The sequence below is a fragment of the Musa acuminata genome, chromosome BXJ3-7 (assembly GCF_036884655.1).
Source record: "Musa acuminata AAA Group cultivar baxijiao chromosome BXJ3-7, Cavendish_Baxijiao_AAA, whole genome shotgun sequence".
In the NCBI taxonomy this organism is placed as follows: domain Eukaryota; kingdom Viridiplantae; phylum Streptophyta; class Magnoliopsida; order Zingiberales; family Musaceae; genus Musa; species Musa acuminata.
This window is the reverse complement of record NC_088355.1, coordinates 18,507,293-18,579,381: the sequence shown is the minus strand read 5'-3', so window position 1 is coordinate 18,579,381 and position 72,089 is coordinate 18,507,293. Positions and strand designations below refer to the sequence as shown.

At 39.1% G+C, this 72,089-nt stretch overlaps 1 protein-coding gene and 1 pseudogene across 3 annotated transcripts; one reads left to right on the top strand and one right to left on the bottom strand.

Annotated features, from left to right (window-relative positions):
• Positions 1-57,605: 57,605 nt before the first annotated feature.
• On the top strand, positions 57,606-69,189 carry LOC103992040 (uncharacterized protein At1g27050). 3 transcript variants are annotated; one of them, XM_065158707.1, is made up of 2 exons: positions 57,606-58,035; positions 58,247-58,531. In XM_065158707.1, the coding sequence occupies exons 1-2, from the start codon at positions 57,691-57,693 to the stop codon at positions 58,286-58,288; spliced, it is 387 nt and encodes a 128-aa protein (XP_065014779.1). In that variant the 5' UTR covers positions 57,606-57,690; the 3' UTR covers positions 58,289-58,531. The 3 variants fall into 3 exon arrangements, with proteins under 3 accessions (XP_065014779.1, XP_065014780.1, XP_009409886.2); XM_065158708.1 differs by having other exon boundaries at positions 57,608-58,035; positions 58,257-58,531; XM_009411611.3 differs by lacking the exon at positions 58,247-58,531 and adding an exon at positions 68,793-69,189 and having other exon boundaries at positions 57,612-58,035.
• Positions 69,190-69,991: 802 nt separating this feature from the next.
• Positions 69,992-70,904, bottom strand: LOC103992041 (thioredoxin H2-2-like; annotated as a pseudogene).
• Between the last annotated feature and the right edge of the window lie 1,185 nt (positions 70,905-72,089).

Genomic DNA, 72,089 nt, shown 5'->3' with positions numbered 1-72,089 from the left:
GGTTTTGACATGAGAACAAAATTTGAGCATGCTAATATAAAGTCAATCATATAAATTAAAATTAAAGAAGTTTTAGTTATCTATAAGAATCATTCAAAATTATGTTCAATGAAACCAATACAATAAAGTTGTAATGAAAATATTAAAATTTTGATACCATGATTTGATGATTTTATGTATGAGATTTTAAAAGTTATACATGATGTTTTTTTGTGTTTTATTGTTCTTGATGGTTTTTATAATGAAACTTATTTTTCAATCTTAAACGATTGATGATATATATATTTTTTGGCACAAAAAGGATAAAGGCATGCTTATATGAAGCAACTAAATAGATAAAAGTATTTTTCTTGAAAATTCTTGGTTTGATGAATCTATTTTATCATCTTTTTATGAATATCTTGAAAATGATTTTGATTTGATGATTTGAATTTGAATGAGCTTTATCTTGATTTTTCGAGATTTATAACTTGAGATTTACTCTATAAAAATTGAGATCTTTTATCCTCAATGTTTTTTTTTAGCATCTACGATCCAAAGGAATCAAGATTCGTATCATTGCTATATTTCTTCATATCGTGCACTAAAGGGAAATTTTTCCTAAATGAATTGTGATTTTTCGGAAACACAATTCTTATTATGATTCATAATGAATTGAGAAATTTTATATGCTTGAATTAATATCTTGTTCTCCTACAATATTGAATGAATTTTATCTATATCATGGTCTCCTAAGATTTTCCTTTGATTATTTAAAAGGAGATTTTTCAAAAGAAAACGTGTCTTTTGGTATTATCTTTTCTTGATATGATTTTTATGCAATTACTTGTATTCATGAAATATTTATTTCATCACCAAAATTTTCTTGATATTTTGAATGTGATAAAATGTAATAATGCAAGAAATGTTGAATCTCATATTTTGATGATGAAATCACTTGATATATGTTTATGACTTAATCTGCGTTTTGAGTGACACAGGATGCTTCGATCAGGATGAGACAATTAAAGCAGGAAAATCATGTTGTGCCAGAGGAACATGTCAGAAGATTGGACGTCGGGCCGGTGGATCGGTCGACGTATCGACAGAAGGCTTCGGGTCGTAGACTTGGGCATCGGGCCAAGAAGAGCGGGTATTGCTCCAAGGATATCGGAGTTGCGGAGTCAACTGGCCGATTGGGCAATAGGCCGAAAGAGAGGACGATGCGCCGAAGAATCGGACGATGCATCGAGGGACCAATGACATGCCGGACAACTTGGTTAATTGCTTAGGATTAATTGTCTCGATCAAAGTTTTGTTTTAAGTGTGCAGGATTAACTACGATGGAAGAAAGACATGCAGCAGGAGTTGCGTCGGAGTCAAGCCTATGATCACGTTGGGAGTTCGAGAGCTCGACGGAAGTCCGGACGGTCGTCGGAGGTTCTGCTGGAATAAATTTGAGAAGTCCACGAGCTTGCCAAAAGAAGCTCATTAGAACTCGCCAAGTGGATCGTCGTAAGTCCAGGAGTTTGCCAGAAGTCCGTCAGAGCATCACCGAAGGTTCCGTCGGATGTTCGCCGGAAGAAGCGATTGACGCACCAGAGCAAGCTGTAGTAAATGTCTTAAGAATTATCGTAGTTAGCATGTAGATTAAGTTAGGAATAGGAGGTGATCCCATTAACTTAATCTAGGGGCAATTGGGCCCTTGACAAACCCAAATTGGGCCGAATGGATCAACCCATTCGGACCAGATTTCCTACTAGGCGGTGGCACCGCCAGGATTGGTGGTGGCACCGCCCAGGAGAGGGTCTCCCAGGAGAGCTGGGTGGTGCAACTGCCCCAGGCAGGCGGTGTCACCGCTTGGGCTCAGTCTCCGAGCGAGACTGGGTGGTGCAACTGCCTTTGACAGAGGTGGAACCGCCTAAGCTCAGTCTCCGAGCTCTGGCTGGGCGGTGCAACCGCCCTAGTCAGGCAGTGGCACCACCTGAGCTCAGTCTCCGAGCTCTGGCAAGAGGTGGCACTGCCTAGAGGCTCAGTCTTCAAGCTCTGCCAGGTGGTGCAACTGCCCCAGTCAAGCGGTGCAACCGCCAGACCCCGGAATTATGAGAATTAACTGTTTTGAGCTCGGAATTCAAACTGGATTGGGGCCTATAAATACCCCACCCTTTCAACAATGGCAGAGTAACCCAAAAGCACCGAAAGCTAGATCTTACTCTGTGATTTTAGAGCTCAAAAGTGTTGTAAAGTCTAGAAGTTCTCCTTGTTGAATCTCGTATTTTGATGATGAAACCACTTGATATATGTTTATGATTTAATCTGCGTTTTGAGTGACGCAGGATGCTTCGATCAAGATGAGACAATTAAAGCAGGATAATCATGTTGTGCCAAACTTATGCTTAAAATTTGCTTATATCGTTCTCCGTTTTGTTGATAACAAAGGGTGAGAAATATATGAATTGATGCTATGATTGCCAAACTTGCATTATGCCATGTTTGCATCATGCGTTAAGATATCAAGAGCTTGTATCGTAATTTTACGCATTGATATCTTACCATGTGATGAAATGCTACAATTGATAAACACTTGAAATGTTTGCGTTATGATATCAAAAGCTTACATCGTAATTTTTCATGTTGATATTAGCAAACTTGCATGATGATAAAACTTGATACTATCTTTTTCATGCAATGAGTTGAATCTATATCACAAACACTTGATTGTGATACTTCTCCTTTTTGTTGATGACAAAGGGGGAGAAGTATGTTGATGAAAGTATGTTGATGACATGACATGTGATGCATAAAGTTTATGCATATGTTCATGTTGACGGGTATTGTGCCAAGTATTCATGATGAATATTGCAATGACTTGAATTCAGTTTGAATTCAAGGTTCTATCAATATGGCATATTGATAGGGGGAGTTTGTTTAAACTCCGGAGTTAAGTTTAACTCCGTCATCAAGTGGTTGTCATCATCAAAAAGGGGGAGATTGTTGAATCTCGTATTTTGATGATGAAACCACTTGATATATGTTTATGATTTAATCTGCGTTTTGAGTGACGCAGGATGCTTTGATCAGGATGAGACAATTAAAGCAGGATAATCATGTTGTGCCGAAGGAACATGTCAGAAGATTGGACGTCGGGCCGGTGGATCGGTCGACGTATCGACAGAAGGCTTCGGGCCGTGAACTCGGGCATTCGGCCAAGAAGAGCGGGTATTGTGCCAAGGATATCGGAGTTGCGGAGTCAACTGGCCGATTGGGCAATAGGCTGCAGGAGAGGACGATGCACCGAAGAATCGGACGAAGCGTCGAGAGACCAATGACATGTCGGACAACTTGGTTAATTGCTTAGGATTAATTGTCTCGATCGAAGTTTTGATTTGTTGTGCAGGATTAACTACGATAAGAGTAAGACAAGCAGTAGGTGTTGCGCCGGAGTCAAGATCATGATCACGTTGGGAGTTCGAGAGTTCGACGGAAGTTCGGACGGTCGTCGGAGGTTCAGCGAGAACAGATCCGAGAAGTCCAGAAGCTTGCCAAGCGAAGCTCGTCGGAACTCGCCAGGTGGATCGTCGCAAAGTCCAGGAGTATGCCGGATGTCCGCAGAAGGATCACCGAGGGTTTATCGGATGATCGACGGAAGTTGGCTGGAAACTCGCCGGAAGAAGCGATTGACGCATCGGAGCAAAGCTGCAGAAGTTGTCTTAGAGTTAATCGTAGTTAGCATGATGATTAAGCATGAAAATGGGAGGTGATCCCATTAGCTTAATCTTGGGGCAATTGGGCCCCTGAAAAGATTCAAATTGGGCCGAATGGAGCGAACCATTCGGACCCTGATTGCACCAGGAGGTGCAACCGCCCCAGCCAGGAGGTGCAACCGCCAGGGCTGCGAGGCTGGGAGGTGCAACCGCCCCAGCCAAGAGGTGCAACTGCCCAGAGCTCAGTCTTCGAGCTAGACTGGGCGATGCAACCTCCTCTGTCAAGAGGTTGCACCGCCAGAGCTCAAGTTTCGAGCTCTGCCAGGCGATGCAACCACCGAGCTCAGTCTTCGAGCTCTGGCAGAGAGGTGCATCAGCCTGAGCTCAGTCTCGAGCTCTGCCAGGTGATGCAATCACCGAGCTCAGTCTTCGAGCTCTGGCAGAGAGGTGCATCAGCCTGAGCTCAGTTTCGAGCTCTGCCAGGTGATGCAACCACCGAGCTCAGACTTCGAGCTCTGCCAGGCGGTGTAACCACCGAGCTCAGTCTTCGAGCTCTGCCAGGTGATGCAACCATCGAGCTCAGTCTTCGAGCTCTGGCAGAGAGGAGCAATCGACTGAGCTCAGTCTTCGAGCTCTGCCAGGCGGTGCCACCTCTCCAGTCAAGAGGTGCAACCGCCTGATCCTAGAATTCTGGGATTTGATCGATTTGATCGTTTTGAGCTCGAATTTTGAATTGGGTTGGGGCCTATAAATACCCCACCCATTCAGCACTGAAAAGATACAGACCTACACCGAAATCTTGATCTTTTCTGTGATTCTAAGAGCTCAAAAGTGTTGTAAAGTCTTTAAGTCTCCTCCTTCTGTTCTTCAAGTTTTCAGTTGTAAAGTGAGGAGAGAAAGGTCTGTAAAGGTTGTCTCCTGAGCCTGTCAAAAGGAGAGAAATTGTAAAAGGGCAGTTTGGCCTTCGCCTATTGAAGGAAGGCCCCTAGTTGACGTCGGCAACCTCGTCGGTGGAGGAAGCCAAAAGTGGAGTAGGTCAAGGCTGACCGAACCACTCTAAATCTCTGGTTTGCGTTTATTTTTGAGCACTTTATCATTACTGCAAACCTCCTTCATTACTACTGCTCTCTGCGCTTTCACGAACAAGTTCTAAGTGCTGTTCTTTCGAATCTGCATTCAGACGTAAATTCGTATTTTCATACATTACAGTTTACGTTTACGTTTGATTCTGCAGAACTGTCTTCCGTGCTTTTACGAACGAGCTTCTTTGCAGTTTACACTTACATTTTGATCCTATTGATAACTGCAAACTGTCCTCTACAATTTTACGAACGAGTTTTCAACATTTAGACGTAAAACTGCATTCAGACGTAAATCGGCTTTCCTCGCTCAATCATCAGATCTCAGTTCACGTTTACGTCTTGATTTCAACTGCATACTGCCTTCTGCGAGTATACAAACAAGTTTCAAAGTTTAGACGTAAATCTGCGTCTAGACGTAAAACTGCGTTTAGACGTAAATCTGCGTTTAGACGTAAATATGAGTTTAAGACGTAAATCTGAGTTTAGACGTAAATCTGCGTTTAGACGTAAAACTGCGTTTAGACGTAAATCTGCGTTTAGACGTAAATCTGCGTTTAGACGTAAATCTGCGTTTAGACGTAAAACTGCATTTAGACATAAATCTGAGTTTAGACGTAAACTGCGCTTAGACGCAAAACTGCGCTTAGACGCAATCTGCGCTTAGACGCAAACTGCACTTAGATACAAACTGAGAATTTGCTTTTGCATCATAATAGTTTTTGAACGAACGCAGCTTTTGGTTTTTAATCGCTGTAAGATTTCCGCTGCACTAATTCACCCCCCCCCTCTTAGTGCTCTCGATCCTAACACTCCTCCCTCTTTTCTTCCAAGTTTTGATCTTTCAAGAGAGGAGAGAAAAGTTTGTAAGGGTTGTCTCCTAAGCTCGTCAAAAGGAGTGAAACTGTAAAAGGGTGGTTGGCCTTCGCCTATTGAAGGAAGGCCTCTAGTGGATGTCGGTGACCTCGTTAGTGGAGGAAGCTAGAATTGGATGTAGGTCAAGATTGACCGAACCACTCTAAAATTATGGTGCTCTCTGGTTTGCATTTACTTTAAGCATATTATCTTTACTGCAAACCTCCTCAATAGCTTACTACCTTCTGCGTATTTACGATCGTGTTTCAAAGTTCAGTATTTTCCGAATCGGTGTTTAGACGTAAATCAGTTTTATTGTACGAACATCATATTTCAGTTTGCGCTTACATTCTGATTTCCATCATAACTGCAAACTGCCTTTATAGATTCGCTTTAACTGCATCTTGCTTGATTATAAGTTAAAGTGATTTACGAATCAGGTTTTCTATCAAAATCACTTTTATCGTATGAACACAATTTTAATCGTCGAATGTTTTCCGCTGCACTAATTCACCCCCCCCCCCCCCACCTCTTAGTGCTCCTTATCCTAACAATTGGTATTAGAGCCAGGTATTTCTCATTTTAGATTTACACCCGAGAGAAATGGCTCTTCATAGCTTTCAAGAGGGCTTATCGGTTGTTCGTCCACCATTGTTTAACGGATTGGACTACACTTATTGGAAAACTTGAATGAGAGTTTTCTTTATTTCTATGAATTTGGATTTATGGAATATTGTTGAAAACGACTTTCAACTTCCCTCTAAACTGATGAACGAATGGTCAGATTTGGAGAAGAAGTACTTTTCTTTAAACGCAAAGGCTATGAATGCCTTATTTTGCGCTTTGGACAAAAATGAGTTCAATCGGATTTCTATGTGTGAAACGGCTTTTGATATTTGACAAACACTTGAAATCACGCACGAGGGAACTAGTAGAGTCAAAGACTCGAAAGTTAACATTTTATTGTATGATTTTGAGCTTTTTCGAATGCAATCAATCGAGACTATAGGCGACATGTACACCCATTTTGTGGATGTCGTCAATGGTTTAAGAGTTCTTGGAAAATATTTTTCGGATTTTGAACTCGTAAACAAGATTTTGCGTTCTCTTTCTAAGAAGTGGGATTCAAAAGTAACTGCAGTACAAGAAGCTAAAAACCTAAACAATTTACCACTTGAAGAACTAATTGGTTCGTTGATGACATATGAAATGGTGCACAATGCACATGATGAACATGATGAACAAAATCACCTTCCAAAGAACAGGAAGGATTTGGAACTCTGGACAAATGAATACCACTTGAGCGATGACTCAAGTGATGAGGACAATGATGAACTTGAACTTTGAACACTAAATCTTAATAAGTTTATTAAACAAAAATCTAAAATAAACAATAAACTTGAACGAAGGAAGAGGCCAAAGAAGAAGAACACAAAGTGGGATGAATCGAGCTCCTCTGAAGACGAGGAGAAAATCAAGAAAGGCGAGGTGGCAAACTACGCCTTAATCGTTTTCAATGATGAGGTAATCGAAATCCCCCTAATTTATTTTGAAATTACTTGATGCTTTCATGATGTGTTTTCTTTTTTAGTTTAGAATTAATTTTCTTAAAAATTACATGTTTAAAAATAAAAAATTATGATCATGCTAGTAATTTCGAAAATGATAATATTGCATATTTTATGATAAACAAACAAAATGATTTTGATTGAAAATATGAAATCATGGTTAAGAAGTAATAATGTGTATTACGTTGATTTCCATTGTTATTTCTCGATTTTGATTAAATAAAATCATGTTTGATTTGAAGAAATACATAATGATGTAATATTAAATATTTTGATTAACAATTTTATGCATGAGATTTTAAGCTATACATGATGATAAGCATGTGTTATTTTCATGAGTGTATTTGAAAAACTATGGCAAAAATGTGCCCGAATGCATGAACTTGTTAAGATTATTTTTCGGACTTTCTTGATTCAATGATCAAATCACTTAATTGCCATGATGATTTTACACTATTACATGCCTTAATAACATGTTGGAAACTATGTGTTTTGGATACAAAAATTTTCATGATCAAGAGCATGTTTTATCTTCATGATTGAACTTGAAAATCTATAGCAAAATCATGTCCCATGAAAGTGTTAAATTTTATTTTCGAATTTTCTTGATCCTAACAATTGATATTTTTGGATTTTCTCGATCTATTATTCTCTTTCAGACTTAATAAACATATGTCATATCGAGTTTGATTCATATCATTGATTTTTGACATATGGAATCAACTAGCAAATGCATCTCTCATAGACTTATCTTGTGAAAAATATCTTTCGAGAAATGGATTTAATGATTCCTTCTTATATCTTTAGAGAAATAGTTTTACGTGCATGGATTTGATTCACACACATATCTTGACCCTTGTAAAAATAAAGAATGCTTTAATATCCTATCAATTTTAACTTCATTCAAGTAAGCTCACTAGTGACTTTCCTCCTTCATGCAAAAAGATAATAACAAATAAAGAGGAAGAAGTAATGAAAGCTATCTCCGTATCATGTTTTCCTTAAGGTGTTTGTATAATTGATATCCTATCATTCATTGTTGAAAAATGACATAAATCTAGTTATGGCATGAATCATTACGCACTTACGTTTAAAACTTGCTTATATCGTTCTCCTTTTTGTTGATGAAAAAGAGGGAGAAATATATGAATTGATACTATGAGTGCCATATTTGAATGAGAAATAGATGAAATATTTGAATCATGTTAAGATATCAATAACTTGCATCATAATTTTACTTGCTGATATCTTGCCATGAGATGAAATGCTATGATTTGTTCCTAAAATGATGCATGTAATACTTATGCTTTTTATTATGATGTATGTGATGTATTGCATATGATGTGAATGATGATTAAAATTGCCTTAATTTGAATTCAAGGTTTATCTCAATTATGGAATTTTGAAATAAGAATGATTACTCACCTTTGTCATGATTTAGAAATTGACATAAAGGGTTTCCCTTCTTTTTGACAATGACAAAGGGGGAGATAGCTAGCTTGCACAATTTAAGAAGAAAGCAAAAATTAAACTTCTCAAAAAAGAAGAAATTGCTATCTTGAACATCACCGAGAATTGCTAGCTTGAAATCTCAAGAAAATACAAAAATGTCCTATCTTGCCTATCTCAAGATGCAAAACATGCTAACTTGCACTTTGCAACGGAAGCAAAATTGCTAGCTCAAACTTTGCAAAGGAAGCAAGAAATTGCTCAGCTCAAAAGAGAAGCAAAGATTGCTAACTTGCATATTTCTAGAAGCAAAAGTGCTATCTTACCTATCGCAAAGAAACTTGCATATCTTTGAATTTGCTATCTTATATGTTGTACAAGTTGCATATCTAAAACTTGATAGCTTGAATGTTCTAAGCATGATGTAACACTTGCTAAATTTTCTAGCTTCAAAACTGCATGATGATAAAACTTGATATTATGTTTTTCATGCAATGAGTTAAACTAATATTCCAAACACAAGAATAGTTGGACTTCTCATTTTTGTTGATGACAAAGGGGGAGAAGTATGATATTATGCATAAGTTCATGATGACGTGTTGCAAGTATTTATAATGAATATTGCAATGACTTGAATTCAGTTTGAATTCAAAGTTCTATCAATATGGCATATTGATAGGGGGAGTTTGTTTAAACTCCGAGAGTTAACTTTAACTCCGTCATCAAGTTGTTGTCATCATCAAAAAGGGGGAGATTGTTGAATCTCGTATTTTGATGATGAAACCACTTGATATATGTTTATGACTTGATCTGCGTTTTGAGTGACGCAGGATGCTTCGATCAGGATGAGACAATTAAAGCAGGAAAATCATGTTGTGCCGGAGGAACATGTCAGAAGATTAGACGTCGGGCTGGTGGATCGGTTGATGTATCGACAGAAGGCTTTGGGACAAGAAGAGCAGGTATTGTGCCAAGGATTTCGGAGTTGCGAAGTCAACTGGCCGATTGTGCAATAGGCCGCAGGAGAGGACGATGCGCCGAAGAATCGGACGAAGCGTCGAGGGGCCAATGACATGCCGGACAACTTGGTTAATTGCTTAGGATTAATTGTCTCGATCGAAGTTTTGTTTTAATTGTGTAGGATTAACTACGATGGAAGAAAGACATGCAGCAGGAGTTGCGCTAGAGTCAAGACTATGATCACGTTGGGAGTTTGAGAGCTCGACGGAAGTCCGGACGATCGTCGGAGGTTCTGCGGGAACAAATCCGAGAAGTCCAGGAGCTTGCCAAAAGAAGCTCGTTAGAACTCGCCAAGTGGATCATCGTAAGTCCAGGAGTTTGCCGGAAGTCCATCGGAGCATCGTCGAAGGTTCGTCGGATGTTCGCCAGAAGTTCGTCGGAAGCTCGCCGGAAGAAGCGATTGACACACCAGAGCACGTTGTAGTCAATGTATTAAGAATTATCGTAGTTAGCATATAGATTAAGTTAGGAATGGGAGATGATCCCATTAACTTAATTTGGGGGCAATTAGGCCCTTGACAGACCCCAATTGGGCCGAATGGATCAACCCATTCGGACCATATTTCCTACTAGGCGGTGGCACTGTCCAAGAGAGGGTTTCCCATGAGAGCTGGGTGGTGCAACCGCCCTAGGCAGGCATTGGCACCGCCTGGGCTCAGTCTTCGAGCGAGACTGGGTGGTGCAACCGCCGTTGACAGAGGTGGAACCGCTTGAGCTCGGTCTCTAAGCTCTGGCTGGGCGGTGGCACCGCTTGAGCTCGATCTCCGAGCTATGGCATGAGGTGCAACCACCCCTGACAGGAGGTGGCATCGCTTAGAGGCTCAGTCTTCGAGCTCTGCTAGGCGGGGCAACCGCCCCAGTCAGGCGGTACAACCGCCAAACCCCGGAATTCCGGGAATTGACAGTTTTGAGCTCGGAATTCAAATTGGGTTGGGGCCTATAAATACCCCACCCTTTCAGCAATGACAGAGTAACCCAAAAGCACTGAAAGCTTGATCTTACTCTGTGATTTTAGAGCTCAAAAGTGTTGTAAAGTCTAGAAGTTCTCCTCCCTCTTTTCTTCCAAGTTTTGATCTTTCAAGAGAGGAGAGTGTTGAATCTCGGATTTTGATGATGATCTCAATTGTCATTTGTTATCTAATCCATATGTTGAGATAAGTATGCAAGATTAACTACAATGAAAGTAAGACATGTAGCAAAAGTTACGCCGGAGTCAAGACTATGATCATGTTGGGGGTTCGAGAGTTCGGCGGAAGTCCGGACGGTCGTTGGAGGTTTTGCGAGAACAAATCCGAGAAGTCCAGGAGCTTGCCAAAGAAGCTCGTCGGAACTCACCAAGTGGATCGTCGCAAGTCCAAGAGTTTGCCGGAAGTCCGTCGGAGCATTGCCGAAGGTTCGTCGGATGTTCGCTGGAAGCTCACCGGAAGAAGCAATTGACGCACCGGAGCAAGTTGCAGTAAATGCCTTAAGAAATTTGTAGTTAGCACGATGATTAAGTTAGAAATGGGAGGTGATCCTATTAATTTAATCTTGGGGCAATTGGGCCCTTGAAAGGCCCAAATTGGGCCGAATGGATCAGCCCATTCAGACCCAGATTACTTGGCCAAAGGTGGCACCGCCTGGGTCGGTGGTGGCACCGCCTGGGTCGGTGGTGGCACCGCCTAGGGCTCAGTCTCCGAGCTCTAGCTGGGCGGTGCAACCGCCTTTGATAGAGGTGCAACCGCCTGAGCTTGGTCTCCGAGCTCTGGCATGAGGTGCAACCGCCCTTGACAGGAGGTGGCATCGCCCAGAGGCTCAGTCTTCGAGCTCTGCCAGGCGGTGCAACCGCCAAACCCCGGAATTTCGAGAATTGACAGTTTTGATCGTGGAATTCAAATAGGGTTGGGGCTTATAAATACCCCACCCTTTCAGCAAAGACAGAGTAACCAAAAACTACCGAAATCCTGATCTTACTCTATGTTTTTGAGAGCTCAAAAAGTGTAGTATGAGTTAAAAGTTATCTTTCCTCTTTTCTTCCAAGTTTTGATCTGTCAAGTGAGGAAAGAAAATTCTGTAAGGTTGTCTCCTAAGCCCGTCAAAAGGAGTGAAACTGTAAAAGGGTGGTTGGCCTTCGCCTATTGAAGGAAGGCCTATAGTGGATGTCGGTGACCTCATCGGTGGAAGAAGCCAGAAGTGGATGTAGGTCAAGATTGACCGAACCACTCTAAATCTCGGTTTGCATTTACTTTGAGTATATTATCTTTACTGCAAACCTCCTCAATAGCTTACTGCCTTCTACGCATTTACGATCGTGTTTCAAGTTCAGTATTTTCCGAATCGACGTTTAGACGTAAATCAGTTTTATCATACGAACATCAAATTTCAGTTTACGCTTACATTCTAATTTCCATCGCAACTGCAAACTGCCTTCATAGACTTGCTTTAACTGCATCTTGCTTGATTACAAGTTAAAGTGATTTATGAATCGGATTTTCTACCGAAATCGCTCTTATCGTACGAACGCGATTTTAATCATCGAAAGTTTTCCGCTGCACTAATTCACATCCCCCCTCTTAGTGCTCTTGATCCTAACAATTGGTATCAGAGCGGGGTTAACTCTTAAATGGATTAAAACCTAAGAGAGATGGTATACACCGGAAACCAAGAGGGTCATTCTATTACACGTCCACCCATGTTCAATGGGACGGACTACACCTATTGGAAGACCCGAATGAGGATCTTCTTTATTTCAATGGATTTTGAACTTTGGAATCTTGTTGAAAATGGATATTCGAAGTCTTCTCTTCCAATGATCGATTGGAATGAATTGGAAAAGAAGACTTTCACTCTTAATGCAAAGGCTATGAATGCCTTATTTTGTGCGCTTGATAAAAATGAGTTTAATCATGTTTTGGTTTGTGAAACCGCATTTGATATTTGGCATACACTCGAAGTGACTCACGAAGGCACAAGTAGAGTGAAAGAGTTAAAAATCAATCTTTTGATACACTCTTTCGAACTTTTCCAAATGAAACCGAGTGAGACTATTGGCGACATGTACACCCGTTTCACGGATGTCGTCAATGGTCTAAAAGGACTTGGCAAAAGTTTTTCGGATTTTGTGCTAGTAAATAAGATTCTAAGATCCCTTCCTAAGAGTTGGGACCCTAACGTCACTGCTATTCAAGAGGCTAAAGATTTAAACAACTTCCCTCTTGAAGAACTAATCAGGTCATTAATGACCTATGAAATGACATGCAAGGCTCATGAAGAGCAAGAAGACATCCTTCCAAAGAACAGGAAGGATATGACACTTAGAACTTTAGATGACCACTTGAGAGAAAACTCAAGTGACGAGGACTATGACGATGACTTGGCACTTCTAACAAGGAAATTCAAAAAATTCATTAAGAGAAACAAGTTTAAAAATGACATAAAAAATAAACTTAAACCTAAAAAGGACCAAGTTATTTGCTACGAGTGCAAAAAGCCGGGACACTACAAAAGTGATTGTCCCCAAGCCAAGAAGAGAACATCAAAGAAGAAGGCACTCAAAGCAACGTGGGATGACTCGAGCGCGTCTGAAGAAGAGGAGTCCAAAACCGAGCAAGTTGCTCATTACGCCTTAATGGCCATCGGAGAGGATGTAACAAATTTAATTGATGCAGATTTATCATTTGATGAGTTATTAAATGCCTTCCATGACTTATTTGATGAATATAAGATTATTAGTAGAAAATACAAATTACTAAAAAAGGAGCATGATAGTCTTACTTGTAATTTTGATAAGTTAAAAACTGAATATCATGATAGTTTAGGTTCTTGTATAAAATGCCATGATCTAGAAACTATCCAAAAGGAAAACTTGCTACTTAAGGACACCTTGAAGAAATTCGAGGTTGGTAGCAACCCTTTAAACATGATCCTTACAAACAAGGGTCACGTTCCTAATAGAAGTGGGATCGGATCTGTGAGAAATCCTCACCAAAATCCAACCACCTTCATAAAAGGCCCCATCCTACATGTTCGACACCAAAGCAAATGCAACTTTTGTTGCAAACATGGACACAAAACGTATTATTGTCCATACAAGAAAATTAGTCCGAACAAATTAATTTTGGTTCCTAAAGGAACCATGACAAACTCTATGCAACTTGATAAACGATGTAGATCAGTTTTTGAGGCACCCAAAAGTAAATGGGTACCTAAAAATTATCCTTTCTTGTAGAGACATACACCATCACAAGCTAGGAGCAAGAGATGGTATCTTGATAGTGGATGCTTAAGGCATATGACCGGAGATCCATCTCAATTCTCTAAGCTCACTAGCATAGACGAAGGCTATGTCACCTTCGGAGACAACAACAAGGGTAAAATCATTGGCAAAGGAACTATAGGTAACAAATCCAACTTCTTTATTAAAGATGTTTTGTTAGTTGATGGTTTAAAACATAACCTCTTGAGTATTAGTTAATTGTGTGATAAAGGATATATTGTCAAATTCGAATCTAATGCTTGCATCATTGAAAAACCACACAAAAACACATCTATGATTGCATTAAAACAGAATAACGTATACACCATTAACATCAATGATCTTTGCAATGAAGTATGTTTCTCAGTTTTGAATGAGGATGCATGGCTTTGGCATAGGAGATTAGGTCATGCTAGCATGAAACTAATTACTCAAATATCATCCAAAGAACTTGTATGAGGAATTTCTCACATCAAGTTCATCAAAGATAATGTGTGTGATGCTTGTCAATTAGGAAAACAAATTAAGAGTAGTTTCAAATCTAAGAATCAAATAAGCATATCTAGGCCCTTACAATTGATCCATATGGACTTGTTCGGACCAATCTCTACATCAAGCATAGGAGGTAGTAAATACGCCTTCGTCATTGTAGATGACTATAGTAGATACACATGGACTTTATTTTTGAACCACAAAAATGAATGCTTTAGATATTTCACCAAGTTTTGTAAACCTGTTCAAAATGAAAAGGGTTTTATGATTTCATCAATTCGAAGTGATCACGGTGGTGAATTTCAAAACCGTGATTTCTAAGAATTTTGTGAATCTAATGGATATAACCACAACTTCTCTACTCCAAGAAATCCTCAACAAAATGGAGTAGTAGAAAGAAAGAATAGAAATTTATAAGAAATGGCAAGAACCATGTTGAATGAACATAGCCTACCCAAATATTTTTGGGACGAAGCCGTAAACACTGCATGCTATATTTTGAATAGAGTTTTAATAAGACCCTTACTCACCAAAACTCCCTATGAGTTGTGGAATAATAAAAAACCCAATGTTTCATATTTTAAAGTTTTTGGGTATAAGTGTTTTATCTTGAATGAAAAAGATGCCTTAGGAAAATTTGATGCTAAATCCGATGAAGGAATTTTTTTTTGTTATTCTTCGGTTTCTAAAGCTTTTCGTATCTTCAATAAAAGGACTTTAATTATAGAAGAATTCATTCATGTTGTTTTCAATGAGATTTTTGAAATCAAGAAAAATGACTTTGATGATGATGTTAATTTCGATTCTTTGAATTTGAATGAAACCCCTTCTCCAACTAGAAACTTGGATGCATCCATTTCTGAAACATCCTTACATAAGGATTGGAAGTATGTAGATGCTCATCCTAAGGAGCTAATCCTAGTAGACACATCTAAGGGGGTTCAAACATGTTCATCTCTTAAAAATTTCTGTACCAACGCCGCTTTTCTCTCCCAAATTGAACCTAAATGTATTGACGAAGCCATGAAAGATGATTCATGGATTATCGTAATACAAGATGAGTTAAATCAATTTGAGAGAAATGAGGTGTGGAAGCTTGTTCCTAGGCCAAATGACCATTTAGTTATTAGTACTAAATGGGTCTTTAGAAACAAGCAAGATGAATATGGTATCGTGGTTAGAAACAATGCTAGATTAATGGCCAAAGGTTTCAACTAAAAAGAAGGTATCGATTACGAAGAAACCTTCACTCTTGTGGCTAGATTAGAAGCCATAAGGATGCTCCTTGCCTATGCTAGTAATAATAATTTTAAGTTGTTTCAAATGGATGTTAAAAGTGCTTTTCTTAATGGCTTTATTTCTGAGGAAGTTTATGTTGAACAACCACCCAGATTTGAAAATAATAGCCTCCCTAATCATGTATTTTAATTAACCAAAGCTCTCTATGGTTTAAAACAAGCCCCAAGGGCTTGGTATGATAGACTAAGTACTTTTCTTATTGAAAATAATTTCACAAAAGGCAAGGTCGATACTACATTGTTTATCAAGAACTTTAAAAATAATTTTCTCATTATTCAGATTTATGTTGATGATATTATCTTCGGTTCTACGAATGAATCTTTTTGTGAATCTTTTGCTAAAACCATGAGTCTCGAATTTGAAATGAGTTTGATGGGAGAATTAACCTTTTTCTTAGGCTTACAAATTAAGCAACTAAGCAATGACATCTTTATTAGTCAAACTAAATATCCTTTAGATCTACTGAAAAGATTTAATATGGATTGCTCAAAAGCTATTAACATCCCTATGAGCACCTCCACTAAGTTAGAAGTTGATGAAAGTGGAGAAAGATTCGATCAAAAAACTTATAGGGGTATGATAGTAAGTTTACTTTACCTCACTACAACTAGACCAGATATCATGTTCAGTGTAGGACTTTGTGCTAGGTTTCAATCGAACCCTAAGATATCTCATCTCAAAGCGGTTAAAATAATACTTAGATATCTTAAAGGTACCACAAATCTAGGATTATGGTATCCAAAATCCAAAAATTTTGAGTTAATTGCTTATGCTGATGCGGATTTTGCTGGGTGTAGACTAGATAGAAAAAACATATTAGGAACATGTCAATTTTTGGGACATTCCCTTGTTTCCTGGTCATCTAAGAAATAAAACTCGGTTGCACTATCAACAACCGAAGCTGAATATATTGCAGCTAGTGCATGCTGTGCACAAGTTGTGTGGATGAAAAACACCTTAGAAGATTATAAAGTCTATCTTAAAAACATTCTCATTAAATGTGATAACACGAGTGCAATATGTTTAATAAAGAATCTCATTCAACACTCAAGAACAAAACATATTGATATTAGACATCACTTTATACGAGATCATGTTACTAATCATGATGTAATCATAGAGTTCATAGATACTAAGCATCAACTAGCTGATATTTTTACAAAACCTCTAAGTGAAGAACAATTTGATTTCATAAGAAGAGAATTAGGAATGTTGATGTGTCCGAATGCATAAACTTGTTAAAATTTTTTATTCGGACTTTATTGATTGAATGATCAAATCACTTAATTGCCATTACATGCCTAAAATGACATGCTGAAAATTAATACAAAAATTTTCATAACAATGAGCATGTCTTCATGATTATAGTCTTGTCTGTTTGCATGAAAGTGTTAAATTAACATTTCAGTTCCAATCAGATTTCATGAATACATTATTTTCTTTCAGACTTAATAAACATATGTCACATATAGTTTCATTCACATCATTGATTTTTGACAAATAGAATCATCTAGCAAATGCATATCTTTTAGACTTATCATGTGAAAAATATTCTCCCTGAGAAATAGATTTGATGATTCCTTCTTATAAAAGGAAGATATTTTTATGTGCAAGGATTTGATTCACATAAATATCCTGATCCTTGTAAAGCATGCCTTAATATCCTATCGATTTGAACTACACAAATGACTTTCCTCCTTCATGCAAAAAGATAATAACAAATAAAAAGGAAGAAGTTTTCACTCTATGTAAATAATCTCCATGTCATGTTTCTTGAGAGGTTTGTAACCTATCACTCTATGTAGATAAATGACATGAACTTACTTATGGCATCGTACGTATATTTAAAAGTTATTTATATCGTTCTCCTTTTTGTTGATGACAAAGGGGGAGAAATATATGAATTGATGCTATAAATGCTATATTATGTTGAAAGAAGCAGATATATGTGTATTGATGCTATGCCATGCTTGCATCATCGAAAATATATGAATTAATGATAACTATGATTGCCATATTAGCAATATGCCATGTTTGCATCAGGTTAAGATATCAAGAACTTGCATCATAGTCCTACGTATTGATATCTTACCAAGTAATGAAATGCTATGATTACTAAAATACTTGAAATATGTGCATCATGTTAAGATATCAAAATCTTACTTCGAAATTTTACATGTTGATATCTTACCATATGATGAATTGCTATCATTACCATAATTCACATTTGAAATTTGAAAATAGATGTCGAGTCTTGACATCATACATCATTTTCAGAGAGATACATCATGATGGGAGTATTGATAAGGTTAAATGATTTTAACTTATCAATATGTCTCTTGAATTCAAAGGCTTTGGAATTCAAGAATGACTTATCTCAATTATGGCACATAGATAGGGGGAGTTAAGGTTAACTCCGTTATCAATTGATTGTCATCATAAAAAAGGGGGAGATTATTGAATCTCGGATTTTGATGATGACGTCAATTGTCATTTGTTATCTAATGCATATGTTGAGATAAGTGTGCAGGATTAACTACGATGAAAGTAAGACATGCAGTAGAAGTTGCACCGGAGTCAAGACTATGATCATGTTGGGGGTTCGAGAGATCGACGGAATTCCGGACGGTCGTCGAAGGTTCTGCGAGAACAAATCCGAGAAGTCCAGGAGCTTGCTAAAGAAGCTCGTCGGAACTCGCCAAGTGGAACGTCGCAAGTCCAGGAGTTTGCCGGAAGTCCATCGGAGCATTGTCGAAGGTTCATCGGATGTTTGCCGGAAGTTCGCCGGGAGCTCGTCGGAAGAAGCGATTGACGCACCGGAGCAAGTTGCAGTAAATTTCCTAAGAAATTCGTAGTTAGCACGATGATTAAGTTCAAAATGAGAGGTGATCCCATTAACTTAATCTTGGGGCAATTGGGCCATTGAAAGACCCAAATTGCGCCGAATGGATCAGCCCATTCAGACCCAGATTACTTGGCCAGAGGTGGCACCGCCTGGGTCAGCGGTAGCACCACCTAGGTCAGCGGTAGCACCGCTTAGGGCTCAGTCTTCGAGCTCTGGCTGGGCGGTGCAACCGCCTCTAACAGAGGTGCAATCGCCTGAGCTCGGTCTTCGAGCTCTGGTTGGGCAGTGCAACCGCCCTAGTCAGGCGGTGGCACCGTCTGAGCTCGGTCTCCGAGCTCTGGCAGGAGGTGCAATCGCCCCTGACCGGAGGTGGCACCGCCCAGAGGCTTAGTCTTCGAGCTCTGCCAGGTGGTGCAACCGCCCCAATCAGACGGTGCAACCGCGAGACCCCGAAATTCCGGGAATTGACAGTTTTGAGCTCGGAATTCCAACTGGGTTGGGGCCTATAAATACCCCACCCTTTCAGTAATGACAGAGTAACCAAAAACCACCGAAATCCTGATCTTACTCTATGTTTTTGAGAGCTCAAAAAGTATTGTATGAGTTAAAAGTTCTCCTTCCTCTTTTCTTCCAAGTTTTGATCTATCAAGAGAGGAAAGAAAATTCTGTAAGGGTTGTCTCCTAAGCCCGTCAAAAGGAGTGAAACTGTAAAAGGGTGGTTGGCCTTCGCCTATTGAAGGAAGGCCTCTAATGGATGTCAGTGACCTCATCGGTGGAGGAAGCCAAAAGTGGATGTAGGTCAAGATTGACCGAACCACTCTAAATCTCGGTTTGCATTTACTTCGAGCATATTATCTTTACTACAAACCTCCTCAATAGCTTACTACCTTCTGCGTATTTACGATCGTGTTTCAAGTTCAGTATTTTCCGAATCGGCGTTTAGACATACATTAGTTTTATTGTACAAATATTATATTTCAGTTTACACTTACATTCTAATTTCCATCACAACTACAAACTGCCTTTATAGACTTGCTTTAACTGTATCTTGCTTGATTACAAGTTAAAGTGATTTACGAATCGAATTTTCTACCGAAATTGCTCTTATCGTACGAACGCGATTTTAATCGTCGAAAGTTTTCCACTGCACTAATTCACACCCCCCCCCCCCTCTTAGTGCTCTTGATCCTAATAGAGAGAAAAGTTTGTAAGGGTTGTCTCCTAAGCCCGTCAAAAGGAGTGAAACTGTAAAAGGGTGGTTGGCCTTCGCCTATTGAAGGAAGGCCTCTAGTGGACGTCGGTGACCTCGTCGGTGGAGGAAGCCAGAAGTGGATGTAGGTCAAGATTGACCGAACCACTCTAAAATTGCGGTGCTCTTTGGTTTGCATTTACTTTGAGCATATTATCTTTACTGCAAACCTCCTCAATAGCTTACTGCCTTCTATACATTTACTATCGTGTTTCAAAGTTCAGTATTTTCTGAATCGATGTTTAAACGTAAATCAATTTTATCGTACGAACATCATATTTCAGTTTGTGCTTACATTCTGATTTCCATCATAACTGCAAACTGCCTTTATAGATTCGCTTTAACTACATCTCGCTTGATCATAAGTTAAAGTGATTTACGAATCGGGCTTTCTATCGAAATCGCTTTTATCGTATGTGTTGGGAAATCATAGGGGGCGACATCATATGCGCAGCGGAAGAACAAGAAAACAAAAATCCCCGATTCCCAAAAAGATGTTCATCGTCGTGCGAAGATTGGTGCGCAAAATCCGCAAAAAACACAAAACTGCGTATAAAGATTATGTTACCTAGGGAGATCGTATATCCCTGTTTCCTTGCAGATCCTTAGGAGAGGGTGAAGGAGGTCAAGCGTCCTCCTCTCTAGCGGTGATCCACACAGCAGGGTTGCGACGACGCTCCTCAAAACTCCAAGCCTACTCTGAAGGGGAGAGGGAGAGAAGAATAGGAAGGGCAAGCAAAGACTCTAGCCTATGAGGCTGTGAATCCCTCCTATTTATAGAGATCCCGTGTCAAAACCCTAATGGGTCCTTTCCCTAGTGGGTATTGGATCTGCATCCAATAAGACAAGGGCTCCGTCGGATATCTCATATCCGAACCTCTACTCATCGCAATGCCTACCATATGTGTGTGACCCTCTAGGCCCAATAACGAGCTGGCCGTGAGTCATACCTGTCAGAACTCCTTCTAACTCAGTGAATTATTATCTCTGTAATAATTCACTCGACTCATCGACTACGGAAGTACTAGGCCACTACGCCGTAGTCCCCAAACGATACAGGGGAATCCAATCCATTGGACCTGTCTGTCCTCAGTTACCATGTACCTATAGTCCCTCATCCATCTAATATCCCAGAGACCGTATATCGAGCATGGTGCTGTCAGACCCATACGGTTTCTACTCAAGTCTCGCTCTAATCGGATTCTCCCGGAGAACTCTTTCTCTCTCAACCCAAATGACCCTGGCCAGGGATTTGTCTGAGCAAGAACACATGGGATATTCCTCTCATGATACCGAGAGTGGATGATCCTCTATCGACACTCAATAGCCCTCGTAAGGTCGACTACCACTCCCAATGACCAGCTGTACTAGATCTGGGAACAGCCAAACCTATAAGTCTGGTATCAAAGAGTGGAGCACTCATACAGGACATCCTTGGTGTCTCAAGTCTAAGAACCAGATACACCACTAGGACTACGGAATCGTTGTCTGACAATAAGGCATCATCAACCATCCAGCATTCCGTAAGCGGATCAATCAGTGAACTCATTCTCCAATGAGCACCTGTACTGTATCCCTAGTGTCCCTACACGAGCAGCTATGAGACCAGCTGCATCCATCATATGGACGGGTATACAGCACACCAGTCTATCCGGTTATCACGATGTCCCTCTCGAGTAACCTATGACCGGGATTATTTAGGATATGTGTTTAAAGGTGAATCGATCTCATTATCGTGATCTCATCACGATCCGATTCCCATTGCACAAATCCAAGGACATCACAATATATATGCATTTATGCAATAGTTATAAAGTGATATACGCCAAAATATAATAAGCAAAAAGATTCTGTATCAAGTCACATGTGCCAACACTCACGTGATTGGCTTGCTGGGCACCTATGACTAGCAATCTCCCACTTGACCTAAAGCCAATCACCTATGTGTCTGATCCCCATCAGACCCCTGTGACGCTCAAAGACAATCTGAGACAACGGCTTTGTTAGTGGATCTGCAATGTTATCTTCGGATGGAACTCTTTCCACTGCTACATCTCCTCGGGTTACGATCTCTCTTATAAGCTGGAACCTCCTCAGAACACTTCTGATAAGACCCGGGTTCCCTTATTTGAGTAATCACCTCATAGTTGTCGCAATATAAGGAAGTCGACTTGTCGCTATCTGTATCGACTCCCAAATCTGTGATGAACTTCTTCACCCAGACTCCCTCCTTTGCTGCATCTGATGCAGCAATGTACTCCGCCTCTGTGGTCGAGTCAGCAGTGGTATCTTGCTTGGAACTCTTCCAGCACACTGCTCCTCCATTCAAGGTGTACACATACCCTGAATTCGACTTGCTATCATCGACATCAGACTGAAAACTTGAGTCAGTGTAGCCTTCAACCTTAAGGCTATTACCTCCATATACTAGTAAAAGATCCTTAGTCCTTCTCAAGTACTTAAGGATACACTTTACTGCTTTCCAGTGCTCCAAGCCTGGATCCGCCTGATACCTGCTCGTGACACTCAGAGCATGCGCTATATCAGGCCTAGTACATAGCATGGCATACATGATAGACCCTATTGTTAAGGCATAAGGTATCATATCCATGTTCGCCCTTTCTTAGAATTTTCAATGCCAAACATTTTGACAATGGTTTCTATGTACCTGGACTGGGACAAGCCAAGCATCCTCTTGGATCTATCTCTATAGATTCTAATCCCCAAGATATAGGATGCTTCCCCTAAGTCCTTTATGGAGAAGTGTCTAGATAACCAAGTCTTTACAGTGGATAGCATTCCTACGTCATTCCCAATGATGAGGATGTCATCCATATATAACACCAAAAAGGTGATAGCGCTCCCACTTACCTTTCTGTATACACAAGGCTCATCTTCGTTCTTAACAAAGTCATAAGATCTGATTGCCTCATCAAATCTTATGTTCCAACTTCGGGAAGCTTGCTTTAGTTCATAAATGGATCTAAGCAACCTACACACCTTATCTGGGCAGTTCTTGGACACGAATCCCTCAGGTTGCATCATATACACCTCCTCCTCCAGGTTCCCGTTGAGGAATGCGGTTTTCACATCCATCTGCCAGATCTTATAATCATAGTGTGCTGCAATAGCCAATAGAATTCTGATGGATTTTAGCATTGCTACGGGTGAGAAAGTTTCGTCGTAGTCAACACTTTGCCTTTGACGATACCCCTTAGCCACTAGCCTTGCTTTATAGGTCTCTACCTTTCCATCTACTCCGATCTTTTTCTTAAAGATCCACTTGCAACCGATGGGTACAATACCTTCGGGTGCATCAACTAGGTTCCAAACCTTATTGGAGTACATAGAATCCATCTCAGAATTCATGGCTTCTTTCCACTTCCCGGAGTCTATACTCATAATAGCCTCCTCGTAGGTCTGAGGATCAATATCCTCTACATCCTCTGCTCTAATATGTCCCACATATCTCTCAGGAGGATGGGATACTCTATCAGACCTGCGTAAAGTTGAAACTTGTGTATTAGATACCTGAACAGACTCGGGCTGTAGAGTGGTGCTTGAGCTTGGTTCTCCAACCTCGCTCAATTCTATCATTCTCCCACTGTCTCCGTCAAGAATGTGTTCCTTCTCAAGGAACACTGCTCTCTTAGCTACAAAGACCTTTTGGTCCTCGAGATGATAGAAGTAATACCCACAAGTTTCCTTGGGGTATCCCACAAATTTACATCGCCCTGTCCTTGATTCTAACTTATCGGAGTTGTGTCTTTTAACATGGGCAGAGCAGCCCCAAATCTTAACTACTTTAAGATCAGGCTTCTTCCCTTTCCATATCTCATATGGTGTAGACACCACCGACTTAGTTGGAACTCTGTTCAGAAGGTAAGCTGCGGTTTCTAGGGCATATCCCCAGAATGAGATGGGTAGGTCAGCGAAACTCATCATGGACCGTACCATATCTAATAATGTACGATTTCTCCTTTCAGAGACACCATTGAGCTGAGGTGTATAAGGAGGTGTCCATTGGGATAATATCCCATGGTCCTTGAGGAAGTGAGTAAACTCTGTACTTAAGTACTCACCTCCTCGATCTGATCGAAGAGTTTTGATACTCTTTCCAGTCTGGTTCTCCACCTCATTCTTATACTCTCTGAATTTCTCAAAGGCCTCGGACTTGTACTTCATTAAGTACACATATCCATACCTTGAGAAATCATCAGTAAATGTAATGAAGTAGGAGTAACCTCCAATGGCATGAGTTGACATGGGTCCACATACATCACTATGTATGAGTTCCAACAACTCAGTGGCTCTCTCTCCAGTTCCACTAAATGGAGAGTTGGTCAGTTTTCCACGAATGCAAGGCTCACAAGTTGCATATGACACATAGTCGAATGGATCTAGATATCCATCATTTAGCAACTTTTGAATCCTTCTTTCATGGATGTGACCTAGCCTACAATGCCACAGGTATGCACTGTTCAACTCATCTCGTTTCCTTTTGGACACACATTTATATTCATGATATGTGGAGTGGTGTCTAACATAAATAAACCATTATGCAATGTTCCTTTCGTGATGATCTTATCATCTAATAATATCGAACAACCATTGTTCTCAAAAACAAATTTATATCCACTAACTGTTAAACATGAAATGGAGATAATGTTTTTGATAATAGAAGGAACAAAATAACATGCATCTAATGCAATAAAAGCTCCACTAGGCAGATGTAGGGCGACCTCGCCAACAGCTAATACAGCAACTTTTGCTCCATTACCCATCTTGAGGTCCATCTCGCCTCTCTCTAGTCTCCTAGGCTTTGCCAGAACCTGCAATGAATTACATATATGATAAGCACTACCGGTATCTAATACCCATGTGTTATCATAAGAGTCTGACAAATGGAGACTGATCATGAATGTACCTGAAGCTTCATCAAGCTTTTGTTTCGCCCTTTCTGCAAGGTACTCTTTGCAGTTTCTCTTCCAGTGCCCATCTTTACCACAGTGGAAGCACTGGCCTTTGTCCTTTGTTGGGTCTTTCTTAGCAACCTTTGCTTTACCTTGTTTGCCCTTGCCCTTTCCCTTCTTAAGGGACCTTTCTGCTTTCCTTTTCTTTCTGGTCTCACTAGTGTAGAGAACTGGCTTCTCTTTCTTAATAGTACTCTCTGCCTCCCTCAACATATTGAGGAGCTCTGGGAGAGTCACCTCAAGCTTGTTCATATTAAAATTCATTATGAACTGTGAAAAGGAATCTGGTAGGGACTGAAGCACAATGTCCACACACAAGTTATCCTCTAGGACCATTCCTAGACCTGTGAGTTTCTCTATCCACTCAATCATCTTTAGGACATGGTTCTGAACCGGTGTCCCCTCAGTCATCCTAGCGCGGAAAAGGCTCTTGGATATCTCATATCGTTGAGTCCTTCCCTGTTCCTCAAACAATTTACGGACATGTAGGAGAATGGATCTGACATCCATCTTTTCATGTTGTCTCTGTAACTCTGGAGTCATAGAGCCCAACATATAGCACTGAGCAAGAGTGGAGTCATCAATGTACTTCACGTAGCGAGCGATCTCATCCTCGCTTGCCCCTTCTTCGGGCGTAGGCATCACTGTATCAAGGACGTACACGATTTTCTCCGCTGTGAGAACAATTCTCAAGTTACGGAGCCAATCCGTATAATTTGGACCAGTGAGGCGGTTGACATCAAGTATGCCACGTAAGGGATTTGAAAACGACTTTTTCTGAAAATAAAGATGTAGCAAAAAATGAATAACATGCAGATTTTGCAAGAAATAAACTATCAAGATATGGACTTCTATCTTAATATGCTCCCACTATTTTACTAACGAGTCACGCGACACCCTCAGCACGTGAAACGGAAGTCTCCGGCAGACTTCTAGTGGGGATCAGGATCCAATCAGCGTCTTAGTGTAACCTCGAGGGACTCGACCAATCACACTAAGCCTAAAAGGTAGACAACTCTTGCCGATCACAACTCCTTGTGATTCCCGTCCTGTTCGGCCTCCGAATCACCATGGCCTCGAGGGACTCGACCAACCATGATGCTCGGTTAAGTCAACACCTTCGTTACAAGATGAGTCTGATTTGATGATATACCCTCGAGGGACTCGACCAAGCATATCATGCCCTCAGGTCACCGGTGACATCTCTATGTCGTAAGCAAGATAGCGAATCGCGATATAGGTGAGTCTCGAGGGACTCGACCAACTCAACCTACACCGGGATTCGGTTCCTACTCATAACGATGGAAGGCCACGTGGGTCAATCTAATTGCCTCACGTTTACCGACTTAATATTATCGAGAGATGTTTCTATGATTTGGTCTCCTAATATGACATGTCACACATATACATATTTAATATATATCTACATCGCATGCAAATATATATACATATCTAGTATGTGTATAAGCAATCACACCAGATGATCATGGACCACAACCTAATATGATTAGGCCCGAGCCAGTAGGCCTAATCACTCACATCAAGATCTATGTGTGCAACGGTGCATCTCCATGCCTTGTGATCGTCCATCTCGTCCTCGTCGGTTCCGTCGACATCTTGATGCATCTCCATGCATCACGATCGTCCGTCTCGTGGGTCCCGCTATGGCTTCCACGCTCCCGCTGCGCCTCCTCATGTGATTACAACTTAATCATAGGCACGCAGGCCCGACAATAAACGAGAAATATAATGGAGGTTCGCAGACCTCAATAATAATAATCACAAGTACACACATCACACGGTCCATGATCATCCGTCCACTCATCATACATCACATGTATAAATAATCATCATCATGTAGGACTACTAGATAATAATAAAAATAATAATCAACTAAACCTTTTAATTAATTAATATTTTCTGAAATCAGGGATATATAGGGAATTTCTCAATTCCTAAGGGTATTTTCGTAATTTGGACAAAAGACAGAAACTGGAATTTCTCAAATTCCGAGGGGGCAAAACTGTCTTTTTTCCCAGAAAACCCTAATGCCCTTCTCCTCCTTGCTGCTGCGCCGCCGCCGCCGCCACCCTGCTGGCGGCGGCCTGTGCGGCGAGGGCGAGGGCACTGCCCTCGCCTGCAGGTGGCACGCCCGTTGGGTCCGCTGCCGCTGCAGGTGGGCGCCCCCGCGGGCGCCGCCGCCTCCGCGGGCGGTTCTGCCCGCGAGTCAGCGCCCGCAGATGGTGCTGTCTCGCTGGCGGCCGCCCCTGCGGGGTTTTTGCCCGTGGGAGCAGCGGCCACAGGCGCCGCTGCCCTGCGGTGCCTCAGCCCGCGCTGCTGCCCCGCGGCGCCTCTGCCCGTGGGCTCAGTGGCCGCAGGCGCTTCTACCGAGCGGGCTGCCAGCCCCGCCGACCGCAAGCCTGCTGCAAGCAGACCGCCGGCCGGCTGCTGCAGGCACAGCGCTTGCGCATGCGCCGGCGCTGTGCTGCCTGGCTGCGGCTGCGGCTAGCTGCAGGCATGCAGATCGAGGGCAGCAACTGTTGCTGCCCTTCCTTGCTTTTGCGTCAACGATTTTGACGTCAATATTCTTCCTAAACACAACACACGCAGTTCAAAAACCAATCATTCGCACGAACAACCTGGCTCTGATACCACTGTTGGGAAATCATAGGGGGCGACATCATATGCGCAGCGGAAGAACAAGAAAACAAAAATCCTCGATTCCCAAAAAGATGTTCATCGTCGTGCGAAGATTGGTGCGCAAAATCCGCAAAAACACAAAACTGCGTATAAAGATTGTGTTACCTAGGGAGATCGTATATCCCTGTTTCCTTGCAGATCCTTAGGAGAGGGTGAAGGAGGTCAAGCGTCCTCCTCTCTAGCGGTGATCCACACAGCAGGGTTGCGACGACGCTCCTCAAAACTCCAGGCCTACTCTGAAGGGGAGAGGGAGAGAAGAATAGGAAGGGCAAGCAAAGACTCTAGCCTATGAGGCTGTGAATCCCTCCTATTTATAGAGATCCCGTGTCAAAACCCTAATGGGTCCTTTCCCTAGTGGGTATTGGATCTGCATCCAATAAGACAAGGGCTCCGTCGGATATCTCATATCCGAACCTCTACTCATCGCAATGCCTACCATATGTGTGTGACCCTCTAGGCCCAATATCGAGCTGGCCGTGAGTCATACCTATCAGAACTCCTTCTAACTCAGTGAATTATTATCTCTGTAATAATTCACTCGACTCATCGACTACGGAAGTACTAGGCCACTACGCCGTAGTCCCCAGACGATACAGGGGAATCCAATCCATTGGACCTGTCTGTCCTCAGTTACCATGTACCTATAGTCCCTCATCCATCTAATATCCCAGAGACCGTATATCGAGCATGGTGCTGTCAGACCCATACGGTTTCTACTCGAGTCTCGCTCTAATCGGATTCTCCCGGAGAACTCTTTCTCTCTCAACCCGAATGACCCTGGCCAGGGATTTGTCTGAGCAAGAACACATGGGATATTCCTCTCATGATACCGAGAGTGGATGATCCTCTATTGACACTCAATAGCCCTCGTAAGGTCGACTACCACTCCCAATGACCAGCTGTACTAGATCTGGGAACAGCCAAACCTATAAGTCTGGTATCAAAGAGTGGAGCACTCATACAGGACATCCTTGGTGTCTCAAGTCTAAGAACCAGATACACCACTAGGACTACGGAATCGTTGTCTGACAATAAGGCATCATCAACCATCCAGCATTCCGTAAGCGGATCAATCAGTGAACTCATTCTCCAATGAGCACCTGTACTGTATCCCTAGTGTCCCTACACGAGCAGCTATGAGACCAGCTGCATCCATCATATGGACGGGTATACAGCACACCAGTCTATCCGGTTATCACGATGTCCCTCTCAAGTAACCTATGACCGGGATTATTTAGGATATGTGTTTAAAGGTGAATCGATCTCATTATCGTGATCTCATCACGATCCGATTCCCATTGCACAAATCCAAGGACATCACAATATATATGCATTTATGCAATAGTTATAAAGTGATATACGCCAAAATATAATAAGCAAAAAGATTCTGTATCAAGTCACACGTGCCAACACTCACGTGATTGGCTTGCTGGGCACCTATGACTAGCAGTATGAACGCAGTTTTAATCGTCGAAAGTTTTCCACTGCACTAATTCAACCCCCCCCCCCCCCTCTTACTACTCTTGATCCTAACATGAAATACAAATGAGAAGTTAATGATCATGCATGATAGGATGTAATGAATTTTGACATTTAGATACCATCATTTGAATAGCTATGATCATGTTGCCAAAATGATATATCATGAATGCTTGAATATCATATATGATATGCCCATAGTGATGATTGATTTATTTGTATCATGCATGAAAAATGAAAGGTATAGTTTTGAAATTGTGATGTATTGCATATGATGTAAATCATGATTTAAAATGCTATGAGTTGTTACTAAAATGATGTATGTTGATTTAATGCTTTGTGTCATGAATGCTCTAAATGATGAATGTTTGGTATCATGATCAAAATATTGATAAATAGTTAAAAATTTTAGTATCATGTGTGATATGCTCATAATGTTGATTGATTTTTTCAATATCATGCATGAATGAAATATAAAGTTTTTGAAAAGGTGCATGTTTTAATTTGAAAATATAATAATGCACGAATAAGATTGATGCTTACCTTTGTCATATTTGATGTAAAGGGTTTTCCCTTCTTTTTGACAATGACAAAGGGGGAGATAGATAGCTTACACAAGACAAGAGAAGCAAAAAAAATTACAAACGTACACATCACAAAAACGGGCAAAACTTATTTGCTTGCTCATCTCAAAAGCAAGAAATGCTATCTTGTAATCTCAAGAAAATGTGTTATCTTGCCTATCTCAAGAAGCAAAACTTGCAACTTGCACATTGCAATAGGAAGCAAGAATCATGAGCTTACACAAGAAAGCTATCTTGCATTTGCTTTCCAAATTTTTGCTAGCTTGTATGTAGTAAAACTTGCATATCATAAAAATTGCTAGCTTGTAGTCTAAAGAGATGCAAACAGTTGATATCTCAAGATGCTAAACATGATAAACTTGTACTTTGCAATGGAAGCAAAATTGCAAGCTCAAACATTGCAAAGGATGCAAAATTTGATAGCTTGCAACTTGCATATTTCAAGAAGCAAGAGTTGATTTTTGAACATCTTAAAACTGCAAGCTTGCATGTTCTAAAATGTTGTAAAGTAGGACATGCTACTTTACTATCTTGCATATCTAAAACTTGATAGCTTGCATATTCTAATGTGATATAGCACTTGCTAAATTTTTGCTAGTTGCATGATGTAGCATTTGCTAAATTTTCAAGCTTACAAATTGCATGATGATAAAAATTGATATTATGTTTTTCTTACAATAAGTTGAATTCATATCTCAAACACATAGAAAGTGACACTTCTCCTTTTTTTTTATGACAAAGGGGGAGTAGTATGATCCTGTTATGCATGATGATGTATTGTAAATATTTATGATGAATATTTGCAATGACTTGAATTTGGCTTGAATTCAAGGTTCTATCAATATAGCATATTGATAGAGGGAGTTTGTTTAAACTCCGAGAGTTAAGGTTAACTCCGTCATCAAGTGGTTGTCATCATCAAAAAGGGGGAGATTGTTGAATCTCGTATTTTGATGATGAAACCACTTGATATGTGTTTATGATTTAATCTGCGTTTTGAGTGGCACAGGATGCTTCGATCAGGATGAGACAATTAGAGCAGGAAAATCATGTTGTGCCGAAGGAACATGTTAGAAGATTGGACGTCGGGCTGGTGGATCGGTCGACGTATCGACAGAAGGCTTCGGGCCATAGATTCGGGCATCGGGCTAAGAAGAGCGGGTATTGTGCCAAGGATATTGGAGTTACGGAGTCAACTGGCTGATTGGGCAATAGGCCACAAGAGAGGATGATGCGCCGAAGAATCGGACGAAGCGTCGAGGGACCAATGACATGCCAGACAACTTGATTAATTTCTTAGGAGTAATTGTCTAGATCAAACTTTTATTTTACATGTGCAGGATTAACTACGATAGCTTGAAGACATAAAGCAAGTCTACCAGAGTCAAGTTCGATGGGTGTTCGAGAGTCCAAAGATTCGTCGGAGATGCTGCCGGAACCAACCGAGAAGAAATCGGGGACTTGTCGGAGTTTTTCGAAGTCCGCCGAAGAGATCGTCGGAGGTTCGCGGAGTTCACCGAGAAGGCTCAGCTACTCGCTGAACTCGCCATAAGATCAGGAGCCTGTTGGGAGTCCACCGAAAGATCATTGGAAAGCTTGCCGAAAGGAGACTCAATGTTTGCCAGTTGAAAACTTGCTTAGTGTTAGAGCTAGCCCCAGGAAATTTACCACAAGGTAATTTTGGCAACCCAACAAGACAATAAAACAGAAAGAATAAAAGCGAGACAAGAACACCAGAACACCAGATATACGTGGTTCGGTCAATTGACTTTGACCTACATCCACGGACGAAAGAGGAGCAAATTACTACTGCAAAAGAGGGACAATTACAAATGCCTTAGGAAGATGTACCTAGGCCATAAAACACCTGAAAATACTAAACAAGAAAAACCTCAACTATAAGCCCAAACTATTTAACTGAGTGTGGACTTAAACTAAAGCAAACACTTAGGTTTTTCTTGTGGTGCCAATTGTGGTACCTCTTATGGTGCATTTGACTTCAAAGCCCAGGCCCTTATTTATAGTTCCAAGACGAGATAACAAGTCTGATTTTCCCGATGTGGGACTATGGGACTTGCCAAACTAACAAATCTCCACCTTGGTATGTCCTAACAAAACTTGCTCCACTTTCTTCATAAAAGCCCCAATGGGCAATCACCAACAATGAATACCAACCAAGTCCAAGCAATGCTTGAACTTGTAAACCGGAAGAGGCTTTGTAAGCATATCAGCTGGATTGTCCTTCGTATGAATTTTCTGAACAAAGACCTTTCCCTCAGCAATAGTGTCCCATCTGCATCCAACAATTTTCTTACCCAAAGGCGACTTCACAAGATCCCAAGTTCTATTCCGATGGAGAGATTCAATTTCTTCATTCATCGCAATCAACCACTTAGCGGAATTATCACAAGAAACTGTATTTGAGTAGGAAGTAGGCTCACTAACTTCACTTGTCTCTTCTGCAATAGACAAAGCATATGCAATCAAATTTGCATATCTTTGTGATGGTCGAATATCTCTTCGTGGTCTATTATTGGCTATAGAATATTGCTCTTCCTCTGGATCATCTGCGTCAGTAGACTCGGGACCACCTACTGGCATTCTTTGAGTAGAAGAGTTCGACTTAAAAGAATCTGAACTACCAATCTCAAACTCCACCTGCTTCTGCGCACTATCATTTGTACAACTAGTAGAATCCTCTTTGGAAGATAACATAAACAATTCATCAAAAATAACATCTCTACTGATTATAAATTTTGGGGATTTGGGATCAGAACACCATAATCTGTATCCTTTCACCCCAGAAGCATACCCAAGGAAAATATACCTTTTAGCCCGAGGCTCTAATTTTCCTTCATTTACATACATGTATGCTGGACACCCAAAAATTTTTAAATCAGAGTAATCAGCAGGAGCACCTGACCAAACTTCCTCCGGAGTTTTAAAGTTAAGTGCTGCAAAAGGAGCGCGGTTGACAACGTAACAGGCCATATTAATCGCCTCTGCCCAAAAGTCCTTTGTCAACCCTGCATTTGAGATTATACACCTTGCTCTCTCCAAGAGTGTTCTGTTCATACGTTCGGCCACACCATTTTGCTGAGGCGTCATCCTAACAGTGCGATGCCGAACGATTCCTTCATTTTTACATAATTCTTCAAAATCACCTTCACAAAATTCCATGCCATTATCTGTTCGAAGCTGCTTACTCTGTTTACCTGTTTGTTTCTCAATCAAAGCCTTTCATTGTTTAAATGTTAGAAAAATATCATTTTTATGCTTCAAAAAATAAACCCAAACTTTCTTGGAATAATCGTCAATGAAAGTCAACATATACCTGGCACCACCCTTAGATTGAACATGAGCTGGACCCCAAAGGTATGAATGAATATAGTCAAGAGTACCTTTCGTTTTGTGAACTGCCGGAGAAGTGAAGCTGACTCTTTTCTGCTTTCCAAAAATGCAGTGTTCACAAAAATCAAGTGGCCCAGTACTCTGTCCGCAAAGTAGACCCCTTTTGCTCAATATGCTCAAACCTTTTTCGCTCATATGATCCAAACGCATATGCCATAATTTGGTGATGTTAGAATCAGACAATGATGACGACGAAACTGCAACCGAACCTGTGATAGTAGTTCCCTGCAGAATATACAAGCTACCAGACCTACAAGCTTTCATAACAATAAGGGCACTTCTAGAAACTTTCATAACTCCACCTTCAGCTGTGTATTTATACCCAAGGGCCTCTAGGGTGCCTAAAGAGATGAGATTCTTTTTTAAATCAGGAACATGTCTAACATTAGTGAGCGTCCTCATAATACCATCATGCATTTTAATTCGGATTGTACCTCTACCAACAACATCATATGCAGCATTATTGCCCATCAAAACAATTCCACCATTACAAGATTCATATGTGGAAAACAAATCCCTATTGGGACACATGTGATAAGAACAGCCCAAATCTAAAATCCATTCATTTTTAGACCTCGTCCTGTCATCAATAGCAGAGAAAATATTTTCAACATTCTCATCAGTTGCTACACTAACTTCAGCGGATTCAATAGTTTTCTCAACAAATTTTTCCTTTTGCTTTAATTTATTTTTCAATTTAAAGCAATCAGATTTAATGTGTCCCATTTTATGACAATATCTGCATTCCAAATTTCTATGTCTAGATTTAGATCTAGATTTAGATCTACTACTGTCAAATTCTCTTTTATCCATTCTCCCCCTAACAACCAGACCCTCAGCCTGATTCTCTCTACTTTCCCCAGTGATATTCCTGTCTATCTGCTCCTTAGATTTTAGTGCAGATTTAATTTCTTGATACAAAACTGTTTCTTTTCCATAAATCAAAGTATTACGGAAATGCTTAAAAGATTAGAAAAGAGAACACAAGAGTAACAAAGCCTTATCCTCATCATCAATTTTTGCATCTATATTCTCCAAATCCATAACCAAAGAATCAAACTTATCAAGATGCGAGAGTATAGATGTACCTTCAATCATCCGAAGCATATACAAACTTTGCTTCAAGTAGAGATGATTCTTCATTGTCCTCTTCATGTACAAGGCTTTAAGCTTGTCCCAAATTTGAATCCTCATGGGGTCTATAAATACCCCTCAATTCTCAGCAGAGAATACAACCTTTGAGAAGTTAGAGATTGAGATAAAGCTTTAGCAAAGTCTTTAGTAAGTCTTGTTTTCAATTGCTTGAGTGTTCACCTCCTTCTTTCTCATTGAAAATTTGTAAGAGTATGAACCACTTGTAAAAGAGTGTAAGAGGGGTATTTGTCCTTTCCCTTCAAAGTGATTTGCTAGTAGAAGTTGGGAGCCTCATTGAAGAAGGCTTCGTAAGTGGATGTAGGTCATTTTGACCGAACCACTTTAAATTAGTGTGTTCCTTGAAAGTATGAGTATTTACTTTTTTGAAACCATTATTTACATAGTAGCGAGCTTCTGGTTTTCATCTTCTCACTTTACTCGAGCTACTTTCACTAAGTCATTCATTGTTGAATCGAAATCTCTACACATTTACGAAATCGTTTTCAAACTTATGAGTTTTAATCCGCTGCACTAATTCAACCCTCCCCCTCTTAGTGCTGCTCCGATCCTAACAATAAAGTGATGCCCTTCGGCCTGAAAAACGCTAGGGCGACTTACCAAAGGATGGTTGACAAACTTTTCAAGCACCAGCTCGGGAGGAATATGGAAGTATACATGGACGACATGATCGTAAAGAGCAAGGCCACGAGCGCGCATCTGACCGATCTGGCGGAAACGTTCCAAATGCTCAGACGGTTCAGCATGCATCTGAATCCTGCGAAGTGTGTCTTTAGGGTCAGCTCGGGAAGGTTCCTCGGCTTTATCATTCACCAAAGGGGGATAGATGCCAACCCATAAAAGGTGCAGGCCATAACCAAGATGCGCTCCTCTGGCTCGGTCAAGGAGGTGCCGCGACTCATCGGGAAGTTAGCAGCGCTCAGCAGATTCATGTTGCATTCAAGCGATAAGTGCCTTCCCTTTTTCCAGGCTCTGTAGCAGGCCGACAACTTTACTTGGACTTCAGAGTGCGAAGAAGCCTTCGAAAAGTTGAAGGCGTGCCTCGCCCGCTTGTCCCATCTTGCCTCGCTCGAGCCGGGCGAAACCCTTAGTCTCTACTTGGCGGCCTCGATGTAGGCAGTTAGCTCATGTTAGTTTGGGAGACACCACCAATGCAGCAACCCATGTACTACATCAGCCATATCCTCGTCGGGGCACGGTATTCCCCGATCGAGAAGCTAACCTCACGCTAATGAAGACGACCCGAAAACTGCGGCCCTATTTCCAAGCCCACACAATCAAAGTAATCACTGACTAGCCACGACGACAAATCCTTTCCAATTTCAATGCATTAGGTAAGATGCTACGGTGGTCGGTCGAGCTCAGTGAATTCGACATTCAGTACTCTCCCAAGACCTCCATCAAAGCTCAAGTACTAGCTAACTTTATTTCCGAGCTAACTCCTGAAGACCATGCTAGGGGGCAGGAGAACAACAAGAGCATGTGGACCTTGTACGTGGATGGCTCGTCCACTGTCGGAGCGGCCGGGGTCGGGTGTTAGGACTCTAGCTTGGAGAGTCCTAATTGAGAGGGACATTCATGTAAAACTATTAGGACTCTAGCTAGGAGAGTCCTAATTGAGAGGGACATTATGTTAGAACTCTAGCTAGGAGAGTCCTAATTGAGAGGGGCATTCATGTAGGAGGTTTTTTCTTAGAGAAGAATTAGGAGTTGTAAGGGAATATGAGTCTTGAGTAGGAGTCCTATTAGGAGTTGGTTAGAAGTAAGAGTCTCAAGTAGGAGTCCTATTAGGAGTTAGGGTTTAGAAGCCCTATAAATAGCCATGTATTCCTTCTCTTTTCTTAAGCAATAGATGAATCTTTTCTGCAGCCTTTGAGCAGCAACTTGGAGGGAGGAACCCCTATAGAGTTCTAAGGAGGTTGATCCCCTAAAGAGATCAACCCCAAGTTTAGAATATGCAAGGGTTCTAACACTTGGCATCAGAGCAGCATTCTTGGCATCTCGCTGCCCTTCCACTGCCATCCATCAGCCCTCCACAACCGCCCAAAGCAATTCCCACAATTGCTTAAAAGATCGTTGCCGAATTCCGCCATCATCTCCACCACCGAGGATCATCCTTTGATCTCTCCGTAAATTGCAACAGGTTCTGGTTTCCTACCTTACTGCTACTGCAATTTAGTTATCCTTATTCGAAAATCCAAAAAAAAAAACTATTCCTATATTGCTGCATAAACCTTTCGTCACAAAGTTTTCATCTCTACGATGAAAGATACATTGCAGAATTCCAGCCGCATAGTACCATCTGTTTGATCTTGCTACTATGCTTTTTCTATCCAAATTTCTATGAAATTTTTATGACATCTTTGACACATCCTAACAGCAGATTTCCCTTTGGTTTTTTCAAAAAATTCTCAATATAAACTATTGATCTTTTACGTCAAATCTGCTATACTTGAAAATCTGCACAGTAAAATTTCAGCCGCTTAGCACTGTTTATTTGATCTTGATACTACATTGTTTCTATCCAAATCTCTACAAATTTTTTATGATAACTTTGATACTTCCTAATAGTGGATTTCCCTTTGGTTTCATCAAAAAATTCTCAATATAAACCACTGATCTTTTACGTCCAATCTGCTATACCTAAAAATCTGTGCTGCAGAAAATTTCAGCTGTATATTGTTGCCTTAACCCATCTATTTGTAATCTTTTTTGAATGAAATTACTTATACACTTCATAGATCATCTTGGCTTCCATCTAAGATTGATCTATTAAAAAATTCATCTCTAAAAATGATTTTATGTTGCTGTAAATTTTCGTCGTAACCCGTTGAAATTTTTTGATGAGAATTCTGCAATTGCAACTTGCACCAATTTCCTTGCTGTTATACTGCCAAAATTTTCTTAATTAAATTAGATATCCTTGCTGTCATATAAACTGTGATTTTTTTTATCAATTCCCTCCTCAATTCTCTCAAGTTTTTGGTGGAAATTACGTCGAGAAACAATTATTTCTTTGACGACAATTCTACTCTTACAAGACAGCACATACTTGCTGCAACTTCCACTGATTTCTATCAAACCTTTGCTGTCATCTACCACAGATCCAAAACTTTTATCTATAGCCCTAAAACTTCACTAAATCACACCCTTAAACTGCACCCAAAACAGTCATAAAATAAGCCTAAATCGTAGCCTACATCCACCGATCCACCAATCCTTTCGACCATCACTTCTCTCAACTATACATGCATTTAACCTGATAATAAAATAGAGATCTTACCATCATAGATTTGGAGGCATATACTATGGCATCTAAGGAGGCAATCAATGCTAAATTTGAAGCCTTAGAGGCGCGAATGGAGGATAAGATTCAGACGCTCTTTACCGAACTCAGATTGGGTCGACCACTAAGCCCGAAAAAACCATATCATGGAGAGAGCTTTGCCCAATCGCACCAGGCCCGAAGAGATGAGTTCCAAGGGAGGGGAGGCTCTATGATTGAACCCAACTATCCATGCATAAAAGTGGACTTCCCTAGATGGGAAGAAGGAGACCCGATTGGTTGGATCTCGCGCGTGGAGCGATATTTTCAGTACCACAAAACCGCGGATGCATCTATGGTGAAAATTATAGCTATACATCTTGAAGGGGATGCTATACAATGGTTTGACCAGTTTGAACATACTTATGGAGTCCTTTCATGGCAACAATTCAAAGAAGGACTGCTGATCCGCTTCAGACCAACCGATTACGAGAATATTGACGGACAACTAGCAAAGATCCAACAAACTTCCACCATTCAGGAGTACCAAACCAGGTTTGAAAGGTTATCTAATCAAACTCATGATTGGTCTCAAAAACAGCTATTGAGGACCTTCATTGAGGGCTTGAAGCCGGAGATCCGAGGAGAAGTTAAAGCGCGACAACCGTATACGCTAATGGCAGCCATCTCTTTCGCACGACATCAAGAGGAGCAATTGAACCATGAAGCTCGGAGGACTAGGGTCGCTCCTCAACCAGTAATATTGAAGCCCTCAGCCCCCCCTACTATTGACCAAGTCCCTACACCAAAGAGGTTAACAAGAGAGAAGCTTCGGGAGCGATATGCGAAGGGGTTATGTTGGCATTGTGACGAGCCGTGGAGCCGTGAGCATCACTGTAGTAAAGGAGGACTTCTTATAATTGAACTGATAGAAGAAGAGGTCATTGAACATTCAGAAGAGAGCCTTGAACATGAAGAAAAAGATGCAGAAGAAGAGTCACAACCGACTGAAGTTATGATACATACACTAGCTGGCTACTCAAACCCGCAAATGATGAAAGTTGGAGGCCTTCTCAAACAACAACCGATCACTATTCTCATCGACACGGGCATCACTAATAACTTCTTAAACAGTAAGGTTGCTGTCCATATGAACTTACCTATTGAGAATTCTAAATATTATATAATGCCTAAGGTATCTCCTTTTAATATATAATGTATTTTCAAAATATATTTGGAACGTCTAGTATGCCTAAAGTGTATTCTTTTACGAGTGGTACAGGAATATATATATATATATATATATATATATATATATATATATATCCAGTCCTCGTGCACAACAAAAAAAAAGCATAAGAAGCATGTATTTCATCATTAATGCAACATTTATTTCATCAAGAAAGTCATCACATTCAAATAAGACAAAAATATATATCTAAACTAATGATATGCCTAAAATATATATTTTTGATATATAATACGTAGGTCCAAAACAAAATAATATTTAAAATTATAAAAAAAATCATTTGTGTGGGACATGTGGCTCGGGAAGAAAAGCCAACCAATAGGATCATCGACAGCCCCTTATATGCGATTCATCCACTCATGAAAAAAAAAAAAAAACCTTTCTTTTCTACCATGTGCATTCGTCCAAAATGAAAAAAATAAATAAAAAAACTATTTAATTATTTATAATATAAGTAACAATGATCTGTTATAAATTGTTCAAATTAAAAAGAAAAAAAAAGAATTTCTTTTCAAAATATTTATTTGAAAATGTGTTTTCTTTTATTTTTTGATAGTTATTTTTCAAAGATCGTGTCTTTTGAGAAAATAGTTATAATTTTCAAAGGTTGTGTCTTTTGAGAAAATAGTTAATTTTCAAAGGTCATGTCTTTTGAGAAAATATCTATAAATAGCTATTTGGGGGTAAATTACAAATACAACTCTTTCATGCTCTTCTTCTTTACTCTTCAAGTGATTGAGTTAGACATTCTCTAATTCCTCTCTGAAGATTCTTTATTGTTTGCTCAATACAGATCTTCTAATGGCTTGTCATATCCACTAAAACTATTTGCATCAAACCCAGAACAATCTTATTGAGAAGAAGGTGCAAATATCGTTTTTAGGAAAGTGTTTATACACGTTTCAAGCCTAAATATCTTTCCTAAAGTATTCTTAATCTTGTGTTTGTTATTTGTTTCCATAATGTTTTTTATCCTCTTCTTTGTCGTATCTTTTTCCCAACAATCTAAAAACGATATCTTGTGAGTTTATACAAATTCACTATGGAGGCTACAAATACCATCAAATTATTGAATCAAGATTTTGTTCGTTTGGATCGTTTTGATGGAACGAATTTTACCCGTTGGCAAGACAAGATGAAGTTCATGTTGACTGCTTTGAAGATCTTCTATGTGCTTGATCCAAATCTTCAACCAATTCTTGATCCAACCGACGATAACACCGATGAAATCAAGGCTGAACAAAAGAAAAGAAATGAAGATGAAGTCATGTGTAGAGGACACATTCTTAATGCTCTTTCGGACCGGCTTTATGATCTTTATACGGTAGAACCATCTGCAAAAGCAATTTGGAATGCTTTGGAATTCAAATATCATGCCGAGGAAGAAGGTACAAAGAAATTTTTAATTTCTAAATATTTTGATTACAAGTTTGTGGATGGCAAGCCAATCTTGGCACGAGTACATGAGTTGCAGGTCATTGTTAATCAATTGAAGGCTGAAAAAATTGAACTTCCTGAACCTTTTCAAGTAGGGGCTGTAATAGCCAAGTTGCCTTCATCTTGGAAAGGGTATAGGAAGAAGATTTTGCATGACTCCAAGGATATCACTTTGGAGCAAATTCAAAAACATCTTCGAATCGAGGAGGAATCGAGGATGAGAGATAAGAGTGAGAACTCTTTTTGCAATATAAAAGCAAATGTTGTGAATCAGCCTAAGAATTCCAATAAAAGCAAACAAAACAAGGAGAATCATTTTGGCCCCAAAAGGGATAAAAAAAATTTAAGAAGCCACAGAGTGGAGGTTGTTTTGTTTGTAGAAAACCTGGTCATTTTGCTAGGGATTGCAGATTTAAAAAAGGCCAGAAACCAAAAGTCAACTCCGTTGAGGGAGATGATAATATAATCGCTACGGTAAGCGAAGTGAATGTCATATTTGGCAAGGTTTCTGGTATGTGGTACGATACTTGTGCTACCGTCCATGTTTGCTATGATAAGGGACTCTTCAAGACTTATAGAGAAGTCACAGAAGGGCAAGAGATTCAAATGGGAAATGAAGTTCGTTCTGTTAGGATCAAGAGCACTAAGAGGGGGGGGTGAATTAGTGCAGCGGAAAACTTTCTGCGATTAAAACGAAACTGCGTTCGAACGATAAAAACGATTTCTGTGTGAAAGCCGATTCTAGGATTACTTTAACTTAAGATCAAGTAAGATGATGTTAAAGTCAATCTATGAAGGTAGTTTGCAGTTATGATGAAAACCAGAATATAAGCGCAAACTGAAATACGACGTTCGTACGAAGAAACTGATTTACGTCTAAATGCTGATTCGTAAATCACTTGATTAGGCGAGATGCAGTTTAAGCAAGGGTATAAAGGTAGTTTGCAGTTATGGTAGAAATCAAAACGTAAACGCAATATGAAATATGATGATCGTATGAAAAAGCAGATTTACGTCTAAACGCTGATTCAGAAACTGCAAAGCTTGAAACCCGATCGTATATGCGCAGAAAGCAGTAAGCTTCAGAGGAGGTTTGCAGTAAAGATAATATGCTCAAAGTAAATGCAAACTGAGATTTAGAGTGGTTCGGTCAATCTTGACCTACTCCACTTTTGGCTTCCTCCACCGACGAGGTCACCGACGTCAACTAGAGGACTTCCTTCAATAGGCGAAGGCCAACCACCCTTTTACAGTTTCACTCCTTTTGACGGGCTTAGGAGACAACCGTTATAGAATTTTCTCTCATCTCTTTACAACTCAGAACTTGGAAGAACAGAGGGAGAAGAACTTTTGGCCTTTATAATAATTTTGAGCTCTAAGAATCAGAGAAAAGGATCAAGATTTCGGTGTAAGTTCATACCCTTTCAGTGCTAAATGAGTGGGGTATTTATAGGCCCCAACCCAGTTCAAATTTGGAGCTCAAAACTGTCAATTCCTGGAATTTCAGGATCAGGCGGTTGCACCTCCTGACTGGAGCGGTTGCACCGCCTGGCAGAGCTCGAAGACTGAGCCTCGGGCGGTGCTACCTCCTATCAGGGGCGGTTGCACCTCCTGACAGAGCTCAAAGACTGAACTCAGGCGGTTGCACCTCCTGACTGCGGCGGTTGCATCGCTTGGCAGAGCTCGAAGACTGAGCTCAAGCGGTGCCACCTCCTGTCAGGGGAGGTTGCACCGCCCAGTCTCACTCGGAGACTGAGCCCCAAGCGGTGCCACCGCCTGGCTGGAGCGGTTGCACCTCCCAGTCTCGCTCGGAGATTGAGCCCAGGCGGTGCAACCTCCTGCCTTGGCCGGTTCAACCGCCTGGCAGAAATCAGGGTCCGAATGGGTTGATCCATTCAACCCAATTCAGGTTTTTCAGGGGCCCAATTGCCCCAAGATTAAGTTAATGGGATCACCTCCCATTTCCAACTTAATCAATATGCTAACTACGATTTTTCCTAAGACATTTACTGTAACTTGCTCCGGTGCGTCAATTGCTTCTTCCGTTGAGCTTCCGGCGAACTTCCGTCGATCATCTGATGAACCCTCGGTGATGCTCCTGCGGACTTCCGGCAAATTTCTGGACTTGCGACGATTCACTTGGCGAGTTCCGACGAGCTTCTTTGGCAAGCTTATGGACTTCTCGGATTTGTTCCCGCAGAACCTCCGACGATTGTCTAAACTTCCGTTGAACTCTCGAACTCCCAACGTGATCATTGTCTTGACTCCGGCGCAACTCCTGCTGCATGTCTTTCTTCTATCGTAGTTAATCCTGCACACTTAAAACAAAACTTCGATCGAGACAATTAATCCTAAGCAATTAACCAAGTTGTCCGGCATGTCATTGGTCACTCGATGCTTCGTTCGATTCTTCGGCGCATCGTCCTCTCCTGTAGCCTATTGCCCTATCGGTCAGTTGACTCCGCAACTCCGATATCCTTGGCACAATACCCGCTCTTCTTGGCCCGATGCCCGAGTCCACAGCCCGAAGCCTTCTGTCGATACGTCGACCGATCCACCGGCCCGACGTCCAATCTTCTGACATGTTCCTCAAGCACAACATGATTTTCCTGCTTTAATTGTCTCATCCTGATCGAAGCATCCTGCGTCACTCAAAACGTAGATTAAATGATAAACATATATCAAGTGGTTTCATCATCAAAATACGAGATTCAACAATCTCCCCCTTTTTGATGATGACAACTACTTGATGACGGAGTTAACCTTAACTCCCGGAGTTTAAACAAACTCCCCCTATCAATATGCCATATTGATAGAATCTTGAATTCAAACTGAATTCAAGTCATTGCAATATTCATCATGAATACTTGCAACACGTCATCATAAACTTATGCATAAACTTATGCATAACATGTCATGTCATCAACATACTTCTCCCCCTTTGTCATCAACAAAAAGGAGAAGTACCACAATCAAGTGTTTGTGATATTGGTTCAACTCATTGCATGAAAAACATAATATCAAGTTTTATCATCATGCAGTTTTGAAGCCAGAAAATTTAGCAAATGTTACATCATGCTCAGAACATTCAAGCTATCAAGTTTTAGATATGCAAGTTTTACAACATACAAGATAGCACTTTTAGAACATGCAAGCTAGCAATGTTACAATATTTTAGAACTTGCAAGCTAGCAATTTAGAGATGTTCAAGAAGGCAACTCTTGCTTCTTGAAATATGCAAGTTGCAAGCTAGCAAATTTTTACGATATGCAAGTTTTGCTTCTTGAGATAGGCAAGATAGCACTTTTGCAATTTTTGTTTGGCAAGCTTATGATGTTCAAGATAACAAGCTTTTTCTTCTCTTTTGAGAAGTGTCATTTTTGCTTTCTTTGCAAAGTGCAAGCTAGCAAAATGCCAAACTAGCAAGAGATAATGTTTTACATGAGGCAAGCAAACAATTTGGCAAGTGTTACATTTGCATCTTCTCTTTAGAGGAGTGTAATTTTTGCTTTCATCTTGAATTGTGTAAGCTAGCTAGTTTGCCTCTTTTCATGATGTCCACACTAGAAATTCTTGCTCCCCCTTTGTCATTGTCAAAAAGAAGGGAAGACCCTTTTTTCAATTTTCAGATTATGACAAAGGTAAGTATCAATTTTATTTGTGCATCATTATATATTCAAATTAAAACATACACAATTTCAAAAGCCTTATTTTTCATGCACGATACCGAAAAATAAATCAATCATCATTAATGGATATATCATACATGATACTCAAACATTAAAATTTTTAAGCATTTATCAACATGTTGATCATGATACCAAACATTCATTATTTAAAGCATTCATGATACATATCATATGCAATACATCATGTACATCATTGTCATAAGTATTGCATGCATCATTTCAAATTCATGAATATTTCATCATTGCATGCATCTTGCCAAATCATAAAATATACAATCATCATTAATGCATGATTCCTAATCATCATTTATTTTACAACATGATGGTATCAAATTTGTCAAATTACATCCTACCATACATGATCGAAACTTCTTATTTGTATACATCAAAACAAATTAATGAATATTTCATGTATTCTTCTCATCACATAAGGAATATCAAGAAGAATTATTAGGTGATGAGATAAACATTTCATGAATACAAGGAATTGCATAAAAATCATATCATAAGTATTTCATGTATTCATATTATCACATGAAGCATACAAGACAACAATGCAAAGAAATCATGTCATGAAGAATATCAATGTGAAAATTCAGCAAAGATCACATGATACAATCGCAAAGTATGATATAATTATGTGATATATCATGAGATGATAATTTATCATATCAATGAAAGATATCAATGAGGATCAATTCGTGAATACCAAAGATATGATTCATGGTTCATTAAAATTCTTCTTAACAAGTTCACGATCAAGATTCATATAATTCTTAATAAAGCAAATTGATGTACAATCATCACACAAGACATACAAGGCAAAGAAATCTTGTCATTTCTATATTATGAAATATATGATATCAAGGCTCATGATTCATTTGAAAAGATATAGTACAAAGAGTAACTTGAAACATTCTTATCAAGATCACATTATTTTAAAATATTCCAAGTATCAAGATATCAATATGACACTGTATTGAATTCTGAGAAATCAAAAGACAAGTTACATTTCATTTGAAGAACTCATTTTTTGATAAATGTAGGGAGCATAATGAACGATCTTGATTTATAAAGAGCTTTATGTTATAATTATCAAGATCATGATTTTAATAATTATTTTCTTTAGCAAAGAATCACAAAAGCACTTTATTTTTGCATAAGAAATCTCATTGTATTATGATTTTTAAATTCTTTTTCTGCACATGAATCATAGGAGATATGTACGTGAAACAAATCTTTGCAAGCAAAAACACTATCATTCATATTTCAAGATGGAATTTATAAGCAGGAATCATTTCATCAAATCCATTTCAGAAAAATATTTTTCATATAATAAGTGTATGAGAAAATTCGATTGTTAGGATACCAATTGTTAAGGAAATCCGAAAATGAAATTAACACTTTCATGCATTCGGACAAGATTTTGCTATAGATTTTCAAGTTTAATCATGAAGATAAAACATGCTCATGATCATAAAAATTTATGTATCCAAAACATATAATTTCCAACATGTTATTAAGGCATGTAATAGTGTAAAATCATCATGGCAATTAAGTGATTTGAACATTGAATCAAGAAGGTCCGAAAAATAATCTTAACAAGTTCATGCATTCGAGCATATTTTTGCCATACACTCATGAAAATAACACATGCTTATCATCAGCTTAAAATCTCATGCATAAAATTGTTAATCAAAATATTTAATTTCATCATTATGCATTTCTTCAAATCAAACATGATTTTTAATCAAAATCGAGAAATAACAATGGAAATCAACGTAATACACATTATTACTTCTTAACCATGATTTCATATTTTCAATCAAGATCATTTTATTTGTTTATCATAAAATATGTAATATTATCATTTTCGAAATTACTTAGCATGATCATAATTTTTTTTTTAAAACATGTAATTTTTAAGAAAATTAATTCTAAAATAAAAGAGAAAATACATCATGAAAGCATCAAGTAATTTCAAAATAAATTAGGGGGATTTCGATTACCTCATCATTGAAAGCGATTAATGCGTAGTTTGCCACCTTGCCTTTCTTGATTTTCTCCTCGTCTTCAGAGGAGCTCGATTCATCCCACTTTGTTTTCTTCTTCTTTGGCCTCTTCCTTCGTTCAAGTTTATTATTTATTTTAGATTTTTGTTTAATAAACTTATTAAGATTTAGTGTTCGAAGTTCAAGTTCATCATTGTCCTCATCACTTGAGTCATCGCTCAAGTGGTATTCATTTGTCTAGAGTTCCAAATCCTTCCTGTTCTTTGGAATGTGATTTTGTTCATCATGTTCATCATGTGCTTTGTGCACCATTTCATATGTTATCAACGAACCAATTAGTTCTTCAAGTGGTAAGTTGTTTAGGTTTTTAGCTTCTTATATTGTAGTTACTTTTGAATCCCACTTCTTAGAAAGAGAACGCAAAATCTTGTTTACGAGTTCAAAATCCGAAAAACATTTTTCAAGAGCTCTTAAACTATTGACGACATCCGTGAAATGGGTGTACATGTCACCTATAGTCTCACTTGGTTGCATTCGAAAAAGCTCAAAATCATGCAATAAAATGTTAACTTTCAGTCTTTGACTCTATTAGTTCCCTCGTGCGTGATTTCAAGTGTTCGCCAAATGTCAAAAGCCGTTTCGCACATAGAAATCCGATTGAACTCATTTTTGTCCAAAGCGTAAAATAAGGCATTCATAGCCTTTGCGTTTAAAGAAAAATACTTCTTCTCCAAATCCGACCATTCGTTCATCGGTTTAGAGAGAAGTTGAAAACCATTTTTAACGATATTCCATAAATCCAAATTCGTAGAAATCAAGAAAACTGTCATTCGAGTTTTCCAATAAGTGTAGTCCAATCCGTTAAACAACGGTGGATGAAAGACCGATAAACCCTCTTGAAAGCCATGAAGAGCCATTTCGGTGAATTAGTGCAGCGGAAAACTTTCTGCGATTAAAACGAAACTGCGTTCGAATGATAAAAACGATTTCTGTGTGAAAGTCGATTCTAAGATTACTTTAACTTAAGATCAAACAAGATGATGTTAAAGTCAAACTATGAATGTAGTTTGCAGTTATAATGAAAACCAGAATATAAGCGCAAACTGAAATACGACGTTCGTACGAAGAAACTGATTTACGTCTAAATGTTGATTCGTAAATCACTTGATTAGGCGAGATGCAGTTTAAGCAAGGGTATAAAGGCATTTTGCAGTTATGGTAGAAATCAAAACGTAAACGCAATCTGAAATATGATGATCGTACGAAAAAGTAGATTTACGTCTAAACGCTGATTCGGAAAGTGCAAAGCTTGAAACCCGATCGTATATGCGCAGAAAGCAGTAAGCTTCATAGGAGGTTTGCAGTAAAGATAATATGCTCAAAGTAAATGCAAACCGAGATTTAGAGTGGTTCGGTCAATCTTGACCTACTCCAATTTTGGCTTCCTCCACCGACGAGGTCACCGACGTCAACTAGAGGACTTCCTTCAATAGGCGAAGGCCAACCACCCTTTTACAGTTTCACTCCTTTAGACGGGCTTAGGAGACAACCGTTACAGAATTTTCTCTCCTCTCTTTACAACTCAGAACTTGGAAGAACAGAGGGAGAAGAACTTTTGGCCTTTACAACCATTTTGAGCTCTACGAATCACAGAAAAGGTTCAAGATTTCAGTGTAAGTTCATACCCTTTCAGTGCTGAATGAGTGGGGTATTTATAGGCCCCAACCCAGTTCAAATTTGGAGCTCAAAAATGTCCATTCCCGAAATTTCGGGATCAGGCGGTTGCACCTCCTGACTGGAGCGGTTGCACCGCCTGGCAGAGCTCGAATACTGAGCCTATGGGCGGTGCTACCTCCTATCAGGGGTGGTTGCACCTCCTGACAGAGCTCGAAGACTGAGCTCAGGCGATTGCACCTCCTGACTGAGGTGATTGCACCGCCTGGCAGAGCTCGAAGACTGAGCTCAAGCGGTGCCACCTCCTGTCAGGGGAGGTTGCACCGCCCAGTCTCACTCGGAGACTGAGCCCCAAGCGGTGCCACCGCCTAGCTGGAGCGGTTGCACCTCCCAGTCTCGCTCGGAGACTGAGCCCAAGTGATGCAACCTCCTGCCTTGGGCGGTTCAACCGCCTGGCAGAAATCAGGGTCTGAATGGGTTGATCCATTCAGCCCAATTCGGGTTTTTCAAGGGCCCAATTGCCCCAAGATTAAGTTAATGGGATCACCTCCCATTTCCAACTTAATCAATGTGCTAACTACGATTTTTCCTAAGACATTTACTGCAATTTGCTCTGGTGTGTCAATCGCTTCTTCCGACGAGCTTCCGGCGAACTTCCGTCGATCATCCGATAAACCCTCGGTGATGCTCCTACGGACTTCCGGCAAACTCCTGGACTTGCGATGATTCACTTGGCGAGTTCCGACGAGCTTCTTTGGCAAGCTTATGGACTTCTCGGATTTGTTCCCGCAGAACCTCCGACGACTATCCGAACTTCCGTCGAACTCTCGAACTCCCAACGTGATCATTATCTTGACTCCGGCGTAACTCCTGCTGCATGTCTTTCTTCCATCGTAGTTAATCCTGCACACTTAAAACAAAACTTCGATCGAGACAATTAATCCTAAGCAATTAACCAAGTTGTCTGGCATGTTATTGGTCCCTCAACGCTTCATCCGATTCTTCGGTGCATCGTCCTCTCCTGCAGCCTATTGCCCAATCGGCCAGTTGACTCCACAACTCCGATATCCTTGGCACAATACCCGCTCTTCTTGGCCCGATGCCCGAGTCCACGGCTGTAATATCCCTCACTTTTGAAAATTATTAATAAAGATTTATTTATAAATCGGAGGACCTATATGTAAATATGGAAATTTCAAGGACTAAATTGTTAAGTTGTAAAAAGAAGAAAATAAAGAAAACCGAAAATTTCGGTTTTATCCCACTGCCTCCCACGCTCTCTCTGTTTCTTCGAGAAACAGAGAGAAGCGGTGGGGCGTGGGGAGAAGAAGAAGAGAAGTAGAGGGAGAAGAGAAGAAGAGGGAAAAGAAGAGAGGAGGAAGAGGGAGAAGAGAAGAAAAGAAGAAGAAGAAGAAGAGAGGGAAGATGGAGAGGAGAGGGAGAGGCAGCAGCAGCAGCTAGGGCTGCTGCACCTCTGTTTCCCGCAGGTGGAAACAGAGGAGAGGATGTGTGGGGCGTTGGGGAGAAGGGAAGAAGAAGAAGAAGAAGAAGAAGAAGAAGAAGAAGAAGAAGAAGAAGAAGAAGAAGAAGAAGAAGAAGAAGAAGAGAGGAGGATAGCTGCGGCAAGGCTGCAGCGAGGAGGTGTGTGGCGTTGGGGAGGAAAAAAGGAAGAGGAGAAGAAGAGAAGGAGAAGAAGAGGGAAAAGAGAGGGAAGAGGGAGAGGAGCGAGAGGTGGCAGCAGCTAGGGCTGCAGCACCTCTGTTTCCTGCAGGTGGAAACAGAGGAGAGGTGTGGGGCGTTCGAAGAGGAGAAGAAGAAGAAGAGGAAAAGAAGAGGAAGAGGAAGCAGGAGAAGAGGTTGTGATACCTCTGTTTCCTGCAGAGGAAACAGAGGAGGTAAGTAGAAGAGGAGAAGAAGAAGAGAAGGGAAAGGAGGAGCTGCGGCTGCGGCGGTGGAAGCTGCAGCTGGAAGAGAAGGAGAGGAAGAGATGGTGAGGAAGAAGAGAAGAAGTAGAAGCGGGTGAAGAGGCGGCACCTTTGTTTCCTGCAGGAGGAAACAGAGGAAAGGAGGTGCTGTTCGTCGGGGAGAAGAAGGGGAGGAAGGAGAAGAAGAGAAGAAGAAGAAAGGAAGGAGGAGGAAGAGGAGAAGGGAAAGAAGTAGCTGCGGCTGCGGCTGTGGCAGCTGCAGCTGTGGCAGGGAAAGAGGAAGAGGAAGGAAGAAGGGAAGGGGAGGAAGAAGAGAAGGGGAAGAGAAGGGGCTGTGGCTGCTGCGATGGCAGCTGCAGTTGGAAGAGAAGAAGGAGAGGAAGATGAGCAGGGGAGGAAGAAGAGGTTGTGGCCGCGGCTGCGACTGCAACCGTGCAGCTGGGAAAGAAGAGAAGGAAAGAAAGAAGAAGAGAAAGGAAAAGGGAAGAAGAGAGGAAGAGGAGAAGGAGAGGCAGCTGTGGCAGTGGCAGCTGCAGCTGGAAGAGAAGGAGAGGAAATAGAGCAGGGGAGAAAGAAAAGGTTGCGGCTGTGGTGGCTGCGGCCATGGTTGCGACTGCGACTGCGACTGCGACAGTTGCAGCTGGGAAAGAAAAGAAAGGAAAGGGGGAAAAAGGGGCTGCGGAAGGGATTGCGGTCAAAGCGGCTGCGACTGCGTATGCAGCAGCTGTGTCTGCGAAAGAAGAGGAGGAAGGAAGGTAGTGCGGTGGAAGGGGCTGCGATTGTGGCAGCGGTAGCGGCGGCGGCTGTGGCAGCTACGTTTGGGAAAGAAAAAGAAGGAATGAGAGTAATAGAGAGCAGGTGACTGTGCCTCGATGTTCGACACGTGGTGTAGTTGCGAAGAAAGGAAGAAAACGGGAGCACAAAACGAAACAGAGAGAGGACACGGAGGAAAAGTAGAAGGATTTGGGCTAGCACCTTCTTTGGATCTTCGGATCGAAATCTTTGAAAGGCAAGTTCCCTGATCGTTTCTCCTATAATTGCTCTGATATTTCTTATTGCAAGTGTTCTGATCTTTCACATTGCAAGCTTTCTAATCTTTCCTATTGCAAGTGTCCTGATCTTTCCTTACCGCAATTTTACCGTTACATTTGTTTTGAATATGAGGAACTTTGAATTGTTCTAGCCTTTCATTTGATATATCTCCTGTTTAGACGTAACGATTTGAATCTATGCAACTTCTGATATTCTGACCCTTCTACTTTGTTATGGCTATAACTTCATGTATTGACCTCTGATTTGGACAAAACTTATTTGATCAGAATATAGACTCATAAACCTTTGTTTTGATAGCTTATTTTAAGAATTCGGAGTAAGTTTGTCTGCCCAAACTTCTATTTCAAATGAGCTTACAGATTCTGCAAAACAGGGATCATAATTTCTGACCTTTTGATACTGAACTGCTTATAAGTCCCTGTTGCAAACATTGATTTACTCAAAGCTTATTTCATTGGAAACCAGACTCATAGATCTTTCTTTTGATATATGGATTGAAAGATTTGGAATCCAAACACCTGCCCAGTTACTTGTTGAATCTGACATTATGAATTCTGCCAAACAAAGATTTTATCTACGACCCTTGTTTACCAAATTATTTGTAACTCTCTCTATTGGACAGTTCAATTCATATGAAGCCTGTCTTATCTTAAAGTATAATCCAATAATATATTTTTGAGTCAATTGGAGCACGATTGATAGTTTGAATCATTTGTTCAATGTGCCTCTTGTATTCTGCCAGAAATCGAGCTTTGGTCGATTTCTAATATTCTGGTTTCATTCCTTTGGAAATTGATATCCTTTAGCTTTTTTATTCAATTGAGCTTTATAATACTGCTCTGAATTCTTGTATGCTCTTGTCCTTAAAGTTATTTGCATTCTTGAAAACTATTGTGTAACGTTTAAGCTATATCGTATTGACTTCTATAGGCACATGTATAACCCATGATTCCGCATTTGCTTTCGATGTGTGCCTATTCTAGTTTCATTCCTTTGGATATTGAATTCTTCGAACCTTCTTATTTGAATTGAGCTAAATATGATTGCTTGGATTCCCTATATACTCTTGCTTCCATTTCATTCCTAATATGAATACATTTGTGAGAGATTTGTTCCTTGCAGCATATTGTCTTGAAAAGGCACATGTACGTTTTGTTGTTCCGCGTGTACTTCCGATATATGCTACTTATTGTTAAAACTGCCCTCTTGTACTCTGGTGTGTGGGATTGTCTGGACCTTTGCTAGAAATGGTAAAGGGTATGCGCTTATTGCCCGCTATGTGGGATATTCTGGACCTTTGCCAGAAATGGTAAAGGGTATGTGCTTAGAGCCTGCGATGCTCTGCCGGCCCCCTTTGACTTCACCTAGACGTGGGTGGATGGAGCTCCCAGACGTGGGAGACTTTTGTCAGGTGGTCATTCAGAAATGGATGAATCACATTCTGACTGAGATCCCACTACACCTTCTGTATGTTTGATATGATATCCAGAGCTTTGGTTATGTGTTTCTGTACATGCTTTGGATAAGATTGATATGTTTGCAACGTCAAAGATGACGTTTGAGCTTCTGTACGGTATTTGTTATTGATATGCTCTGAAATGTTTCATCCACTGTTGATATGTTTCGAAATGTTCCATATGTCGTTGATATGCTCCGGAACATTTCATACGCCATTGATATGCTCCAATTACTCTGTGCTCCATTTGCTATGAACTGATATGTTCTGAATTGTCCTATCTGCCATTGATATGCTCCAATTACTCTATGCTCCATTTGCTATGAACTGATATGTTCTGAATTGTCCTATCTGCCATTGATATGCTCCAATTACTCTATGCTTCATTTGCTATGAACTGATATGTTCTGAAATGTCCTATCTGCCATTGATATGCTTCAATTACTCTATGCTCCATTTGTTATGAATCAAATATGTTTTGAATGACATGATACATATGATTTTGTATCTAATGAGATGGTATCCTTGAGAATTCTTGTATTCTGCCTTACATTATGATACCTTACTCGTTTGATACCATTCCTTTTGTTCTGAATATGTTTTGTCACTTGCTGAGCTGTTTTTGGCTCACTCCGTTGTTATATAAATCTTTCAGGTCAGCGTGTCACTCTTCGAGATGTTTGATTTGGGCTGAGGCAGTGGATAGCTATTCAGAATTATGGGCAAGTCTCGTTGGTTGTTATGCTATTGTTGTATAAGCATATTTTGTATATAATGAATTGTTTTGATGATCGAAATGGATATACTGTGTAAAAGTGTTAGAAGATCTCTCTTATTTGGAATTTCGGAATGTTAAGTCTAATTTATGACGATATGAACTTGTGGTGAATAGTTGGAGTTCTGATTGTATAATTTATTTAGCTTGTGGATTTATAAATGTTGTTCATGTTTGTCAAGTTGGCTTGGGTTGCCATAAATGTGAATTATCGAGTGATGTGATATATGATTTTAAAATGCACAGGTTTTATGGATGTGAATTTGATTGAATGTTTTTCAGTGTCCTCAAACGTTAGTTTGGATCCTGGATTGGTTTGTGTTGAAATTTTTTTTTTAAATATTGTCGATATTTTGAGGGGCGTGATAACGGCCCGAAGCCTTCTGTCGATACGTCGATCGATCCACCGGCCCAACGTCCAATCTTCTGACATGTTCCTCCGACACAACATGATTTTCCTGCTTTAATTGTCTCATCCTGATCGAAGCATCCTGCGTCACTCAAAATGCAGATTAAATCATAAACATAAACATATATCAAGTGGTTTCATCATCAAAATACGAGATTCAACACATTCTAAGGTGATTGGTAAGGGAAATGTGGAACTCACTTTCACTTCAGGTAAGAAAGTCACTCTTACTAATGTTCTTCATGTACCGGATATGAGTAGAAATTTAGTGAGTGGGAATCTCCTTAGCAAACTTGAAATTAAATATGTATTTGAATCCGGGAAGTTAATTCTATTTCGTAATGAAACTTTTGTTGGAAAAGGCTTTTCCGCTGAGGGAATGGTCAAATTATCTATTGTTGACAATGATTCTAAAGTTAATAAAGATGTTGCTTCTATTTATATTGTTAATTCTTATTCATTATGGCATGATAGATTAGCACATATTGGAATTAGCATGATTAGAAGAATGGTTAAGTGTGGCTTAATAAATTGTCATTTTGATGATCTTAATAAATGTGAAATTTGTGTTAAATCAAAGATGATGAAGAAACCCTTCAAAAGTGTTGAAAGATATACTAATTTGTTAGATTTAATACATTCTGATATATGTGAATTAAATGGTATATTAACGAGAGGAGGTAATAGATATTTTATTACTTTTATAGATGATATGTCTAGATTCACATATGTGTACTTATTGAAACATAAAAATGATGCTTTTAATGCTTTTAAGGCATATAAAGCAGAAGTTGAAAATAAATTGGGGAAGAAAATTAAAGCTTTAAGAAGTGATAGAGGAGGAGAATACTTTCCTAATGAATTTAACTTGTTTTGTGAACAACATGGCATAATTCATGAATGTTCAGCACCTAAAACACTTGAGCAAAATGGATTAGCAGAAAGAAAAAAATAGAACTTATCTAGAGATGATTAATGCTATGTTGTTGCATGCTAAATTATCTTATAATTTGTGGGGAGAAACTTTATTGGCTGCATGTCATATCTTAAATAGAATTCCCTCTAAAAAGAATAAGATCTCTCCATATGAGTTATGGAAAGGAAGACGACCTAACATTGGTTATTTTAAAGTGTGGGGGTGTCTTGCATATTGTAAGAATAATGATCCTCAAAGGATAAAATTGGGACATAGAGGAATCAAATATGCATTTATAGGTTATGCCTCAAATAGCAAAGCATATAGACTTCTTAATTTGGAGTCTAATATCATAATAGAATTTCTAGATATGGAGTTCTTTGAATATTTATTGACTTCTAGTAATAATGTTCATCCTCCAACTAGTGAAGAGTCACTAGTGAAGAAATCTCAAAAGGTTGGTGAGCAACCTAAAATTCCTTTGATTGGACATCAATCAAGTTCACAAGAGGTTGGAGAGCAATCTTATGAATTAAGGAGAAGTACTCGTGTACGAAAAGCAAAAACATTAAGATCGGATGAGATTGATTCTCAAAGTATTTCTTTTTACCTTGTAGAAGGAACTAATAAGAGAGTATTAAAAACAATTCCTCTTGTTTTACAAGTGGAAGATGATCCTAAAACATTTAAAGAAGCTATGGCTTCTCGAGATGCTGCTTTTTGGAAAGATGCTATTAATGATGAGATGAATTCTATTATGTCAAACCATACTTGGGAACTTGTCGATTTATCTTTTGCCTCAAAACCTATTAGTTGTAGATGGATATTTTGTAGGAAGTATCATACAAATGGTACTCTCCAAACATTCAAAGCAAGGTTAGTTGCTAAAGGATTTCGACAAAAGTAAGAAATAGATTATTTTGACACATATGCTCCTGTGGCTAGGATCACATCTATTAGAATTATTTTTGCTTTAGCATCAATTTTTGATCTTTATGTTCATCAAATGGATGTCAAAACGGCATTTCTAAATGGAGACCTCGATGAGGAGGTATATATGGAACAACCTGAAGGTTTTGTTCTATCGGGAAATGAACATAAAGTGTGTAAACTTATTAAGTCATTGTATGGTTTAAAGCAGACTCCAAAACAATGGCATGAGAAATTTGATGTAATAATTCTTTCTAATGGATTTGTTCATAATATTGCAGATAAATGTGTTTATCTCAAAACTTGTGATGACTATATGGTGATAGTTTGTCTTTATGTTGATGATATGCTAATAGTGAGCAACAACATAAAAGGTATTGTAGAAACAAAGAGGTTTCTATCTTCAACATTTAAGATGAAAGATCTTGGGCAAGTTGATACTATACTAGGTATCAAGGTAAAAAGAAATAGTGGGGGATATGTTTTGAGTCAAACTCATTACATAGAGAAAGTATTGGAGAAATTCAGTCACTTAAAAATCAAAGAAGCAAATACCCCATTTGACCCAAGTATCAAATTAGTCAAGAATGTTGGAAGAATAGTGGCTCAATTAGAATATTCAAGTGCTATAGGAAGTCTTATGTATGCAACGCAGTGCACAAGACCTGATATAGCATTTACAGTTAGTAAATTGAGTAGATTTACTAGCAATCAAAATATAGAGCTTTAGAAGGCTATTGAAAGAGTTCTTGGGTACCTTAAACGAACCAAAGATTATGATGGCCTACAATACTCAAAATTTCCTACTATTTTAGAAGGATATACTGACGCAAGTTGGATATCGAGTTTTGGAGATAACAAATCCACTACTGGTTAGGTGTTCACCTTGGGAGGTGGCGCTGTTTCTTGGAAGAGCAAGAAACAAACGTGCATAACTCACTCAACTATGGAATCAGAATTTGTTGCTCTAGCAAATGCAGGAAAGGAGGCTGAATGATTGAGGGACTTTCTATTAGAAATTCCATTGACTTATAAGAGTGTGAATTCAATTTCTATACTTTGTGATAGTCAAGCCACTTTAGCTCGTGCATATAGTGAAATATATAATGGAAAGTCAAGACATATAAGTCTTAGACATGATTATGTGAGGAAATTAATCAAGAGTGGGATTATTTCACTCACATTTGTGAAAACAAGTGAGAATTTGGCTGATCCATTCACCAAACCTCTTACAAGAGAAGTTGTAAGATCAACATCAAAATGGATAGGGCTAAAACTCCTTGAATAAAAGATCCACCAATGATAGCAACCCTACTCAACATTATGAAATGAGTAATGAAGAGTTCAAAGGGTAAGAACAAGTTATTGATATGTGGAGTGGTTCAGCACTTTGAAATATTTTATGAGTCCCATCTAAAGATGTTAAAGTGCTGGTTGTCACCTAATGAGGGTTAAGTTAATTATACTCTTAATGAAGTTCAGTCAAGTTAGGACAAGTATCTCAAAGAGTGACAAAGATACTATAAGAACTTCACCTATATGAACTTAGAAGTGATGCCGCTTCGATTGAGAGTTGGAGTTTCTCTCATAAAAGTTCATGAACTTGGATGAGCTCAAGGCTATATTAGGGCTAAGCGAGATTTTATGAGGAATACAAGAATGTTGTATTTATGTGTGTGGTATCACTAGTGTTGTCATGAGGAATAACAAATTCAAAGCTTTTATACTATTTGGGATTTTGACTTCACTTTGTGATGCTTACACTAAGGTAATATTCAAATCGAAAGATATATTACTTTATTAATAAATATTATTTAATCACTTGGAGAAAATTTTAAATTTAAATAAGTGAGGGATTGTTATAAATTGTTCAAATTAAAAAGAAAAAAAAAAGAATTTCTTTTCAAAAGATTTATTTGAAAAGGTGTTTTCTTTTATTTTTTGGTAGTTATTTTTCAAAGGTCGTGTTTTTTGAGAAAATAGTTATAATTTTCAAAGGTTGTGTCTTTTGAGAAAATAGTTAATTTTCAAAGGTCATTTCTTTTGAGAAAATATCTATAAATAACTATTTGGGGGTAAATTACAAATACAACTTTTTCATGCTCTTCTTCTTTACTTTCCAAGTGATTGAGCTAGACATTCTCTAATTCCTCTCTGAAGATTCTTTATTGTTTGCTCAATACAGATCTTCTAAAGGCTTGTCATATCCACTAAAACTATTTGCATCAAACCCAGAGCAATCTTATTGAGAAGATGGTGCAAATATCATTTTTAGGAAAGTGTTTATACACGTTTCAAGCCTAAATATCTTTCCTAAAGTATTCTTGATCTTGTGTTTGTTATTTGTTTCTATAGTATTTTTTATCCTCTTCTTTGTCGTATCTTTTTCCCAACATGATTAATATCTCGAAAAAATATATGTTTGGGGACTACTAATATGACCTTGCTTCAAAGGGTAACGAGGGCAAAAAATCCAATCGATGCCTACTGGATATGTTATGTCAGCCTTGAAAGACATCAAAGCACCTACGGCAAACAATGCAATCTGAATTATGTGAGTCTTCATGTTTACTAGTATTATGATAAATATTGATAAAAAAATAACGTAATTAACGAATCTGTTCGGGTCAATGTAGGCTGGTTCGAATAACCGGCTCACTCGAACCCGCTATAGCGCCTGAGTGGCCTCTATGCGGATCGACGTAGCTCCCCGTTCGTTGGAATCGGATCCGATGTCCAACACTTCGGACTCCGCGTGTCTTTGCTTTCTGTGGTCACAAGTACCGTTCCTTTGGCGGCGACCAGCAAGAGAGAGGGGGACAGCAGCAATGAATCTTATGGGGAAGCGCAAGAGGTCCAAATCCGATCCCTTCCCCGCTTCTCTTTCCAAGCGCCTTCGACGGCAATTGCAGCCCGATACGTCGGAGGGAGATCCCGCCGCCGCCGCTGCCCCCGCATCGTCCTCTCCCTCCCTCGTCATGGTCTCCGAACTCCCCGCCGACTGCACCGTCCTCGAGCTGAAGTCCCGCCTCGAAATGTTCGGTCCCATCTCCCGCACCCGCATCGACGTCGATGGCCGTGGATACGTCACCTTCCGCTCCGACCACGCCGCTGAGGCCGCCGTTGCCGCCTCCCTCGATCCCACCTTCGGCCTCTCCGTCCGGTCCAAAAAGGTGCCTCCTTTACCTTCCTCTATTGTGCTTTCCATTTCCCTGTGGACATTGCTTTGTGGTTTTAGCTCTCTACCAACATTGACGGGAAGGCTTTAATGGTATCATGAACATGTCAAAGCTGTCGCCCATTTGTGCTCTTCTAATATATTATTTTGATTTAATTACTTGCAAATTGCTGATACCCTATTTACTAGTTTTATACTCTTCAAAGAACTCATCAGGGGGACAGTTAAGCGTGGCGTTGATTCCATGATGGAAGATCAAAAAAATTATCCGTGCAAGAGAACAGGCTGATCAAATTTTGTATTAGATGGGGATAACTGGCTAAATTGGATGTTAAGGTGTGGCTTAGGGTTCAGAAGTAGATTGCATGTTTAGGAATTTGCTGCCAACATGAGGGGTCAGTTCAGTAGCTATGATACCAATCTTATGCATGACAGGTTTTATGTGCCTGCAATGTGTATTAATTGTCTGCAAAATGACATCTAAGCTCTTATCCTTGCTGCTTTTTCTAGCAGAAACAGAGCAGTGATACCAAAGTGGTGTAGATCTTCATTTTAGCCTCAGACTACAAACTGAATTAATGAATATAATATGCAGAAAGTTCCTGATCTGCAATACTGTTCTATCTAACAGTGAAAAAAATCATGGTTGACACTTGGTGTTTTAGCATCTAATGTTTAGGCCAAAGCTGCCCTGAACAAGATTGGTCGGCACCAGCCATCTTTCTCTTTTGCTAGTCAATCCTAAATTACCAATAAAGACACTCAACAGTAAAAACCTCTAAAGTGCACATCTACATATATTAAACATGTAAAATTCACCTCAGAATTCCATAAAGTTGAATTAAATGCCATTATCTTTTAAGCATTTTCATTTAATTCCTTCTGACTAACTCAAGATAGTCCAACGCATTCTACAATCATTTACAGCTCCATTACAAAAAAATTGCCTAAATCCAAAACTTATTTGAATTTGGAACCTAGAATGCAACTGGAGATCCAAGAACAAACAAGATCATGAATCAAATTATTTTTTTAATTTATTTCATTTTGTACATTTGCTAGGGCATTGATGCTAGTATTGCCCAGGATCCTTTTGAAGGTTTACTAACCTCCTGTAGAGTTTTTTGCCCTCACTAGTTAATCTACACTCTTTTTATTTTTCGTAGTTGCTGAATCTTAGCATGTTATTAACATTGCGACTATTTAGAATTGATGTAATTCCATATTGTGTGCATACATATATTATTTCTAAATCCTAATTAAATCCACATGGTTTCTTAACAGTAGGTTTTCAATCATAGGTCAAGGTGTTAGGATCAAGAGTGGCACTAAGAGGGGGGGTGAATTAGTGCAGTGGAAAACTTTCGCTATTTCAAAAAACTTATTTCGATTCAAACCAATTCCAACGAGAATGGTTTCAATTCAATTTGTTTCGGAAAGAATTTGAACTTGAAACATTTCGTGAAAGTGCAAGAGAAGACTAAGGTGATTAGCAGCAATGTAAATTGCACAAATGAAAAGCGTCGGTTTCGTAAAGTCTTCGTACGATTAAAGCCAATCTCGGAAGATGTTTACGTGAAAGCGTATCTAGACGTAGTTAAACCACAGTCAGGAGGAGAGGCAGTTTGCTATAAAAGAAAGTTGCTCAAAGTAAATACAAACCGAGTTTTTGAGTGGTTCGGTCAACGTGCCCTACATCCACTTTCGGCTTCCTCCTTCGACGAGGTCACCGACATACACTAGAGGCCTTCCTTCAATAGGCGAAAGCCAACCACCTTTTACAGCTTTTCTCCTTTTGCCGGGTTTAGGAGACAACCCTTACAAGTTTCACTCCTCTTTCTTGGATGGTTACAAGGCTAAGAGATGAAGGAGGATAACTCTAACTTTTACAACACTTTAAGGCTCAAGAACTCAAGATTTGCCAATAGGTTTCGTGCCCTTTCATGTAGGAAAGGATGGGGTTTTTATAGGCCCCAATGGCTTCAAAAATGGAGCCAAAAAGTGTCTAATCCCGGATTTCCGGGGTCCTAGCGGTACCACCGTCATTACTGGGCGGTACTACCGCTTGACACCTGACACTGGGTGGTACTACTGCTCAGTCTGGGCGGTACCACCACCTGATAGAGCTCGGAGATCGAGCTCTAGCGGTACCACCACTTGACAAGGGCGGTACCATCGCTGGCAACAATAACTGCCGGCGGTACTATCGCCTGATAGGGGCGGTACCACTGCCCAGAATTCCTAGGAGACCGAGTCTCCCAAGCCGTGCCACCGTCGGCCCTAGTGGTGCCACCACCGGCCAGGAATTCAGGGTCCTGGTTGGGCCTTGAATCCGGCCCAAACCAACCCAACTTAGTTAGTGGGATTACCTCCTAAATCTAACTTAATTTACGCTCTAACTACGTTAATTAAGACATGATTACTGCACTTCATGTTCCAGTGCGTCAATTGCTCTTTCGGCGAGCTTCCGACGTACTTCCGGTGAACATCCGAGGAACTCTCGGCAATGCTCCGGCGGACTCTCGGCAAGCTCCCGGACTTTACGACGATCTTCTTGGCAAGTTCCGACGAGCTTCTTTGGCAAGCTCCTGGATTTCTCGGTTGGTTCCCGCAGAACTTCCGACGAACTTCCGGACTTTCGTCGAACTCTCGAACTCCCAACGTGATCTCGATCTTGACTTCGGCACAACACCTGCTTTATGTCTTACTGTCATAGTAGTTAATCCTGCACACTTTTCTCAACATATAGATTAGATCAAACAAATTACAATTGACTTTATCAAAATCTGAGATTCAATAATCTCTCCCTTTTTGATGATGACAATCAATTGATGACGGAGTTAACCTTAACTCCCCCTATCTATATGCCATACTTGAGAAAAGACATTCTTAAATTTAAGGCATTTGAATTCAAGAATCAAACTGATAAGTTAAATTCATTAAACTTATCAATATGCACATCATGATTCCTATCATGATCTAACATTCTCAAAATGATATCAAGGCATGACATCCATTTTCAAGTATTGATATTTCAAATATGAAGGATGACAAAGATAGCAATTTATCATTCTATGGTAAGATATCAATTTGTAAAATTACAAGTTAAGCTCTAGATATCTTATCATAATGAAGAAAATTTATCAAGCAAGCATTTCAAGTATATACAATGAAATACATTTGTCATCAATTTACCACATTTTGGTATTATTTCTCCCCTTTTGTCATCAACAAAAAGGAGAACGATTCAACAATTCAAGTGTGGTAAAAATTCATGCCATATTTCAACTTGTAAAAATTCTTACCAATCATATTTTAAGCATTCATGACATGATATTATTCAAAAGTTCTCATATTTTAAGCTTCCATCAACTTCTCCCTTTTTAATTTTTCATTAAAACTTTGCATAAAGAAGGAGAGTAAGGAGGAAAATCTATTGAGAACCAACTTTGAATGAAGTTAAAAACGATAAACGAGTTTCATTAAATCATGCATCAATTTTCATAAGGATCAAGATATTCATGTGAAATCAAATCCTCATTCTTGCAAGTGTTCATCTAAAAAAAATCATAAAAATTCTTCCTTCGTTAAGCAAGAATTCATGTGAAAGAATTATCATATGAAGGATAAAAGAAATTCCGAGAATTAATCTTCATAATGAGAGGATCATCACATTAAATCCATTTCTCAATAAAAATTCACAAGAGATAAATCCATGAGAGATGCATTTGTCAATGACTTCTATGTATCAAAAATAAACTTGATCTGACATAGACTCATGAAAGCTCTATTTAAGAAATACATTAAGTGAAAGATAGTCAGGAAAGAAAATATACATCAAATTCATGCATTTATAAAGTGTTTTGTCATAACTTTGTATCACTACTTGCATGAGGCAAAATCATTAGTGTTTTGTAGTACTCGAAGATTAAGAATCCGATGTATGATTAAAACTTCTTAATATTCAATCATAATCATGAAAGTAAACATGATATTGAGGCACACAATCTTATCATCATGTAAAATTCGTAGTACAGAATTTAAGTGATTGATCAAAGAATCAAGAAAGTCCGAAAACGAAATTTAACAAATTCATTCATTCAGACATATTAACATTCCTAACTCTCTTCTAATAAAATCAAATTGTTCTTCACTTAAAGGCTTTGTAAAAATATCGGCTAATTGATGTTTTGTATCAATAAATTCTAGGATTACATCATGATTAGTGACATGATCTCGTATAAAGTGATACCTAATGTCAATATGTTTTGTTCTAGAGTGTTGAATAAGATTCTTGGTTAAACATATTGCACTAGTGTTATCACATTTTATGGGGATATTTTTAAAATGAATCTTATAATCCTCTAAAGTGTTTTTCATCTACACAACTTGTGCACAGCATGCACTAGCTGCAATGTACTTAGCTTCGATTGTAGATAGTGCAACCGAGTTTTGTTTCTTGGATGACCAAGAAACAAGTGCGTGTCCTAAAAACTGACATGTTCCGGATGTGCTTTTTCTATCTAATCTACATCTAGCAAAATCCGCATCAGCATATGCAATTAGTTCAAAGTTCTCGGATTTTGGATACCATAATCCTAGATTAGTGGTACCTTTTAGATATCTGAGTATTCTTTTAACTATTTTGAGATGAGATATCTTAGGATTAGATTGAAACCTAGCACAAAGTTCTACACTAAACATGATATCCGATCTAGTTACAGTGAGGTAAAGTAAACTTCCTATCATACCCCTATAAGCTTTTTGATTAAAGCTTTCTCCACTTTTATCAATTTCTAACTTAGTGGAGGTACATATAGGAGTGTTGATAGCTTTTGAGCTATCCATATTGAACATTTTTAGCAAATCTAAAGTGTATTTTGTTTGACTAAGAAAGATGTCATTACTTAGTTGTTTGATTTGTAAGCCTAAAAAGAAGGTTAATTCTCCCATCAAACTCATTTTAAATTCAAGACTCATACTTTTAGCAAATGATTCACAAAGAGATTCATTCGTGGAACCGAAAATAATATCATCAACATAAATTTGAACAGTACGAAAATTATTTTCAAAATTTTTGATAAACAATGTAGTATCGACCTTGCCTTTAGAGAAATTATTTTCAATAAGAAATAAACTAAGTCTCTCATACCAAGCCCTTGGGGCTTGTTTTAAACTATAGAGAGCTTTGGTCAATTTAAACACATGATTAGGGAGACTATTATTCTCAAATCCGAGAGGTTGTTCAATATAAACTTCTTCGAAAATAAAGTCATTAAGAAATGTACTTTTAACATCCATTTGAAACAACTTAAAATTATTACTACTAGCATAGGCAAGGAGTATCCTTATGGCTTCTAATCGAGCCACAAGAGCGAAGGTTTCTTTGTAATCGATACCTTCTTCTTGGTTGAAACCTTTGGCCACTAATCTAGCCTTGTTTCTAATCACGATACCAGATTCATCTTGCTTGTTTCTAAAGACCCACTTAGTACCAATAACTAAATGGTCATTTGGCCTAGGAACAAACTTCCACACCTCATTTCTCTCAAATTGATTTAACTCATTTTGCATTGCGATGATCCATGAATCATCTTTCATGGCCTCGTCAATGCATTTAGGTTCAATTTGGGAGAGAAAAGCGGTGTTGACACAAAAAATTTTAAGAGAAGAACGTGTTTGAACCCCTTTAGATGTGTCTCTTATGATTAGCTCCTTAGGATGAGCATCTACATACTTCCAATCCTTGGGTAAGGATGTTTCGGAAGTAGATGCATCCAAGTTGCTGCATGGAGAAAGGGTTTCATTTAAATTCAAAGCATCAAAATTAACATCATCATCAAAATCATTTTTCTTAATTTCGGAAACCTCATTGAAAACAGCATGAATAGATTCTTCTATAATCAAAGTTCTTTTATTAAATATATGAAATGCTTTAGAAATAGAAGAATACCAAGAAAAATTCCTTCATTGGATTTAACATCAAATTTTCCTAAGGCATCTTTTTCATTCAAGATAAAACACTTACACCCAAAATTTTAAAATATGAAATATTGGGTTTTTTGTTATTTCACAACTCATAAGGAGTTTTGGTGAATAAGGGTCTTACTAGAACTCTATTCATGACATAGCATGCCATGTTTACGGCTTCGACCCAAAAATATTTGGGTAGGCTATGATCATTCAACATGGTTCTTGCCATTTTTTGTAAATTTCTATTCTTTCTTTCTACTACTTCATTTTGTTGAGGATTTCTTGGAGTAGAGAAGTTGTGGTTGTATCCATTAGATTCACAAAATTCTTGGAAATCACGGTTTTGAAATTCACCACCGTGATCACTTCGAATTGACGAAATCATAAAACCCTTTTCATTTTGAATAAGTTTACAAAATTTAGAGAAATACCTAAAGCATTCACATTTGTGTGCCAAAAAATAAGTCCATGTATATCTACTATAATCATCCACGATGACAAATGCGTATTTGCTACCTCCTAGGCTTGATGTAGCAATTGATCCGAACAAGTCCATATGGATCAATTGCAAAGGTCTAGAGGTGCTTTTTTGGTTCTTAGGTTTGAAGCTATCTTTTATTTGTTTTCCTAATTGACAAGCATCATACACATTATCTTTGACGAACTTGATATGAGGAATTCCTCTTATAAGTTCTTTAGATGAAATTTGGGTGATTAGTTTCATGCTAGCATGACCTAATCTCTTATACCAAAGCCAAGCATCGTCATTCAAAATCGAAAAATACATTTCATTACAAAGATCATTAATATCGATGGTGTATATGTTTTTTTTTTTTAATGCAATCATAGATATGTTTTTGTGTGGTTTTTCAATAATACAAGCATTAGATTCAAATTTAACAATATATCCTTTATCACACATTTGACTAATGCTTAAGATGTTATGTTTTAAGCCATCAACTAACAATACATCTTCAATAAAGAAGTTGGATTTGTTACCTATGGTTCCTTTGCCAATGATTTTACCCTTGTTGTTGTCTCCGAAGGTGACATATCCTTCGTATATGCTAGTGAGCTTAGAGAATTGAGATGGATCTCCGATCAGATACCTTGAACATCCACTATCAAGGTACCATCTCTTGCTCCTAGCTTGTGATGGTAAACGTTTTTATAAAAAAGGATGATTTTTAGGTACCCATTTGACCTTGGGTGTCTCAAAAATTGATTTAAATTGCTTATCATGTTGCATTGAGTTATTTGAGGTTCTTTTAGGAACCCAAATCAATTTATGTGGACTACATTTCTTGAATGAACAATGATAAGCTACATGCCCAAATTCGATTATAGTGAGACATGCAAGGTAGGGCCTTTAACAAAGGTGGTTGGATTATAGTGAGAGCTACTCACAAATCCGATTCCACCTTTTCCTTTTGAAGTATTTCTAAATCATGGCATTTCGTACATAGAGCTAAACTATCATTATGCTCAATTTTTAATTTATCGAAATTGCTAACAAGAGAATCATGCTCATTTTTTAACAATTTATATTTTTTACTAATTGATTTGCATTAATCAAATAAATCATGAAAAGCATTTAATAGTTCATCAAATGACAAATTTGCGTCTAATGAACTTGTTACCTCATCTCCAATGGCCATTAGCGCATAGTGAGCAACTTGCTCAGTGTTAGTTGGCTCCTCTTCTTCGGATGCGCTTGAGTCGTCCCATGTTGCTTTGAGTGCCTTTTTCTTTGGTGTCTTCTTCTTGGCTTGGGGATATTCACTCTTGTAGTGTCCCGGTTTCTTGCATTCGTATCAAATTACTTGATCTTTCTTGGGTTCAAAATTATTTTTAGTGTCATTTTTAAATTTATTTCTTTTAATGAATTTTTTAAATTTCCTTATTCAAAGTGCCAAGTCATCATCAAAGTCTTCATCACTTGAGTTTTCTCTTAAGTGGTCTTCTTGTGTTCTCAGTGCCATATCCTTCCTGTTCTTTGGAAGAGTGTCTTCAAGCTCTTCATGAACTTTACATGTCATTTCATAGGTCATTAGTGACCCAATTAGTCCTTCAAGAGAAAAATTATTTAGATCTTAGGCCTTTGAATAACCGTTACTTTAGGGTCCTAACTCTTTGGAAGGGATCTTAAAACTTTATTAACGAGTTCAAAATCCGAGAAACCTTTACCAAGTCCTTTTAGACCATTGACGACATCCGTAAATCGGGTGTACATGTCTCCAATGGTTTCACTCGGTTTCATTTGAAATAACTCATAAGAATGAACTAAAAGATTAATTTTTGACTCCTTCACTCTACTAGTGCCTTCATGAGTCACTTCGAGTGTGTGCCAAATATCAAAAATCGTTTCACAAATCGACACTCGATTAAACTCGTTTTTATCTAATGCACAAAATAAGACATTCATAGCTTTTGCGTTTAAAGTGAAAGTCTTCTTCTCTAACTCATTCCAATCGTTCATTGGAAGAGAAGACTTTCGAAATCCATTTTCTACAATATTTCGAAGCTCAAAATCCATTGAAATCAGGAAGATCCTCATTCTTGTTTTCCAATATGTGTAATCCGTCCCAATGAACATGGGCGGACATGTAATTGAATGACCCTCTTGGTTACCGACAAATGTCATCTCTCTTGGGTTTTAAACCAAACGAGAGTGAACCTTACTTTGATATCAATTGTTAGGATCAAGAGCGGCACTAAGAGGGGGGGTGAATTAGTGCAGCGAAAAACTTTCACTATTTCAAAAAACTTATTTCGATTAAAATCAATTCCAACGACAATGGTTTCAATTCAATTCGTTTCGGAAAGAATTTGAACTTGAAACCTTTCGTGAAAGTGCAAGAGAAGACTAAGGTGATTAGCAGCAATGTAAATTGCATAAATGAAAAGCGTCAGTTTTGTAAAGTCTTCGTACGATTAAAACCGATCTCGGAAGATGTTTACGTGAAAGCGTATATAGACGTAGTTAAAGCACAGTAAGGAGGAGAGGCAGTTTGCTATAAAAGAAAGTTGCTCAAAGTAAATGCAAACCGAGTTTTAGAGTGGTTCGGTCAACATGACTTACATTCACTTTCGGCTTCCTCCTCCGACGAGGTCACCGATGTCCACTAGAGGCCTTCCTTCAATAGACGAAGGCCAACCACCTTTTACAGCTTTTCTCCTTTTGCCGGGTTTAGGAGACAACCCTTACAAGTTTCACTCCTCTTTCTTGGATGGTTACAAGGCTAAGAGATGAAGGAGGAGAACTCTAACTTTTACAACACTTTAAGGCTCAAGAACTCAAGATTTGCCAATAGGTTTCGTGCCCTTTCATGCAGGAAAGTGTGGGGTTTTTATAGGCCCCAATGGCTTCAAAAATGGAGCCAAAAAGTGTCTAATCTCGGATTTCTAGGGTCCTAACGGTACCACCGCCATTACTGGGTGGTACTACCGCCTGACACCTGACACTAGGCGGTACTACTACTCAGTCTGGGCAGTACCATCGCCTGACAAGGGCGGTACCATCGCTGGCAGCAATAACTGTCGACGGTACTACTGCTTGACAGGGGTGGTACCACCGCCTAGAATTCTTGGGAGACCGAGTCTCCCAGGCGATGCCACCGCCGACCAGGAATTCAGGGTCCTGGTTGGGCCTTGAATCCGGCCCAAACCAGCCCAACTTAGGGCCCAGTTGGCCTCTAACTAGGTTAGTGGGATTACCTTCCAAATCTAACTTAATTTATGCTCTAACTACGATAATTAAGACATGATTACTGCACTTCATGTTCCGGCGCGTCAATTGCTCTTCCGGCATACTTCCTGCGAACATCTGACGAACTCTCAGCAATGCTCCGGCGGACTCCCGGTAAGCTCTCGGACTTTACGACGATCTTCTTGGCAAGTTCCGACGAGCTTCTCTAGCAAGCTCCTGGACTTCTCGGTTGGTTCCCGCAAAACTTCCAGCGAACGTCCGAACTTCCGTCGAACTCTCGAACTCCCAACGTGATCTCGATCTTGACTCCGGCACAACACCTGCTTTATGTCTTACTGCCATCGTAGTTAATCCTGTACACTTTTCTCAACATATAGATTGGATCAAACAAATTACAATTGATTTCATCATCAAAATATGAGATTCAACAACCATATTAATGGTCGAGAAACATGAAAGAACATGAATTAGTAGGAATTTAGGATATAACATCCTGTGAAATTTAGGCTAGTCAAGAATTGTAGGCATACTGGGAGTATTCATTGTGAGGAATGTGTTGGGGACAGTGAACACTGACATATATGATTATGGCATCAGATGGTTTATCTTATGAATGAGAGAGAAGGATGGTGAACTGGGATCATGGTTGTGAAGACTTGATAATGACATTTGTAGGGGGCTACTATTCAGGAATTGAGATAGTAGACTTCACATTGGAAGATCATCTGTTTGAATATTTGTTTGATGGAACGAACCAACTGGTTCAATCATCTAATTGTTTTTAGTTTTTGATGGTTTAGTTCATTGGTTTTCTTGAACACATCTACTTGTAAATTTTGATGCAGTTAGAGTCTCTGATGAGTTCCTTGTCATATCTTTGCCGAATCCTTGTGGATTTGCTAGTGGAAGATCTGATAAAGACTGATGTACAAACACAGAACTGATAAATTTTGGAGGGATATCTAACGAGTTATCTGCAGAACATCTCATTTTCTATTTTTTTGATATCTTGTATGCAGACAAAGTTTTGTTGTGTTTGCTTTGTCTCTTCTTACCTGGAAACAATACAGGTATTAGTGGTTCGAGCGAGCGATCCATTACCAATTAAGACAGGAGTCAAGATTTCTCTCCCATCAAAGCTGCTTCGTGCAGAAATACCATTGAGCAGACTTGGTCGTAGTAAGAAGCTTAATCCAGGCATGAGTACAGAAAGCACCAAAAATAGACCAAAGAGTCCCCACGCCAGCAGGGAAATTATCTCGTACCATGATCTATTTTGAGATTCACTTCGATGAGCATGTGAAGTCCCATCTGTTAGAATGGATCCAGTTTTACTTGTAGCATAGCTGTTTATTTGAAGCTGAAGAAAATATTTGTTATATATCAAATGACTGGCTGAATGTCTCAAATGATGTAATGCTAATGGTTGATTAAGTGGAAAAAAAATGATGGCACTCAAGGCTATAATCTTATGTTTCTCAACTTTCATTTTTCCCCCGAAAACAAAAACATGATGGCCTCAATGCCATTAATCTTATGAATGCATTGTTTGTAATGTTTAAGCATAGTTGTTGTCAGGAAGCGTTGCATTTCTTAACTGTATCCGTGATATGTTTGTTTTGCCGCCAGGGATCTAAGAATTGAGTCGGAAGTTTATGCAGCAACCCAGTGCTAGTTGATGTGCCTCCCCGTAAATAGGAGAGCCTTAATAGAGCAAAAGTTTACATCCATCCATCAAAGAACGCCATCAGTCTGAATCATCAGATGATGATGATGATCTCACGTAGGATTCTCAAGGCTAATTATAGATTATCCATCGTACTCAAGGTTACATCCATCAATCTAATAATCATCAGATGATTTCATATAGGATTCTCGAGGTTAATTATAGAAGATTATCCATTATACTTAAAAAATTTACATTAAGATCTTTATAATTTTAAAAATAAAATAAATAATTTTATTTATCTTAATATTATTAGTTGTATTGATGATAAATATAATAATAATTTTATTTATCATAATATTGTCAGTTGTATTAATAAAAAATATAATACAGAACATTATGTATTGGATCGATACAAAAATATTCTATTTATTTTTAATAATTTTATTGATAAAAAATAATTTTAACATCTCATATGTTAAAATTTTAAAATCATAGAGTCTATGTAGAGATTTAAAATTCATGATTATGATTTAATGCTAACATTTTTCATGTCCCAACAAAACCTAAATTTGCATCCATCAAATAATGAGAGGTAACAAATACAATGAAGTCAATTGATTTACATTCATCAAAACATCCATCCATCATCATTGTATGTGTTCCACATATTAGTCCAATAACAACAGAGACCATCCATTTGATCTCATCTCATCGAACGCATCACTCCACCAAATCATACAAATCAACCAAAGAGGGAAACTCAAAACCTACTCCTCCTTCAGATGCTGAGCTGCTCCTGGATCCTCCTCTCGAGCTCGTCCTTCATCGCGCCGACGACTCTTGCCACCTCCTGCCCTCCTTTCACCAGCGCGAACGACGACATAGCCTGCACCTTCGACTGCTTCGACACCTCCTACACATCGTGAGGAACGAAATCCCAAGTCAAATCAAGAATCGATCGCCCTAAAAATCAAGAGGAGGAGGATGGCATCACCGGCAGCTCGTCAACGTCGATCGAGGAACACGGCGTCAGTGTACTGGGCGGCCATCGCCCTGAACGCCGGCTCGACGAAGCGGTACGGTCCACACCAGGACGCGGAGAAGTCGATTACCATCTTCCCGTAGGGAAGCAACCCAGAAGAAGCAAACAGATCAAATGGGTGATCGAGAGGCGGGCATAGACCCGACTTATGGATACGATTAGAGAATGCGAGGGAAGAAGGGTTTGTCGGTCAACGAGATACCATTTTGTTGTTCTGGGTATGGGACTGCCAGTTGTGGGTCCATTCACCAACGGAGTGGACGGCGATGACGGCGGAATCGCCCACCTCGGCGGCAGCGGCGGCTTGGCTGGAGAAGAGACCGCCCATTCCGTCTGTCTTGTATACTTCTTTCCCCTTCTATACACTTTACGGAGGACTAGGGGTGTGTCATGGGTATATCCACAATAGCTTGTCCTCTTTATTTGTGATTTCCATATTTACCCCTGCAATTGCCAATTTGATATATGTATCCTTTCAAACTCTTATAAATCCCTCTTAAATTAACTAAAAAATTATATATATATATATATATATATATATATATATATATATATATATATATATATATTACTCTAATATATTAGAGACTTTTTACTTAAAATTTTTTGACCTTTATTTAATGATACCCTATAATTAATTTTTTTCATTATAGTGACATAAATACCTTTTCATCCGTTAATTTCACACATATTTAATCTTACAAAATATTGTTTGAACATGCATAATCATCAATAACTGTCTTAAGTATCTTTTATAATAAAAAGACATAATCTGTCTTAAGTGAATTTCAAGTGAATTTCAATTGCCAACATGAAATTATGGTAATAAGCATACAACTAGAAATAGCGATTGAATTATAATAAGTCTTAAGTGAATTTCAAGGTTTCAATAAGTTTGACTATGATTAAAGTAAGTAAATTTAAATTTTAAATACTATTTATGCAGAGGATAAGTTATTTAAGTATAGACAAAATATATTACACTAAAGATAAGTATTACACTAAAAATATTGAGATCTATAAGTAGATTGAAGTTTGAATTTAGATTGAAATATATCATTCTTGTCAAATCAAATTAGACTCAATTTGGGTTGCACTAACACTAAAATTATATTAAAAAAAAATTAGACTCAATTTGGGTTGCACTAACACTAAAATTATATTAAAAAAAACTTGAGAGGAGGTTTAATGAGATTGAACCCATGATCTCTTAGTTGCCTCTCTAATCAGCTCACTAAAATCAACTCTTATTTAATTCAACCTTATCTTTCTCACCGGTGCAAAAAAAAAATTAATTTCTATCTCATTTCTCTTATATTTTAACCCTTTCATCGTTGAAGCCCAAGGATCTTAGCTTTAAGAAAGATTGACATAAGAAAAACTAAATTCTTTCCTGATTTTAGTTTTACAAATTATATAATATTTTTTTAGTTACTTCGAGTAACCTAAATTTCACTTACCAAAAAAAAGAGTAACCTAAACTTCGAATTAATCTTGAATAACCTCTAGTATGACTTTAATATGAGATTGGTGTGTAGAGTTATGAGTGTCTTAATATGAATTACTCAAAATCTTTTATTTTCTAAGAAGAGATTATATTCGAATTGAATTAACTTTCTTAAGGATATAATTAGGTTTATAAATTTAGATAGTCCC

Coding starts and splice junctions, on each gene's coding strand:
- LOC103992040 (XM_009411611.3), top strand. CDS start 57,691: ATGAATCTTATGGGGAAGCGCAAGAGGTCCAAATCCGATCCCTTCCCC. Junction 58,036..68,792: donor TCTCCGTCCGGTCCAAAAAG/GTGCCTCCTTTA, acceptor GAAACAATACAG/GTATTAGTGGTTCGAGCGAG.